We start from the raw sequence: 71,118 nt of genomic DNA on the forward strand, positions 1-71,118 counted from the left end.
CTTCTATCAGAGTGTAGCTAGTTTCTACCTCCCATGTACGAGTGGATAGCAGACATCTGCCTCCCAGGCGTACACACTTTTGAGTGTTGAGCTTATGGCCTGTACTTCCCACATCCTGCCTGCAGGTACACTTCGCTGCAAACAGGCCTAGGCTCGATGCGTGACTGAAGTGTTGTGAGAGGTAAGCGGAATGTCCCGGCACACAAGACAAGTGCCTCCAAGCTCAATCCAGCGATTTCCTAGTAATTTCTGTCTGAGACTGGTGCTACATACTGAGTTCCATAGGTGAGAAGCTAGCTGAACGCCCTGTCCAAAGGCAACTTACTTCTGAGAGTTGAGCTCACACTCAGTCCCTCACAGTTCCACACTGCCTGCAGAATGAGTTTCCAACATCTTCACCATAGACGTTTGTCAGAGGCTTCTGAGACACAAGTGGAACAATGCAGACCTGGGGGGTATGTCCAGGTGCAGGAGAGTGGTAATCGTGGAACCTCCTGACTCAGAATACTGCTGCGTTCTCACTGCCATAAGAAGGCAGCTGGTTGAAAGCTGGCTTCTAGGCATGCTTCCTTGTGAGAGCTGAGGTCAGGGCAGAACCCTCCCGCATCCTGACTGCCTGTAGACGTAGGTCGTAGCATAATTACGTTGGGTGCCGGAAGGGGTTTTGTGAAAATCTTGTGGAAGTGACAGGCCTGCACTCTCGTGTATCTGAGTTCAGTACAGCGATTGCCAACGTCCTGGTTCAGTTTGAGAGTAGCTCGGGTCTAGCTCCCCTGAATAAGTGCCTAGCAGACATCGGCCTGCAAAGCATACACAGTTTGAGAGCTGAGCTCATGGCCTTTACCTCGGCCATCCTGACTGCCTGTACGGTCTGCTGCCACAGCATTTCGTTGTATGCGGGACAGTAGCGAAGTGAGAACCAAGTGTCTGCCTTGTCAGTTTCGCGCCTAGCAGACGGCTGCCTCCAAGGCATGCACGCTCCTTTGGATTGAGCTTATGGTTTGTACCTCCCCCACGTTGACCGCCTGTACGCTTCGCTTCCAAAGGATTTCGTTCGATACGGGACGCGAGCTTTGTGAGCGGCAAGTGAACTCTTAGCTCAATCCAGCGACTTCTGAGCAATTCCTCCCTCGGAAGGGAGCTGCATACTAACTTCCAAACCCGGGTACCTTGTTGAAAGCTGTCTCTCTGGGGAACTTCCTCCTGCGAGGTGAGCTGACACGCGGTGCTTCCCAGTTCCACACTGCCTGCACATGGAGTTACGAATATCCTCACTAGACTTGTTTGTCGGAAGCTCGTGGGACGCAAGGGCCAAGGTGCAGTCTTCAGTGTTTGTGTCACCAGGGGTGGTAGAGCGGTATTGACGGAACGTCCTGACTTAACAATGCTGCTTCTTTCTCACGGCCATAACAACTCAGCTAGTGGAAAGCTAGCTTGCAGGCATGCTTCCTTTGGGGAGCAGAGCTCAGGGCAGGACCCTCCCGCATCCTGCCAGACTGTAGACGTAGAGGCTAACATCCTTATGGTAGGTGCTGGGAGACGTGGTGAGGAAAGCATGTGGAAGCGTTGGGCCTGAACTCACGCGTACCTGAGTTGAATACAGCGATTTCCAACGGCCTTCTTCTATCAGAGTGTAGCTAGTTTCTACCTCCCATGTACGAGTGGATAGCAGACATCTGCCTCCCAGGCGTACACACTTTTGAGTGTTGAGCTTATGGCCTGTACTTCCCACATCCTGCCTGCAGGTACACTTCGCTGCAAACAGGCCTAGGCTCGATGCGTGACTGAAGTGTTGTGAGAGGTAAGCGGAATGTCCCGGCACACAAGACAAGTGCCTCCAAGCTCAATCCAGCGATTTCCTAGTAATTTCTGTCTGAGACTGGTGCTACATACTGAGTTCCATAGGTGAGAAGCTAGCTGAACGCCCTGTCCAAAGGCAACTTACTTCTGAGAGTTGAGCTCACACTCAGTCCCTCACAGTTCCACACTGCCTGCAGAATGAGTTTCCAACATCTTCACCATAGACGTTTGTCAGAGGCTTCTGAGACACAAGTGGAACAATGCAGACCTGGGGGGCATGTCCAGGTGCAGGAGAGTGGTAATCGTGGAACCTCCTGACTCAGAATACTGCTGCGTTCTCACTGCCATAAGAAGGCAGCTGGTTGAAAGCTGGCTTCTAGGCATGCTTCCTTGTGAGAGCTGAGGTCAGGGCAGAACCCTCCCGCATCCTGACTGCCTGTAGACGTAGGTCGTAGCATAATTACGTTGGGTGCCGGAAGGGGTTTTGTGAAAATCTTGTGGAAGTGACAGGCCTGCACTCTCGTGTATCTGAGTTCAGTACAGCGATTGCCAACGTCCTGGTTCAGTTTGAGAGTAGCTCGGGTCTAGCTCCCCTGAATAAGTGCCTAGCAGACATCGGCCTGCAAAGCATACACAGTTTGAGAGCTGAGCTCATGGCCTTTACCTCGGCCATCCTGACTGCCTGTACGGTCTGCTGCCACAGCATTTCGTTGTATGCGGGACAGTAGCGAAGTGAGAACCAAGTGTCTGCCTTGTCAGTTTCGCGCCTAGCAGACGGCTGCCTCCAAGGCATGCACGCTCCTTTGGATTGAGCTTATGGTTTGTACCTCCCCCACGTTGACCGCCTGTACGCTTCGCTTCCAAAGGATTTCGTTCGATACGGGACGCGAGCTTTGTGAGCGGCAAGTGAACTCTTAGCTCAATCCAGCGACTTCTGAGCAATTCCTCCCTCGGAAGGGAGCTGCATACTAACTTCCAAACCCGGGTACCTTGTTGAAAGCTGTCTCTCTGGGGAACTTCCTCCTGCGAGGTGAGCTGACACGCGGTGCTTCCCAGTTCCACACTGCCTGCACATGGAGTTACGAATATCCTCACTAGACTTGTTTGTCGGAAGCTCGTGGGACGCAAGGGCCAAGGTGCAGTCTTCAGAGTTTGTGTCTCCAGGGGTGGTAGGGCGGTATTGACGGAACGTCCTGACTTAACAATGCTGCTTCTTTCTCACGGCCATAACAACTCAGCTAGTGGAAAGCTAGCTTGCAGGCATGCTTCCTTTGGGGAGCAGAGCTCAGGGCAGGACCCTCCCGCATCCTGCCAGACTGTAGACGTAGAGGCTAACATACTTATGGTAGGTGCTGGGAGACGTGGTGAGGAAAGCATGTGGAAGCGTTGGGCCTGAACTCACGCGTACCTGAGTTGAATACAGCGATTTCCAACGGCCTTCTTCTATCAGAGTGTAGCTAGTTTCTACCTCCCATGTACGAGTGGATAGCAGACATCTGCCTCCCAGGCGTACACACTTTTGAGTGTTGAGCTTATGGCCTGTACTTCCCACATCCTGCCTGCAGGTACACTTCGCTGCAAACAGGCCTAGGCTCGATGCGTGACTGAAGTGTTGTGAGAGGTAAGCGGAATGTCCCGGCACACAAGACAAGTGCCTCCAAGCTCAATCCAGCGATTTCCTAGTAATTTCTGTCTGAGACTGGTGCTACATACTGAGTTCCATAGGTGAGAAGCTAGCTGAACGCCCTGTCCAAAGGCAACTTACTTCTGAGAGTTGAGCTCACACTCAGTCCCTCACAGTTCCACACTGCCTGCAGAATGAGTTTCCAACATCTTCACCATAGACGTTTGTCAGAGGCTTCTGAGACACAAGTGGAACAATGCAGACCTGGGGGGCATGTCCAGGTGCAGGAGAGTGGTAATCGTGGAACCTCCTGACTCAGAATACTGCTGCGTTCTCACTGCCATAAGAAGGCAGCTGGTTGAAAGCTGGCTTCTAGGCATGCTTCCTTGTGAGAGCTGAGGTCAGGGCAGAACCCTCCCGCATCCTGACTGCCTGTAGACGTAGGTCGTAGCATAATTACGTTGGGTGCCGGAAGGGGTTTTGTGAAAATCTTGTGGAAGTGACAGGCCTGCACTCTCGTGTATCTGAGTTCAGTACAGCGATTGCCAACGTCCTGGTTCAGTTTGAGAGTAGCTCGGGTCTAGCTCCCCTGAATAAGTGCCTAGCAGACATCGGCCTGCAAAGCATACACAGTTTGAGAGCTGAGCTCATGGCCATTACCTCGGCCATCCTGACTGCCTGTACGGTCTGCTGCCACAGCATTTCGTTGTATGCGGGACAGTAGCGAAGTGAGAACCAAGTGTCTGCCTTGTCAGTTTCGCGCCTAGCAGACGGCTGCCTCCAAGGCATGCACGCTCCTTTGGATTGAGCTTATGGTTTGTACCTCCCCCACGTTGACCGCCTGTACGCTTCGCTTCCAAAGGATTTCGTTCGATACGGGACGCGAGCTTTGTGAGCGGCAAGTGAACTCTTAGCTCAATCCAGCGACTTCTGAGCAATTCCTCCCTCGGAAGGGAGCTGCATACTAACTTCCAAACCCGGGTACCTTGTTGAAAGCTGTCTCTCTGGGGAACTTCCTCCTGCGAGGTGAGCTGACACGCGGTGCCTCCCAGTTCCACACTGCCTGCACATGGAGTTACGAATATCCTCACTAGACTTGTTTGTCGGAAGCTCGTGGGACGCAAGGGCCAAGGTGCAGTCTTCAGTGTTTGTGTCTCCAGGGGTGGTAGGGCGGTATTGACGGAACGTCCTGACTTAACAATGCTGCTTCTTTCTCACGGCCATAACAACTCAGCTAGTGGAAAGCTAGCTTGCAGGCATGCTTCCTTTGGGGAGCAGAGCTCAGGGCAGGACCCTCCCGCATCCTGCCAGACTGTAGACGTAGAGGCTAACATCCTTATGGTAGGTGCTGGGAGACGTGGTGAGGAAAGCATGTGGAAGCGTTGGGCCTGAACTCACGCGTACCTGAGTTGAATACAGCGATTTCCAACGGCCTTCTTCTATCAGAGTGTAGCTAGTTTCTACCTCCCATGTACGAGTGGATAGCAGACATCTGCCTCCCAGGCGTACACACTTTTGAGTGTTGAGCTTATGGCCTGTACTTCCCACATCCTGCCTGCAGGTACACTTCGCTGCAAACAGGCCTAGGCTCGATGCGTGACTGAAGTGTTGTGAGAGGTAAGCGGAATGTCCCGGCACACAAGACAAGTGCCTCCAAGCTCAATCCAGCGATTTCCTAGTAATTTCTGTCTGAGACTGGTGCTACATACTGAGTTCCATAGGTGAGAAGCTAGCTGAACGCCCTGTCCAAAGGCAACTTACTTCTGAGAGTTGAGCTCACACTCAGTCCCTCACAGTTCCACACTGCCTGCAGAATGAGTTTCCAACATCTTCACCATAGACGTTTGTCAGAGGCTTCTGAGACACAAGTGGAACAATGAAGACCTGGGGGGCATGTCCAGGTGCAGGAGAGTGGTAATCGTGGAACCTCCTGACTCAGAATACTGCTGCGTTCTCACTGCCATAAGAAGGCAGCTGGTTGAAAGCTGGCTTCTAGGCATGCTTCCTTGTGAGAGCTGAGGTCAGGGCAGAACCCTCCCGCATCCTGACTGCCTGTAGACGTAGGTCGTAGCATAATTACGTTGGGTGCCGGAAGGGGTTTTGTGAAAATCTTGTGGAAGTGACAGGCCTGCACTCTCGTGTATCTGAGTTCAGTACAGCGATTGCCAACGTCCTGGTTCAGTTTGAGAGTAGCTCGGGTCTAGCTCCCCTGAATAAGTGCCTAGCAGACATCGGCCTGCAAAGCATACACAGTTTGAGAGCTGAGCTCATGGCCATTACCTCGGCCATCCTGACTGCCTGTACGGTCTGCTGCCACAGCATTTCGTTGTATGCGGGACAGTAGCGAAGTGAGAACCAAGTGTCTGCCTTGTCAGTTTCGCGCCTAGCAGACGGCTGCCTCCAAGGCATGCACGCTCCTTTGGATTGAGCTTATGGTTTGTACCTCCCCCACGTTGACCGCCTGTACGCTTCGCTTCCAAAGGATTTCGTTCGATACGGGACGCGAGCTTTGTGAGCGGCAAGTGAACTCTTAGCTCAATCCAGCGACTTCTGAGCAATTCCTCCCTCGGAAGGGAGCTGCATACTAACTTCCAAACCCGGGTACCTTGTTGAAAGCTGTCTCTCTGGGGAACTTCCTCCTGCGAGGTGAGCTGACACGCGGTGCTTCCCAGTTCCACACTGCCTGCACATGGAGTTACGAATATCCTCACTAGACTTGTTTGTCGGAAGCTCGTGGGACGCAAGGGCCAAGGTGCAGTCTTCAGAGTTTGTGTCTCCAGGGGTGGTAGGGCGGTATTGACGGAACGTCCTGACTTAACAATGCTGCTTCTTTCTCACGGCCATAACAACTCAGCTAGTGGAAAGCTAGCTTGCAGGCATGCTTCCTTTGGGGAGCAGAGCTCAGGGCAGGACCCTCCCGCATCCTGCCAGACTGTAGACGTAGAGGCTAACATCCTTATGGTAGGTGCTGGGAGACGTGGTGAGGAAAGCATGTGGAAGCGTTGGGCCTGAACTCACGCGTACCTGAGTTGAATACAGCGATTTCCAACGGCCTTCTTCTATCAGAGTGTAGCTAGTTTCTACCTCCCATGTACGAGTGGATAGCAGACATCTGCCTCCCAGGCGTACACACTTTTGAGTGTTGAGCTTATGGCCTGTACTTCCCACATCCTGCCTTCAGGTACACTTTGCTGCAAACAGGCCTAGGCTCGATGCGTGACTGAAGTGTTGTGAGAGGTAAGCGGAATGTCCCGGCACACAAGACAAGTGCCTCCAAGCTCAATCCAGCGATTTCCTAGTAATTTCTGTCTGAGACTGGTGCTACATACTGAGTTCCATAGGTGAGAAGCTAGCTGAACGCCCTGTCCAAAGGCAACTTACTTCTGAGAGTTGAGCTCACACTCAGTCCCTCACAGTTCCACACTGCCTGCAGAATGAGTTTCCAACATCTTCACCATAGACGTTTGTCAGAGGCTTCTGAGACACAAGTGGAACAATGCAGACCTGGGGGGTATGTCCAGGTGCAGGAGAGTGGTAATCGTGGAACCTCCTGACTCAGAATACTGCTGCGTTCTCACTGCCATAAGAAGGCAGCTGGTTGAAAGCTGGCTTCTAGGCATGCTTCCTTGTGAGAGCTGAGGTCAGGGCAGAACCCTCCCGCATCCTGACTGCCTGTAGACGTAGGTCGTAGCATAATTACGTTGGGTGCCGGAAGGGGTTTTGTGAAAATCTTGTGGAAGTGACAGGCCTGCACTCTCGTGTATCTGAGTTCAGTACAGCGATTGCCAACGTCCTGGTTCAGTTTGAGAGTAGCTTGCGTCTAGCTCCCCTGAATAAGTGCCTAGCAGACATCGGCCTGCAAAGCATACACAGTTTGAGAGCTGAGCTCATGGCCTTTACCTCGGCCATCCTGACTGCCTGTACGTTCTGCTGCCACAGCATTTCGTTGTATGCGGGACAGTAGCGAAGTGAGAACCAAGTGTCTGCCTTGTCAGTTTCGCGCCTAGCAGACGGCTGCCTCCAAGGCATGCACGCTCCTTTGGATTGAGCTTATGGTTTGTACCTCCCCCACGTTGACCGCCTGTACGCTTCGCTTCCAAAGGATTTCGTTCGATACGGGACGCGAGCTTTGTGAGCGGCAAGTGAACTCTTAGCTCAATCCAGCGACTTCTGAGCAATTCCTCCCTCGGAAGGGAGCTGCATACTAACTTCCAAACCCGGGTACCTTGTTGAAAGCTGTCTCTCTGGGGAACTTCCTCCTGCCAGGTGAGCTGACACGCGGTGCTTCCCAGTTCCACACTGCCTGCACATGGATTTACGAATATCCTCACTAGACTTGTTTGTCGGAAGCTCGTGGGACGCAAGGGCCAAGGTGCAGTCTTCAGTGTTTGTGTCTCCAGGGGTGGTAGAGCGGTATTGACGGAACGTCCTGACTTAACAATGCTGCTTCTTTCTCACGGCCATAACAACTCAGCTAGTGGAAAGCTAGCTTGCAGGCATGCTTCCTTTGGGGAGCAGAGCTCAGGGCAGGACCCTCCCGCATCCTGCCAGACTGTAGACGTAGAGGCTAACATCCTTATGGTAGGTGCTGGGAGACGTGGTGAGGAAAGCATGTGGAAGCGTTGGGCCTGAACTCACGCGTACCTGAGTTGAATACAGCGATTTCCAACGGCCTTCTTCTATCAGAGTGTAGCTAGTTTCTACCTCCCATGTACGAGTGGATAGCAGACATCTGCCTCCCAGGCGTACACACTTTTGAGTGTTGAGCTTATGGCCTGTACTTCCCACATCCTGCCTGCAGGTACACTTCGCTGCAAACAGGCCTAGGCTCGATGCGTGACTGAAGTGTTGTGAGAGGTAAGCGGAATGTCCCGGCACACAAGACAAGTGCCTCCAAGCTCAATCCAGCGATTTCCTAGTAATTTCTGTCTGAGACTGGTGCTACATACTGAGTTCCATAGGTGAGAAGCTAGCTGAACGCCCTGTCCAAAGGCAACTTACTTCTGAGAGTTGAGCTCACACTCAGTCCCTCACAGTTCCACACTGCCTGCAGAATGAGTTTCCAACATCTTCACCATAGACGTTTGTCAGAGGCTTCTGAGACACAAGTGGAACAATGCAGACCTGGGGGGTATGTCCAGGTGCAGGAGAGTGGTAATCGTGGAACCTCCTGACTCAGAATACTGCTGCGTTCTCACTGCCATAAGAAGGCAGCTGGTTGAAAGCTGGCTTCTAGGCATGCTTCCTTGTGAGAGCTGAGGTCAGGGCAGAACCCTCCCGCATCCTGACTGCCTGTAGACGTAGGTCGTAGCATAATTACGTTGGGTGCCGGAAGGGGTTTTGTGAAAATCTTGTGGAAGTGACAGGCCTGCACTCTCGTGTATCTGAGTTCAGTACAGCGATTGCCAATGTCCTGGTTCAGTTTGAGAGTAGCTCGGGTCTAGCTCCCCTGAATAAGTGCCTAGCAGACATCGGCCTGCAAAGCATACACAGTTTGAGAGCTGAGCTCATGGCCTTTACCTCGGCCATCCTGACTGCCTGTACGTTCTGCTGCCACAGCATTTCGTTGTATGCGGGACAGTAGCGAAGTGAGAACCAAGTGTCTGCCTTGTCAGTTTCGCGCCTAGCAGACGGCTGCCTCCAAGGCATGCACGCTCCTTTGGATTGAGCTTATGGTTTGTACCTCCCCCACGTTGACCGCCTGTACGCTTCGCTTCCAAAGGATTTCGTTCGATACGGGACGCGAGCTTTGTGAGCGGCAAGTGAACTCTTAGCTCAATCCAGCGACTTCTGAGCAATTCCTCCCTCGGAAGGGAGCTGCATACTAACTTCCAAACCCGGGTACCTTGTTGAAAGCTGTCTCTCTGGGGAACTTCCTCCTGCGAGGTGAGCTGACACGCGGTGCTTCCCAGTTCCACACTGCCTGCACATGGAGTTACGAATATCCTCACTAGACTTGTTTGTCGGAAGCTCGTGGGACGCAAGGGCCAAGGTGCAGTCTTCAGAGTTTGTGTCTCCAGGGTTGGTAGGGCGGTATTGACGGAACGTCCTGACTTAACAATGCTGCTTCTTTCTCACGGCCATAACAACTCAGCTAGTGGAAAGCTAGCTTGCAGGCATGCTTCCTTTGGGGAGCAGAGCTCAGGGCAGGACCCTCCCGCATCCTGCCAGACTGTAGACGTAGAGGCTAACATCCTTATGGTAGGTGCTGGGAGACGTGGTGAGGAAAGCATGTGGAAGCGTTGGGCCTGAACTCACGCGTACCTTAGTTGAATACAGCGATGTCCAACGGCCTTCTTCTATCAGAGTGTAGCTAGTTTCTACCTCCCATGTACGAGTGGATAGCAGACATCTGCCTCCCAGGCGTACACACTTTTGAGTGTTGAGCTTATGGCCTGTACTTCCCACATCCTGCCTGCAGGTACACTTCGCTGCAAACAGGCCTAGGCTCAATGCGTGACTGAAGTGTTGTGAGAGGTAAGCGGAATGTCCCGGCACACAAGACAAGTGCCTCCAAGCTCAATCCAGCGATTTCCTAGTAATTTCTGTCTGAGACTGGTGCTACATACTGAGTTCCATAGGTGAGAAGCTAGCTGAACGCCCTGTCCAAAGGCAACTTACTTCTGAGAGTTGAGCTCACACTCAGTCCCTCACAGTTCCACACTGCCTGCAGAGCGAGTTTCCAACATCTTCACCATAGACGTTTGTCAGAGGCTTCTGAGACACAAGTGGAACAATGCAGACCTGGGGGGTATGTCCAGGTGCAGGAGAGTGGTAATCGTGGAACCTCCTGACTCAGAATACTGCTGCGTTCTCACTGCCATAAGAAGGCAGCTGGTTGAAAGCTGGCTTCTAGGCATGCTTCCTTGTGAGAGCTGAGGTCAGGGCAGAACCCTCCCGCATCCTGACTGCCTGTAGACGTAGGTCGTAGCATAATTACGTTGGGTGCCGGAAGGGGTTTTGTGAAAATCTTGTGGAAGTGACAGGCCTGCACTCTCGTGTATCTGAGTTCAGTACAGCGATTGCCAACGTCCTGGTTCAGTTTGAGAGTAGCTCGGGTCTAGCTCCCCTGAATAAGTGCCTAGCAGACATCGGCCTGCAAAGCATACACAGTTTGAGAGCTGAGCTCATGGCCTTTACCTCGGCCATCCTGACTGCCTGTACGGTCTGCTGCCACAGCATTTCGTTGTATGCGGGACAGTAGCGAAGTGAGAACCAAGTGTCTGCCTTGTCAGTTTCGCGCCTAGCAGACGGCTGCCTCCAAGGCATGCACGCTCCTTTGGATTGAGCTTATGGTTTGTACCTCCCCCACGTTGACCGCCTGTACGCTTCGCTTCCAAAGGATTTCGTTCGATACGGGACGCGAGCTTTGTGAGCGGCAAGTGAACTCTTAGCTCAATCCAGCGACTTCTGAGCAATTCCTCCCTCGGAAGGGAGCTGCATACTAACTTCCAAACCCGGGTACCTTGTTGAAAGCTGTCTCTCTGGGGAACTTCCTCCTGCGAGGTGAGCTGACACGCGGTGCTTCCCAGTTCCACACTGCCTGCACATGGAGTTACGAATATCCTCACTAGACTTGTTTGTCGGAAGCTCGTGGGACGCAAGGGCCAAGGTGCAGTCTTCAGTGTTTGTGTCTCCAGGGGTGGTAGGGGGGTATTGACGGAACGTCCTGACTTAACAATGCTGCTTCTTTCTCACGGCCATAACAACTCAGCTAGTGGAAAGCTAGCTTGCAGGCATGCTTCCTTTGGGGAGCAGAGCTCAGGGCAGGACCCTCCCGCATCCTGCCAGACTGTAGACGTAGAGGCTAACATCCTTATGGTAGGTGCTGGGAGACGTGGTGAGGAAAGCATGTGGAAGCGTTGGGCCTGAACTCACGCGTACCTGAGTTGAATACAGCGATTTCCAACGGCCTTCTTCTATCAGAGTGTAGCTAGTTTCTACCTCCCATGTACGAGTGGATAGCAGACATCTGCCTCCCAGGCGTACACACTTTTGAGTGTTGAGCTTATGGCCTGTACTTCCCACATCCTGCCTGCAGGTACACTTCGCTGCAAACAGGCCTAGGCTCGATGCGTGACTGAAGTGTTGTGAGAGGTAAGCGGAATGTCCCGGCACACAAGACAAGTGCCTCCAAGCTCAATCCAGCGATTTCCTAGTAATTTCTGTCTGAGACTGGTGCTACATACTGAGTTCCATAGGTGAGAAGCTAGCTGAACGCCCTGTCCAAAGGCAACTTACTTCTGAGAGTTGAGCTCACACTCAGTCCCTCACAGTTCCACACTGCCTGCAGAGTGAGTTTCCAACATCTTCACCATAGACGTTTGTCAGAGGCTTCTGAGACACAAGTGGAACAATGCAGACCTGGGGGGTATGTCCAGGTGCAGGAGAGTGGTAATCGTGGAACCTCCTGACTCAGAATACTGCTGCGTTCTCACTGCCATAAGAAGGCAGCTGGTTGAAAGCTGGCTTCTAGGCATGCTTCCTTGTGAGAGCTGAGGTCAGGGCAGAACCCTCCCGCATCCTGACTGCCTGTAGACGTAGGTCGTAGCATAATTACGTTGGGTGCCGGAAGGGGTTTTGTGAAAATCTTGTGGAAGTGACAGGCCTGCACTCTCGTGTATCTGAGTTCAGTACAGCGATTGCCAACGTCCTGGTTCAGTTTGAGAGTAGCTCGGGTCTAGCTCCCCTGAATAAGTGCCTAGCAGACATCGGCCTGCAAAGCATACACAGTTTGAGAGCTGAGCTCATGGCCTTTACCTCGGCCATCCTGACTGCCTGTACGGTCTGCTGCCACAGCATTTCGTTGTATGCGGGACAGTAGCGAAGTGAGAACCAAGTGTCTGCCTTGTCAGTTTCGCGCCTAGCAGACGGCTGCCTCCAAGGCATGCACGCTCCTTTGGATTGAGCTTATGGTTTGTACCTCCCCCACGTTGACCGCCTGTACGCTTCCTTCCAAAGGATTTCGTTCGATACGGGACGCGAGCTTTGTGAGCGGCAAGTGAACTCTTAGCTCAATCCAGCGACTTCTGAGCAATTCCTCCCTCGGAAGGGAGCTGCATACTAACTTCCAAACCCGGGTACCTTGTTGAAAGCTGTCTCTCTGGGGAACTTCCTCCTGCGAGGTGAGCTGACACGCGGTGCTTCCCAGTTCCACACTGCCTGCACATGGAGTTACGAATATCCTCACTAGACTTGTTTGTCGGAAGCTCGTGGGACGCAAGGGCCAAGGTGCAGTCTTCAGTGTTTGTGTCTCCAGGGGTGGTAGAGCGGTATTGACGGAACGTCCTGACTTAACAATGCTGCTTCTTTCTCACGGCCATAACAACTCAGCTAGTGGAAAGCTAGCTTGCAGGCATGCTTCCTTTGGGGAGCAGAGCTCAGGGCAGGACCCTCCCGCATCCTGCCAGACTGTAGACGTAGAGGCTAACATCCTTATGGTAGGTGCTGGGAGACGTGGTGAGGAAAGCATGTGGAAGCGTTGGGCCTGAACTCACGCGTACCTGAGTTGAATACAGCGATGTCCAACGGCCTTCTTCTATCAGAGTGTAGCTAGTTTCTACCTCCCATGTACGAGTGGATAGCAGACATCTGCCTCCCAGGCGTACACACTTTTGAGTGTTGAGCTTATGGCCTGTACTTCCCACATCCTGCCTGCAGGTACACTTCGCTGCAAACAGGCCTAGGCTCGATGCGTGACTGAAGTGTTGTGAGAGGTAAGCGGAATGTCCCGGCACACAAGACAAGTGCCTCCAAGCTCAATCCAGCGATTTCCTAGTAATTTCTGTCTGAGACTGGTGCTACATACTGAGTTCCATAGGTGAGAAGCTAGCTGAACGCCCTGTCCAAAGGCAACTTACTTCTGAGAGTTGAGCTCACACTCAGTCCCTCACAGTTCCACACTGCCTGCAGAATGAGTTTCCAACATCTTCACCATAGACGTTTGTCAGAGGCTTCTGAGACACAAGTGGAACAATGCAGACCTGGGGGGTATGTCCAGGTGCAGGAGAGTGGTAATCGTGGAACCTCCTGACTCAGAATACTGCTGCGTTCTCACTGCCATAAGAAGGCAGCTGGTTGAAAGCTGGCTTCTAGGCATGCTTCCTTGTGAGAGCTGAGGTCAGGGCAGAACCCTCCCGCATCCTGACTGCCTGTAGACGTAGGTCGTAGCATAATTACGTTGGGTGCCGGAAGGGGTTTTGTGAAAATCTTGTGGAAGTGACAGGCCTGCACTCTCGTGTATCTGAGTTCAGTACAGCGATTGCCAACGTCCTGGTTCAGTTTGAGAGTAGCTCGGGTCTAGCTCCCCTGAATAAGTGCCTAGCAGACATCGGCCTGCAAAGCATACACAGTTTGAGAGCTGAGCTCATGGCCTTTACCTCGGCCATCCTGACTGCCTGTACGGTCTGCTGCCACAGCATTTCGTTGTATGCGGGACAGTAGCGAAGTGAGAACCAAGTGTCTGCCTTGTCAGTTTCGCGCCTAGCAGACGGCTGCCTCCAAGGCATGCACGCTCCTTTGGATTGAGCTTATGGTTTGTACCTCCCCCACGTTGACCGCCTGTACGCTTCGCTTCCAAAGGATTTCGTTCGATACGGGACGCGAGCTTTGTGAGCGGCAAGTGAACTCTTAGCTCAATCCAGCGACTTCTGAGCAATTCCTCCCTCGGAAGGGAGCTGCATACTAACTTCCAAACCCGGGTACCTTGTTGAAAGCTGTCTCTCTGGGGAACTTCCTCCTGCGAGGTGAGCTGACACGCGGTGCTTCCCAGTTCCACACTGCCTGCACATGGAGTTACGAATATCCTCACTAGACTTGTTTGTCGGAAGCTCGTGGGACGCAAGGGCCAAGGTGCAGTCTTCCGTGTTTGTGTCTCCAGGGGTGGTAGAGCGGTATTGACGGAACGTCCTGACTTAACAATGCTGCTTCTTTCTCACGGCCATAACAACTCAGCTAGTGGAAAGCTAGCTTGCAGGCATGCTTCCTTTGGGGAGCAGAGCTCAGGGCAGGACCCTCCCGCATCCTGCCAGACTGTAGACGTAGAGGCTAACATCCTTATGGTAGGTGCTGGGAGACGTGGTGAGGAAAGCATGTGGAAGCGTTGGGCCTGAACTCACGCGTACCTGAGTTGAATACAGCGATGTCCAACGGCCTTCTTCTATCAGAGTGTAGCTAGTTTCTACCTCCCATGTACGAGTGGATAGCAGACATCTGCCTCCCAGGCGTACACACTTTTGAGTGTTGAGCTTATGGCCTGTACTTCCCACATCCTGCCTGCAGGTACACTTCGCTGCAAACAGGCCTAGGCTCGATGCGTGACTGAAGTGTTGTGAGAGGTAAGCGGAATGTCCCGGCACACAAGACAAGTGCCTCCAAGCTCAATCCAGCGATTTCCTAGTAATTTCTGTCTGAGACTGGTGCTACATACTGAGTTCCATAGGTGAGAAGCTAGCTGAACGCCCTGTCCAAAGGCAACTTACTTCTGAGAGTTGAGCTCACACTCAGTCCCTCACAGTTCCACACTGCCTGCAGAGTGAGTTTCCAACATCTTCACCATAGACGTTTGTCAGAGGCTTCTGAGACACAAGTGGAACAATGCAGACCTGGGGGGTATGTCCAGGTGCAGGAGAGTGGTAATCGTGGAACCTCCTGACTCAGAATACTGCTGCGTTCTCACTGCCATAAGAAGGCAGCTGGTTGAAAGCTGGCTTCTAGGCATGCTTCCTTGTGAGAGCTGAGGTCAGGGCAGAACCCTCCCGCATCCTGACTGCCTGTAGACGTAGGTCGTAGCATAATTACGTTGGGTGCCGGAAGGGGTTTTGTGAAAATCTTGTGGAAGTGACAGGCCTGCACTCTCGTGTATCTGAGTTCAGTACAGCGATTGCCAACGTCCTGGTTCAGTTTGAGAGTAGCTCGGGTCTAGCTCCCCTGAATAAGTGCCTAGCAGACATCGGCCTGCAAAGCATACACAGTTTGAGAGCTGAGCTCATGGCCTTTACCTCGGCCATCCTGACTGCCTGTACGGTCTGCTGCCACAGCATTTCGTTGTATGCGGGACAGTAGCGAAGTGAGAACCAAGTGTCTGCCTTGTCAGTTTCGCGCCTAGCAGACGGCTGCCTCCAAGGCATGCACGCTCCTTTGGATTGAGCTTATGGTTTGTACCTCCCCCACGTTGACCGCCTGTACGCTTCGCTTCCAAAGGATTTCGTTCGATACGGGACGCGAGCTTTGTGAGCGGCAAGTGAACTCTTAGCTCAATCCAGCGACTTCTGAGCAATTCCTCCCTCGGAAGGGAGCTGCATACTAACTTCCAAACCCGGGTACCTTGTTGAAAGCTGTCTCTCTGGGGAACTTCCTCCTGCGAGGTGAGCTGACACGCGGTGCTTCCCAGTTCCACACTGCCTGCACATGGAGTTACGAATATCCTCACTAGACTTGTTTGTCGGAAGCTCGTGGGACGCAAGGGCCAAGGTGCAGTCTTCCGTGTTTGTGTCTCCAGGGGTGGTAGAGCGGTAGTGACGGAACGTCCTGACTTAACAATGCTGCTTCTTTCTCACGGCCATAACAACTCAGCTAGTGGAAAGCTAGCTTGCAGGCATGCTTCCTTTGGGGAGCAGAGCTCAGGGCAGGACCCTCCCGCATCCTGCCAGACTGTAGACGTAGAGGCTAACATCCTTATGGTAGGTGCTGGGAGACGTGGTGAGGAAAGCATGTGGAAGCGTTGGGCCTGAACTCACGCGTACCTGAGTTGAATACAGCGATTTCCAACGGCCTTCTTCTATCAGAGTGTAGCTAGTTTCTACCTCCCATGTACGAGTGGATAGCAGACATCTGCCTCCCAGGCGTACACACTTTTGAGTGTTGAGCTTATGGCCTGTACTTCCCACATCCTGCCTGCAGGTACACTTCGCTGCAAACAGGCCTAGGCTCGATGCGTGACTGAAGTGTTGTGAGAGGTAAGCGGAATGTCCCGGCACACAAGACAAGTGCCTCCAAGCTCAATCCAGCGATTTCCTAGTAATTTCTGTCTGAGACTGGTGCTACATACTGAGTTCCATAGGTGAGAAGCTAGCTGAACGCCCTGTCCAAAGGCAACTTACTTCTGAGAGTTGAGCTCACACTCAGTCCCTCACAGTTCCACACTGCCTGCAGAGTGAGTTTCCAACATCTTCACCATAGACGTTTGTCAGAGGCTTCTGAGACACAAGTGGAACAATGCAGACCTGGGGGGTATGTCCAGGTGCAGGAGAGTGGTAATCGTGGAACCTCCTGACTCAGAATACTGCTGCGTTCTCACTGCCATAAGAAGGCAGCTGGTTGAAAGCTGGCTTCTAGGCATGCTTCCTTGTGAGAGCTGAGGTCAGGGCAGAACCCTCCCGCATCCTGACTGCCTGTAGACGTAGGTCGTAGCATAATTACGTTGGGTGCCGGAAGGGGTTTTGTGAAAATCTTGTGGAAGTGACAGGCCTGCACTCTCGTGTATCTGAGTTCAGTACAGCGATTGCCAACGTCCTGGTTCAGTTTGAGAGTAGCTCGGGTCTAGCTCCCCTGAATAAGTGCCTAGCAGACATCGGCCTGCAAAGCATACACAGTTTGAGAGCTGAGCTCATGGCCTTTACCTCGGCCATCCTGACTGCCTGTACGGTCTGCTGCCACAGCATTTCGTTGTATGCGGGACAGTAGCGAAGTGAGAACCAAGTGTCTGCCTTGTCAGTTTCGCGCCTAGCAGACGGCTGCCTCCAAGGCATGCACGCTCCTTTGGATTGAGCTTATGGTTTGTACCTCCCCCACGTTGACCGCCTGTACGCTTCGCTTCCAAAGGATTTCGTTCGATACGGGACGCGAGCTTTGTGAGCGGCAAGTGAACTCTTAGCTCAATCCAGCGACTTCTGAGCAATTCCTCCCTCGGAAGGGAGCTGCATACTAACTTCCAAACCCGGGTACCTTGTTGAAAGCTGTCTCTCTGGGGAACTTCCTCCTGCGAGGTGAGCTGACACGCGGTGCTTCCCAGTTCCACACTGCCTGCACATGGAGTTACGAATATCCTCACTAGACTTGTTTGTCGGAAGCTCGTGGGACGCAAGGGCCAAGGTGCAGTCTTCAGTGTTTGTGTCTCCAGGGGTGGTAGAGCGGTATTGACGGAACGTCCTGACTTAACAATGCTGCTTCTTTCTCACGGCCATAACAACTCAGCTAGTGGAAAGCTAGCTTGCAGGCATGCTTCCTTTGGGGAGCAGAGCTCAGGGCAGGACCCTCCCGCATCCTGCCAGACTGTAGACGTAGAGGCTAACATCCTTATGGTAGGTGCTGGGAGACGTGGTGAGGAAAGCATGTGGAAGCGTTGGGCCTGAACTCACGCGTACCTGAGTTGAATACAGCGATTTCCAACGGCCTTCTTCTATCAGAGTGTAGCTAGTTTCTACCTCCCATGTACGAGTGGATAGCAGACATCTGCCTCCCAGGCGTACACACTTTTGAGTGTTGAGCTTATGGCCTGTACTTCCCACATCCTGCCTGCAGGTACACTTCGCTGCAAACAGGCCTAGGCTCGATGCGTGACTGAAGTGTTGTGAGAGGTAAGCGGAATGTCCCGGCACACAAGACAAGTGCCTCCAAGCTCAATCCAGCGATTTCCTAGTAATTTCTGTCTGAGACTGGTGCTACATACTGAGTTCCATAGGTGAGAAGCTAGCTGAACGCCCTGTCCAAAGGCAACTTACTTCTGAGAGTTGAGCTCACACTCAGTCCCTCACAGTTCCACACTGCCTGCAGAGTGAGTTTCCAACATCTTCACCATAGACGTTTGTCAGAGGCTTCTGAGACACAAGTGGAACAATGCAGACCTGGGGGGTATGTCCAGGTGCAGGAGAGTGGTAATCGTGGAACCTCCTGACTCAGAATACTGCTGCGTTCTCACTGCCATAAGAAGGCAGCTGGTTGAAAGCTGGCTTCTAGGCATGCTTCCTTGTGAGAGCTGAGGTCAGGGCAGAACCCTCCCGCATCCTGACTGCCTGTAGACGTAGGTCGTAGCATAATTACGTTGGGTGCCGGAAGGGGTTTTGTGAAAATCTTGTGGAAGTGACAGGCCTGCACTCTCGTGTATCTGAGTTCAGTACAGCGATTGCCAATGTCCTGGTTCAGTTTGAGAGTAGCTCGGGTCTAGCTCCCCTGAATAAGTGCCTAGCAGACATCGGCCTGCAAAGCATACACAGTTTGAGAGCTGAGCTCATGGCCTTTACCTCGGCCATCCTGACTGCCTGTACGGTCTGCTGCCACAGCATTTCGTTGTATGCGGGACAGTAGCGAAGTGAGAACCAAGTGTCTGCCTTGTCAGTTTCGCGCCTAGCAGACGGCTGCCTCCAAGGCATGCACGCTCCTTTGGATTGAGCTTATGGTTTGTACCTCCCCCACGTTGACCGCCTGTACGCTTCGCTTCCAAAGGATTTCGTTCGATACGGGACGCGAGCTTTGTGAGCGGCAAGTGAACTCTTAGCTCAATCCAGCGACTTCTGAGCAATTCCTCCCTCGGAAGGGAGCTGCATACTAACTTCCAAACCCGGGTACCTTGTTGAAAGCTGTCTCTCTGGGGAACTTCCTCCTGCGAGGTGAGCTGACACGCGGTGCTTCCCAGTTCCACACTGCCTGCACATGGAGTTACGAATATCCTCACTAGACTTGTTTGTCGGAAGCTCGTGGGACGCAAGGGCCAAGGTGCAGTCTTCAGAGTTTGTGTCTCCAGGGTTGGTAGGGCGGTATTGACGGAACGTCCTGACTTAACAATGCTGCTTCTTTCTCACGGCCATAACAACTCAGCTAGTGGAAAGCTAGCTTGCAGGCATGCTTCCTTTGGGGAGCAGAGCTCAGGGCAGGACCCTCCCGCATCCTGCCAGACTGTAGACGTAGAGGCTAACATCCTTATGGTAGGTGCTGGGAGACGTGGTGAGGAAAGCATGTGGAAGCGTTGGGCCTGAACTCACGCGTACCTGAGTTGAATACAGCGATTTCCAACGGCCTTCTTCTATCAGAGTGTAGCTAGTTTCTACCTCCCATGTACGAGTGGATAGCAGACATCTGCCTCCCAGGCGTACACACTTTTGAGTGTTGAGCTTATGGCCTGTACTTCCCACATCCTGCCTGCAGGTACACTTCGCTGCAAACAGGCCTAGGCTCGATGCGTGACTGAAGTGTTGTGAGAGGTAAGCGGAATGTCCCGGCACACAAGACAAGTGCCTCCAAGCTCAATCCAGCGATTTCCTAGTAATTTCTGTCTGAGACTGGTGCTACATACTGAGTTCCATAGGTGAGAAGCTAGCTGAACGCCCTGTCCAAAGGCAACTTACTTCTGAGAGTTGAGCTCACACTCAGTCCCTCACAGTTCCACACTGCCTGCAGAGTGAGTTTCCAACATCTTCACCATAGACGTTTGTCAGAGGCTTCTGAGACACAAGTGGAACAATGCAGACCTGGGGGGTATGTCCAGGTGCAGGAGAGTGGTAATCGTGGAACCTCCTGACTCAGAATACTGCTGCGTTCTCACTGCCATAAGAAGGCAGCTGGTTGAAAGCTGGCTTCTAGGCATGCTTCCTTGTGAGAGCTGAGGTCAGGGCAGAACCCTCCCGCATCCTGACTGCCTGTAGACGTAGGTCGTAGCATAATTACGTTGGGTGCCGGAAGGGGTTTTGTGAAAATCTTGTGGAAGTGACAGGCCTGCACTCTCGTGTATCTGAGTTCAGTACAGCGATTGCCAACGTCCTGGTTCAGTTTGAGAGTAGCTCGGGTCTAGCTCCCCTGAATAAGTGCCTAGCAGACATCGGCCTGCAAAGCATACACAGTTTGAGAGCTGAACTCATGGCCTTTACCTCGGCCATCCTGACTGCATGTACGGTCTGCTGCCACAGCATTTCGTTGTATGCGGGACAGTAGCGAAGTGAGAACCAAGTGTCTGCCTTGTCAGTTTCGCGCCTAGCAGACGGCTGCCTCCAAGGCATGCACGCTCCTTTGGATTGAGCTTATGGTTTGTACCTCCCCCACGTTGACCGCCTGTACGCTTCGCTTCCAAAGGATTTCTTTCGATACGGGACGCGAGCTTTGTGAGCGGCAAGTGAACTCTTAGCTCAATCCAGCGACTTCTGAGCAATTCCTCCCTCGGAAGGGAGCTGCATACTAACTTCCAAACCCGGGTACCTTGTTGAAAGCTGTCTCTCTGGGGAACTTCCTCCTGCCAGGTGAGCTGACACGCGGTGCTTCCCAGTTCCACACTGCCTGCACATGGAGTTACGAATATCCTCACTAGACTTGTTTGTCGGAAGCTCGTGGGACGCAAGGGCCAAGGTGCAGTCTTCAGAGTTTGTGTCTCCAGGGGTGGTAGGGCGGTATTGACGGAACGTCCTGACTTAACAATGCTGCTTCTTTCTCACGGCCATAACAATTCAGCTAGTGGAAAGCTAGCTTGCAGGCATGCTTCCTTTGGGGAGCAGAGCTCAGGGCAGGACCCTCCCGCATCCTGCCAGATTGTAGACGTAGAGGCTAACATCCTTATGGTAGGTGCTGGGAGACGTGGTGAGGAAAGCATGTGGAAGCGTTGGGCCTGAACTCACGCGTACCTGAGTTGAATACAGCGATTTCCAACGGCCTTCTTCTATCAGAGTGTAGCTAGTTTCTACCTCCCATGTACGAGTGGATAGCAGACATCTGCCTCCCAGGCGTACACACTTTTGAGTGTTGAGCTTATGGCCTGTACTTCCCACATCCTGCCTGCAGGTACACTTCGCTGCAAACAGGCCTAGGCTCGATGCGTGACTGAAGTGTTGTGAGAGGTAAGCGGAATGTCCCGGCACACAAGACAAGTGCCTCCAAGCTCAATCCAGCGATTTCCTAGTAATTTCTGTCTGAGACTGGTGCTACATACTGAGTTCCTTAGGTGAGAAGCTAGCTGAACGCCCTGTCCAAAGGCAACTTACTTCTGAGAGTTGAGCTCACACTCAGTCCCTCACAGTTCCACACTGCCTGCAGAATGAGTTTCCAACATCTTCACCATAGGCGTTTGTCAGAGGCTTCTGAGACACAAGTGGAACAATGCAGACCTGGGGGGCATGTCCAGGTGCAGGAGAGTGGTAATCGTGGAACCTCCTGACTCAGAATACTGCTGCGTTCTCACTGCCATAAGAAGGCAGCTGGTTGAAAGCTGGCTTCTAGGCATGCTTCCTTGTGAGAGCTGAGGTCAGGGCAGAACCCTCCCGCATCCTGACTGCCTGTAGACGTAGGTCGTAGCATAATTACGTTGGGTGCCGGAAGGGGTTTTGTGAAAATCTTGTGGAAGTGACAGGCCTGCACTCTCGTGTATCTGAGTTCAGTACAGCGATTGCCAACGTCCTGGTTCAGTTTGAGAGTAGCTCGGGTCTAGCTCCCCTGAATAAGTGCCTAGCAGACATCGGCCTGCAAAGCATACACAGTTTGAGAGCTGAGCTCATGGCCTTTACCTCGGCCATCCTGACTGCCTGTACGGTCTGCTGCCACAGCATTTCGTTGTATGCGGGACAGTAGCGAAGTGAGAACCAAGTGTCTGCCTTGTCAGTTTCGCGCCTAGCAGACGGCTGCCTCCAAGGCATGCACGCTCCTTTGGATTGAGCTTATGGTTTGTACCTCCCCCACGTTGACCGCCTGTACGCTTCGCTTCCAAAGGATTTCGTTCGATACGGGACGCGAGCTTTGTGAGCGGCAAGTGAACTCTTAGCTCAATCCAGCGACTTCTGAGCAATTCCTCCCTCGGAAGGGAGCTGCATACTAACTTCCAAACCCGGGTACCTTGTTGAAAGCTGTCTCTCTGGGGAACTTCCTCCTGCGAGGTGAGCTGACACGCGGTGCTTCCCAGTTCCACACTGCCTGCACATGGAGTTACGAATATCCTCACTAGACTTGTTTGTCGGAAGCTCGTGGGACGCAAGGGCCAAGGTGCAGTCTTCAGTGTTTGTGTCTCCAGGGGTGGTAGAGCGGTATTGACGGAACGTCCTGACTTAACAATGCTGCTTCTTTCTCACGGCCATAACAACTCAGCTAGTGGAAAGCTAGCTTGCAGGCATGCTTCCTTTGGGGAGCAGAGCTCAGGGCAGGACCCTCCCGCATCCTGCCAGACTGTAGACGTAGAGGCTAACATCCTTATGGTAGGTGCTGGGAGACGTGGTGAGGAAAGCATGTGGAAGCGTTGGGCCTGAACTCACGCGTACCTGAGTTGAATACAGCGATTTCCAACGGCCTTCTTCTATCAGAGTGTAGCTAGTTTCTACCTCCCATGTACGAGTGGATAGCAGACATCTGCCTCCCAGGCGTACACACTTTTGAGTGTTGAGCTTATGGCCTGTACTTCCCACATCCTGCCTGCAGGTACACTTCGCTGCAAACAGGCCTAGGCTCGATGCGTGACTGAAGTGTTGTGAGAGGTAAGCGGAATGTCCCGGCACACAAGACAAGTGCCTCCAAGCTCAATCCAGCGATTTCCTAGTAATTTCTGTCTGAGACTGGTGCTACATACTGAGTTCCATAGGTGAGAAGCTAGCTGAACGCCCTGTCCAAAGGCAACTTACTTCTGAGAGTTGAGCTCACACTCAGTCCCTCACAGTTCCACACTGCCTGCAGAATGAGTTTCCAACATCTTCACCATAGACGTTTGTCAGAGGCTTCTGAGACACAAGTGGAACAATGCAGACCTGGGGGGCATGTCCAGGTGCAGGAGAGTGGTAATCGTGGAACCTCCTGACTCAGAATACTGCTGCGTTCTCACTGCCATAAGAAGGCAGCTGGTTGAAAGCTGGCTTCTAGGCATGCTTCCTTGTGAGAGCTGAGGTCAGGGCAGAACCCTCCCGCATCCTGACTGCCTGTAGACGTAGGTCGTAGCATAATTACGTTGGGTGCCGGAAGGGGTTTTGTGAAAATCTTGTGGAAGTGACAGGCCTGCACTCTCGTGTATCTGAGTTCAGTACAGCGATTGCCAACGTCCTGGTTCAGTTTGAGAGTAGCTCGGGTCTAGCTCCCCTGAATAAGTGCCTAGCAGACATCGGCCTGCAAAGCATACACAGTTTGAGAGCTGAGCTCATGGCCTTTACCTCGGCCATCCTGACTGCCTGTACGGTCTGCTGCCACAGCATTTCGTTGTATGCGGGACAGTAGCGAAGTGAGAACCAAGTGTCTGCCTTGTCAGTTTCGCGCCTAGCAGACGGCTGCCTCCAAGGCATGCACGCTCCTTTGGATTGAGCTTATGGTTTGTACCTCCCCCACGTTGACCGCCTGTACGCTTCGCTTCCAAAGGATTTCGTTCGATACGGGACGCGAGCTTTGTGAGCGGCAAGTGAACTCTTAGCTCAATCCAGCGACTTCTGAGCAATTCCTCCCTCGGAAGGGAGCTGCATACTAACTTCCAAACCCGGGTACCTTGTTGAAAGCTGTCTCTCTGGGGAACTTCCTCCTGCGAGGTGAGCTGACACGCGGTGCTTCCCAGTTCCACACTGCCTGCACATGGAGTTACGAATATCCTCACTAGACTTGTTTGTCGGAAGCTCGTGGGACGCAAGGGCCAAGGTGCAGTCTTCAGAGTTTGTGTCTCCAGGGTTGGTAGGGCGGTATTGACGGAACGTCCTGACTTAACAATGCTGCTTCTTTCTCACGGCCATAACAACTCAGCTAGTGGAAAGCTAGCTTGCAGGCATGCTTCCTTTGGGGAGCAGAGCTCAGGGCAGGACCCTCCCGCATCCTGCCAGACTGTAGACGTAGAGGCTAACATCCTTATGGTAGGTGCTGGGAGACGTGGTGAGGAAAGCATGTGGAAGCGTTGGGCCTGAACTCACGCGTACCTGAGTTGAATACAGCGATTTCCAACGGCCTTCTTCTATCAGAGTGTAGCTAGTTTCTACCTCCCATGTACGAGTGGATAGCAGACATCTGCCTCCCAGGCGTACACACTTTTGAGTGTTGAGCTTATGGCCTGTACTTCCCACATCCTGCCTGCAGGTACACTTCGCTGCAAACAGGCCTAGGCTCGATGCGTGACTGAAGTGTTGTGAGAGGTAAGCGGAATGTCCCGGCACACAAGACAAGTGCCTCCAAGCTCAATCCAGCGATTTCCTAGTAATTTCTGTCTGAGACTGGTGCTACATACTGAGTTCCATAGGTGAGAAGCTAGCTGAACGCCCTGTCCAAAGGCAACTTACTTCTGAGAGTTGAGCTCACACTCAGTCCCTCACAGTTCCACACTGCCTGCAGAGTGAGTTTCCAACATCTTCACCATAGACGTTTGTCAGAGGCTTCTGAGACACAAGTGGAACAATGCAGACCTGGGGGGTATGTCCAGGTGCAGGAGAGTGGTAATCGTGGAACCTCCTGACTCAGAATACTGCTGCGTTCTCACTGCCATAAGAAGGCAGCTGGTTGAAAGCTGGCTTCTAGGCATGCTTCCTTGTGAGAGCTGAGGTCAGGGCAGAACCCTCCCGCATCCTGACTGCCTGTAGACGTAGGTCGTAGCATAATTACGTTGGGTGCCGGAAGGGGTTTTGTGAAAATCTTGTGGAAGTGACAGGCCTGCACTCTCGTGTATCTGAGTTCAGTACAGCGATTGCCAACGTCCTGGTTCAGTTTGAGAGTAGCTCGGGTCTAGCTCCCCTGAATAAGTGCCTAGCAGACATCGGCCTGCAAAGCATACACAGTTTGAGAGCTGAACTCATGGCCTTTACCTCGGCCATCCTGACTGCATGTACGGTCTGCTGCCACAGCATTTCGTTGTATGCGGGACAGTAGCGAAGTGAGAACCAAGTGTCTGCCTTGTCAGTTTCGCGCCTAGCAGACGGCTGCCTCCAAGGCATGCACGCTCCTTTGGATTGAGCTTATGGTTTGTACCTCCCCCACGTTGACCGCCTGTACGCTTCGCTTCCAAAGGATTTCTTTCGATACGGGACGCGAGCTTTGTGAGCGGCAAGTGAACTCTTAGCTCAATCCAGCGACTTCTGAGCAATTCCTCCCTCGGAAGGGAGCTGCATACTAACTTCCAAACCCGGGTACCTTGTTGAAAGGTGTCTCTCTGGGGAACTTCCTCCTGTCAGGTGAGCTGACACGCGGTGCTTCCCAGTTCCACACTGCCTGCACATGGAGTTACGAATATCCTCACTAGACTTGTTTGTCGGAAGCTCGTGGGACGCAAGGGCCAAGGTGCAGTCTTCAGAGTTTGTGTCTCCAGGGGTGGTAGGGCGGTATTGACGGAACGTCCTGACTTAACAATGCTGCTTCTTTCTCACGGCCATAACAATTCAGCTAGTGGAAAGCTAGCTTGCAGGCATGCTTCCTTTGGGGAGCAGAGCTCAGGGCAGGACCCTCCCGCATCCTGCCAGATTGTAGACGTAGAGGCTAACATCCTTATGGTAGGTGCTGGGAGACGTGGTGAGGAAAGCATGTGGAAGCGTTGGGCCTGAACTCACGCGTACCTGAGTTGAATACAGCGATTTCCAACGGCCTTCTTCTATCAGAGTGTAGCTAGTTTCTACCTCCCATGTACGAGTGGATAGCAGACATCTGCCTCCCAGGCGTACACACTTTTGAGTGTTGAGCTTATGGCCTGTACTTCCCACATCCTGCCTGCAGGTACACTTCGCTGCAAACAGGCCTAGGCTCGATGCGTGACTGAAGTGTTGTGAGAGGTAAGCGGAATGTCCCGGCACACAAGACAAGTGCCTCCAAGCTCAATCCAGCGATTTCCTAGTAATTTCTGTCTGAGACTGGTGCTACATACTGAGTTCCTTAGGTGAGAAGCTAGCTGAACGCCCTGTCCAAAGGCAACTTACTTCTGAGAGTTGAGCTCACACTCAGTCCCTCACAGTTCCACACTGCCTGCAGAATGAGTTTCCAACATCTTCACCATAGGCGTTTGTCAGAGGCTTCTGAGACACAAGTGGAACAATGCAGACCTGGGGGGCATGTCCAGGTGCAGGAGAGTGGTAATCGTGGAACCTCCTGACTCAGAATACTGCTGCGTTCTCACTGCCATAAGAAGGCAGCTGGTTGAAAGCTGGCTTCTAGGCATGCTTCCTTGTGAGAGCTGAGGTCAGGGCAGAACCCTCCCGCATCCTGACTGCCTGTAGACGTAGGTCGTAGCATAATTACGTTGGGTGCCGGAAGGGGTTTTGTGAAAATCTTGTGGAAGTGACAGGCCTGCACTCTCGTGTATCTGAGTTCAGTACAGCGATTGCCAACGTCCTGGTTCAGTTTGAGAGTAGCTCGGGTCTAGCTCCCCTGAATAAGTGCCTAGCAGACATCGGCCTGCAAAGCATACACAGTTTGAGAGCTGAGCTCATGGCCTTTACCTCGGCCATCCTGACTGCCTGTACGGTCTGCTGCCACAGCATTTCGTTGTATGCGGGACAGTAGCGAAGTGAGAACCAAGTGTCTGCCTTGTCAGTTTCGCGCCTAGCAGACGGCTGCCTCCAAGGCATGCACGCTCCTTTGGATTGAGCTTATGGTTTGTACCTCCCCCACGTTGACCGCCTGTACGCTTCGCTTCCAAAGGATTTCGTTCGATACGGGACGCGAGCTTTGTGAGCGGCAAGTGAACTCTTAGCTCAATCCAGCGACTTCTGAGCAATTCCTCCCTCGGAAGGGAGCTGCATACTAACTTCCAAACCCGGGTACCTTGTTGAAAGCTGTCTCTCTGGGGAACTTCCTCCTGCGAGGTGAGCTGACACGCGGTGCTTCCCAGTTCCACACTGCCTGCACATGGAGTTACGAATATCCTCACTAGACTTGTTTGTCGGAAGCTCGTGGGACGCAAGGGCCAAGGTGCAGTCTTCAGTGTTTGTGTCTCCAGGGGTGGTAGAGCGGTATTGACGGAACGTCCTGACTTAACAATGCTGCTTCTTTCTCACGGCCATAACAACTCAGCTAGTGGAAAGCTAGCTTGCAGGCATGCTTCCTTTGGGGAGCAGAGCTCAGGGCAGGACCCTCCCGCATCCTGCCAGACTGTAGACGTAGAGGCTAACATCCTTATGGTAGGTGCTGGGAGACGTGGTGAGGAAAGCATGTGGAAGCGTTGGGCCTGAACTCACGCGTACCTGAGTTGAATACAGCGATTTCCAACGGCCTTCTTCTATCAGAGTGTAGCTAGTTTCTACCTCCCATGTACGAGTGGATAGCAGACATCTGCCTCCCAGGCGTACACACTTTTGAGTGTTGAGCTTATGGCCTGTACTTCCCACATCCTGCCTGCAGGTACACTTCGCTGCAAACAGGCCTAGGCTCGATGCGTGACTGAAGTGTTGTGAGAGGTAAGCGGAATGTCCCGGCACACAAGACAAGTGCCTCCAAGCTCAATCCAGCGATTTCCTAGTAATTTCTGTCTGAGACTGGTGCTACATACTGAGTTCCATAGGTGAGAAGCTAGCTGAACGCCCTGTCCAAAGGCAACTTACTTCTGAGAGTTGAGCTCACACTCAGTCCCTCACAGTTCCACACTGCCTGCAGAATGAGTTTCCAACATCTTCACCATAGACGTTTGTCAGAGGCTTCTGAGACACAAGTGGAACAATGCAGACCTGGGGGGCATGTCCAGGTGCAGGAGAGTGGTAATCGTGGAACCTCCTGACTCAGAATACTGCTGCGTTCTCACTGCCATAAGAAGGCAGCTGGTTGAAAGCTGGCTTCTAGGCATGCTTCCTTGTGAGAGCTGAGGTCAGGGCAGAACCCTCCCGCATCCTGACTGCCTGTAGACGTAGGTCGTAGCATAATTACGTTGGGTGCCGGAAGGGGTTTTGTGAAAATCTTGTGGAAGTGACAGGCCTGCACTCTCGTGTATCTGAGTTCAGTACAGCGATTGCCAACGTCCTGGTTCAGTTTGAGAGTAGCTCGGGTCTAGCTCCCCTGAATAAGTGCCTAGCAGACATCGGCCTGCAAAGCATACACAGTTTGAGAGCTGAGCTCATGGCCTTTACCTCGGCCATCCTGACTGCCTGTACGGTCTGCTGCCACAGCATTTCGTTGTATGCGGGACAGTAGCGAAGTGAGAACCAAGTGTCTGCCTTGTCAGTTTCGCGCCTAGCAGACGGCTGCCTCCAAGGCATGCACGCTCCTTTGGATTGAGCTTATGGTTTGTACCTCCCCCACGTTGACCGCCTGTACGCTTCGCTTCCAAAGGATTTCGTTCGATACGGGACGCGAGCTTTGTGAGCGGCAAGTGAACTCTTAGCTCAATCCAGCGACTTCTGAGCAATTCCTCCCTCGGAAGGGAGCTGCATACTAACTTCCAAACCCGGGTACCTTGTTGAAAGCTGTCTCTCTGGGGAACTTCCTCCTGCGAGGTGAGCTGACACGCGGTGCCTCCCAGTTCCACACTGCCTGCACATGGAGTTACGAATATCCTCACTAGACTTGTTTGTCGGAAGCTCGTGGGACGCAAGGGCCAAGGTGCAGTCTTCAGAGTTTGTGTCTCCAGGGGTGGTAGGGCGGTATTGACGGAACGTCCTGACTTAACAATGCTGCTTCTTTCTCACGGCCATAACAACTCAGCTAGTGGAAAGCTAGCTTGCAGGCATGCTTCCTTTGGGGAGCAGAGCTCAGGGCAGGACCCTCCCGCATCCTGCCAGACTGTAGACGTAGAGGCTAACATCCTTATGGTAGGTGCTGGGAGACGTGGTGAGGAAAGCATGTGGAAGCGTTGGGCCTGAACTCACGCGTACCTGAGTTGAATACAGCGATTTCCAACGGCCTTCTTCTATCAGAGTGTAGCTAGTTTCTACCTCCCATGTACGAGTGGATAGCAGACATCTGCCTCCCAGGCGTACACACTTTTGAGTGTTGAGCTTATGGCCTGTACTTCCCACATCCTGCCTGCAGGTACACTTCGCTGCAAACAGGCCTAGGCTCGATGCGTGACTGAAGTGTTGTGAGAGGTAAGCGGAATGTCCCGGCACACAAGACAAGTGCCTCCAAGCTCAATCCAGCGATTTCCTAGTAATTTCTGTCTGAGACTGGTGCTACATACTGAGTTCCATAGGTGAGAAGCTAGCTGAACGCCCTGTCCAAAGGCAACTTACTTCTGAGAGTTGAGCTCACACTCAGTCCCTCACAGTTCCACACTGCCTGCAGAATGAGTTTCCAACATCTTCACCATAGGCGTTTGTCAGAGGCTTCTGAGACACAAGTGGAACAATGCAGACCTGGGGGTATGTCCAGGTGCAGGAGAGTGGTAATCGTGGAACCTCCTGACTCAGAATACTGCTGCGTTCTCACTGCCATAAGAAGGCAGCTGGTTGAAAGCTGGCTTCTAGGCATGCTTCCTTGTGAGAGCTGAGGTCAGGGCAGAACCCTCCCGCATCCTGACTGCCTGTAGACGTAGGTCGTAGCATAATTACGTTGGGTGCCGGAAGGGGTTTTGTGAAAATCTTGTGGAAGTGACAAGCCTGCACTCTCGTGTATCTGAGTTCAGTACAGCGATTGCCAACGTCCTGGTTCAGTTTGAGAGTAGCTCGGGTCTAGCTCCCCTGAATAAGTGCCTAGCAGACATCGGCCTGCAAAGCATACACAGTTTGAGAGCTGAGCTCATGGCCTTTACCTCGGCCATCCTGACTGCCTGTACGTTCTGCTGCCACAGCATTTCGTTGTATGCGGGACAGTAGCGAAGTGAGAACCAAGTGTCTGCCTTGTCAGTTTCGCGCCTAGCAGACGGCTGCCTCCAAGGCATGCACGCTCCTTTGGATTGAGCTTATGGTTTGTACCTCCCCCACGTTGACCGCCTGTACGCTTCGCTTCCAAAGGATTTCGTTCGATACGGGACGCGAGCTTTGTGAGCGGCAAGTGAACTCTTAGCTCAATCCAGCGACTTCTGAGCAATTCCTCCCTCGGAAGGGAGCTGCATACTAACTTCCAAACCCGGGTACCTTGTTGAAAGCTGTCTCTCTGGGGAACTTCCTCCTGCCAGGTGAGCTGACACGCGGTGCTTCCCAGTTCCACACTGCCTGCACATGGATTTACGAATATCCTCACTAGACTTGTTTGTCGGAAGCTCGTGGGACGCAAGGGCCAAGGTGCAGTCTTCAGTGTTTGTGTCTCCAGGGGTGGTAGAGCGGTATTGACGGAACGTCCTGACTTAACAATGCTGCTTCTTTCTCACGGCCATAACAACTCAGCTAGTGGAAAGCTAGCTTGCAGGCATGCTTCCTTTGGGGAGCAGAGCTCAGGGCAGGACCCTCCCGCATCCTGCCAGACTGTAGACGTAGAGGCTAACATCCTTATGGTAGGTGCTGGGAGACGTGGTGAGGAAAGCATGTGGAAGCGTTGGGCCTGAACTCACGCGTACCTGAGTTGAATACAGCGATTTCCAACGGCCTTCTTCTATCAGAGTGTAGCTAGTTTCTACCTCCCATGTACGAGTGGATAGCAGACATCTGCCTCCCAGGCGTACACACTTTTGAGTGTTGAGCTTATGGCCTGTACTTCCCACATCCTGCCTGCAGGTACACTTCGCTGCAAACAGGCCTAGGCTCGATGCGTGACTGAAGTGTTGTGAGAGGTAAGCGGAATGTCCCGGCACACAAGACAAGTGCCTCCAAGCTCAATCCAGCGATTTCCTAGTAATTTCTGTCTGAGACTGGTGCTACATACTGAGTTCCATAGGTGAGAAGCTAGCTGAACGCCCTGTCCAAAGGCAACTTACTTCTGAGAGTTGAGCTCACACTCAGTCCCTCACAGTTCCACACTGCCTGCAGAATGAGTTTCCAACATCTTCACCATAGACGTTTGTCAGAGGCTTCTGAGACACAAGTGGAACAATGAAGACCTGGGGGGCATGTCCAGGTGCAGGAGAGTGGTAATCGTGGAACCTCCTGACTCAGAATACTGCTGCGTTCTCACTGCCATAAGAAGGCAGCTGGTTGAAAGCTGGCTTCTAGGCATGCTTCCTTGTGAGAGCTGAGGTCAGGGCAGAACCCTCCCGCATCCTGACTGCCTGTAGACGTAGGTCGTAGCATAATTACGTTGGGTGCCGGAAGGGGTTTTGTGAAAATCTTGTGGAAGTGACAGGCCTGCACTCTCGTGTATCTGAGTTCAGTACAGCGATTGCCAACGTCCTGGTTCAGTTTGAGAGTAGCTCGGGTCTAGCTCCCCTGAATAAGTGCCTAGCAGACATCGGCCTGCAAAGCATACACAGTTTGAGAGCTGAGCTCATGGCCATTACCTCGGCCATCCTGACTGCCTGTACGGTCTGCTGCCACAGCATTTCGTTGTATGCGGGACAGTAGCGAAGTGAGAACCAAGTGTCTGCCTTGTCAGTTTCGCGCCTAGCAGACGGCTGCCTCCAAGGCATGCACGCTCCTTTGGATTGAGCTTATGGTTTGTACCTCCCCCACGTTGACCGCCTGTACGCTTCGCTTCCAAAGGATTTCGTTCGATACGGGACGCGAGCTTTGTGAGCGGCAAGTGAACTCTTAGCTCAATCCAGCGACTTCTGAGCAATTCCTCCCTCGGAAGGGAGCTGCATACTAACTTCCAAACCCGGGTACCTTGTTGAAAGCTGTCTCTCTGGGGAACTTCCTCCTGCGAGGTGAGCTGACACGCGGTGCTTCCCAGTTCCACACTGCCTGCACATGGAGTTACGAATATCCTCACTAGACTTGTTTGTCGGAAGCTCGTGGGACGCAAGGGCCAAGGTGCAGTCTTCAGAGTTTGTGTCTCCAGGGGTGGTAGGGCGGTATTGACGGAACGTCCTGACTTAACAATGCTGCTTCTTTCTCACGGCCATAACAACTCAGCTAGTGGAAAGCTAGCTTGCAGGCATGCTTCCTTTGGGGAGCAGAGCTCAGGGCAGGACCCTCCCGCATCCTGCCAGACTGTAGACGTAGAGGCTAACATCCTTATGGTAGGTGCTGGGAGACGTGGTGAGGAAAGCATGTGGAAGCGTTGGGCCTGAACTCACGCGTACCTGAGTTGAATACAGCGATTTCCAACGGCCTTCTTCTATCAGAGTGTAGCTAGTTTCTACCTCCCATGTACGAGTGGATAGCAGACATCTGCCTCCCAGGCGTACACACTTTTGAGTGTTGAGCTTATGGCCTGTACTTCCCACATCCTGCCTGCAGGTACACTTTGCTGCAAACAGGCCTAGGCTCGATGCGTGACTGAAGTGTTGTGAGAGGTAAGCGGAATGTCCCGGCACACAAGACAAGTGCCTCCAAGCTCAATCCAGCGATTTCCTAGTAATTTCTGTCTGAGACTGGTGCTACATACTGAGTTCCATAGGTGAGAAGCTAGCTGAACGCCCTGTCCAAAGGCAACTTACTTCTGAGAGTTGAGCTCACACTCAGTCCCTCACAGTTCCACACTGCCTGCAGAATGAGTTTCCAACATCTTCACCATAGACGTTTGTCAGAGGCTTCTGAGACACAAGTGGAACAATGCAGACCTGGGGGGTATGTCCAGGTGCAGGAGAGTGGTAATCGTGGAACCTCCTGACTCAGAATACTGCTGCGTTCTCACTGCCATAAGAAGGCAGCTGGTTGAAAGCTGGCTTCTAGGCATGCTTCCTTGTGAGAGCTGAGGTCAGGGCAGAACCCTCCCGCATCCTGACTGCCTGTAGACGTAGGTCGTAGCATAATTACGTTGGGTGCCGGAAGGGGTTTTGTGAAAATCTTGTGGAAGTGACAGGCCTGCACTCTCGTGTATCTGAGTTCAGTACAGCGATTGCCAACGTCCTGGTTCAGTTTGAGAGTAGCTTGCGTCTAGCTCCCCTGAATAAGTGCCTAGCAGACATCGGCCTGCAAAGCATACACAGTTTGAGAGCTGAGCTCATGGCCTTTACCTCGGCCATCCTGACTGCCTGTACGTTCTGCTGCCACAGCATTTCGTTGTATGCGGGACAGTAGCGAAGTGAGAACCAAGTGTCTGCCTTGTCAGTTTCGCGCCTAGCAGACGGCTGCCTCCAAGGCATGCACGCTCCTTTGGATTGAGCTTATGGTTTGTACCTCCCCCACGTTGACCGCCTGTACGCTTCGCTTCCAAAGGATTTCGTTCGATACGGGACGCGAGCTTTGTGAGCGGCAAGTGAACTCTTAGCTCAATCCAGCGACTTCTGAGCAATTCCTCCCTCGGAAGGGAGCTGCATACTAACTTCCAAACCCGGGTACCTTGTTGAAAGCTGTCTCTCTGGGGAACTTCCTCCTGCCAGGTGAGCTGACACGCGGTGCTTCCCAGTTCCACACTGCCTGCACATGGATTTACGAATATCCTCACTAGACTTGTTTGTCGGAAGCTCGTGGGACGCAAGGGCCAAGGTGCAGTCTTCAGTGTTTGTGTCTCCAGGGGTGGTAGAGCGGTATTGACGGAACGTCCTGACTTAACAATGCTGCTTCTTTCTCACGGCCATAACAACTCAGCTAGTGGAAAGCTAGCTTGCAGGCATGCTTCCTTTGGGGAGCAGAGCTCAGGGCAGGACCCTCCCGCATCCTGCCAGACTGTAGACGTAGAGGCTAACATCCTTATGGTAGGTGCTGGGAGACGTGGTGAGGAAAGCATGTGGAAGCGTTGGGCCTGAACTCACGCGTACCTGAGTTGAATACAGCGATTTCCAACGGCCTTCTTCTATCAGAGTGTAGCTAGTTTCTACCTCCCATGTACGAGTGGATAGCAGACATCTGCCTCCCAGGCGTACACACTTTTGAGTGTTGAGCTTATGGCCTGTACTTCCCACATCCTGCCTGCAGGTACACTTCGCTGCAAACAGGCCTAGGCTCGATGCGTGACTGAAGTGTTGTGAGAGGTAAGCGGAATGTCCCGGCACACAAGACAAGTGCCTCCAAGCTCAATCCAGCGATTTCCTAGTAATTTCTGTCTGAGACTGGTGCTACATACTGAGTTCCATAGGTGAGAAGCTAGCTGAACGCCCTGTCCAAAGGCAACTTACTTCTGAGAGTTGAGCTCACACTCAGTCCCTCACAGTTCCACACTGCCTGCAGAATGAGTTTCCAACATCTTCACCATAGACGTTTGTCAGAGGCTTCTGAGACACAAGTGGAACAATGAAGACCTGGGGGGCATGTCCAGGTGCAGGAGAGTGGTAATCGTGGAACCTCCTGACTCAGAATACTGCTGCGTTCTCACTGCCATAAGAAGGCAGCTGGTTGAAAGCTGGCTTCTAGGCATGCTTCCTTGTGAGAGCTGAGGTCAGGGCAGAACCCTCCCGCATCCTGACTGCCTGTAGACGTAGGTCGTAGCATAATTACGTTGGGTGCCGGAAGGGGTTTTGTGAAAATCTTGTGGAAGTGACAGGCCTGCACTCTCGTGTATCTGAGTTCAGTACAGCGATTGCCAACGTCCTGGTTCAGTTTGAGAGTAGCTCGGGTCTAGCTCCCCTGAATAAGTGCCTAGCAGACATCGGCCTGCAAAGCATACACAGTTTGAGAGCTGAGCTCATGGCCATTACCTCGGCCATCCTGACTGCCTGTACGGTCTGCTGCCACAGCATTTCGTTGTATGCGGGACAGTAGCGAAGTGAGAACCAAGTGTCTGCCTTGTCAGTTTCGCGCCTAGCAGACGGCTGCCTCCAAGGCATGCACGCTCCTTTGGATTGAGCTTATGGTTTGTACCTCCCCCACGTTGACCGCCTGTACGCTTCGCTTCCAAAGGATTTCGTTCGATACGGGACGCGAGCTTTGTGAGCGGCAAGTGAACTCTTAGCTCAATCCAGCGACTTCTGAGCAATTCCTCCCTCGGAAGGGAGCTGCATACTAACTTCCAAACCCGGGTACCTTGTTGAAAGCTGTCTCTCTGGGGAACTTCCTCCTGCGAGGTGAGCTGACACGCGGTGCTTCCCAGTTCCACACTGCCTGCACATGGAGTTACGAATATCCTCACTAGACTTGTTTGTCGGAAGCTCGTGGGACGCAAGGGCCAAGGTGCAGTCTTCAGAGTTTGTGTCTCCAGGGGTGGTAGGGCGGTATTGACGGAACGTCCTGACTTAACAATGCTGCTTCTTTCTCACGGCCATAACAACTCAGCTAGTGGAAAGCTAGCTTGCAGGCATGCTTCCTTTGGGGAGCAGAGCTCAGGGCAGGACCCTCCCGCATCCTGCCAGACTGTAGACGTAGAGGCTAACATCCTTATGGTAGGTGCTGGGAGACGTGGTGAGGAAAGCATGTGGAAGCGTTGGGCCTGAACTCACGCGTACCTGAGTTGAATACAGCGATTTCCAACGGCCTTCTTCTATCAGAGTGTAGCTAGTTTCTACCTCCCATGTACGAGTGGATAGCAGACATCTGCCTCCCAGGCGTACACACTTTTGAGTGTTGAGCTTATGGCCTGTACTTCCCACATCCTGCCTGCAGGTACACTTCGCTGCAAACAGGCCTAGGCTCGATGCGTGACTGAAGTGTTGTGAGAGGTAAGCGGAATGTCCCGGCACACAAGACAAGTGCCTCCAAGCTCAATCCAGCGATTTCCTAGTAATTTCTGTCTGAGACTGGTGCTACATACTGAGTTCCATAGGTGAGAAGCTAGCTGAACGCCCTGTCCAAAGGCAACTTACTTCTGAGAGTTGAGCTCACACTCAGTCCCTCACAGTTCCACACTGCCTGCAGAATGAGTTTCCAACATCTTCACCATAGACGTTTGTCAGAGGCTTCTGAGACACAAGTGGAACAATGCAGACCTGGGGGGTATGTCCAGGTGCAGGAGAGTGGTAATCGTGGAACCTCCTGACTCAGAATACTGCTGCGTTCTCACTGCCATAAGAAGGCAGCTGGTTGAAAGCTGGCTTCTAGGCATGCTTCCTTGTGAGAGCTGAGGTCAGGGCAGAACCCTCCCGCATCCTGACTGCCTGTAGACGTAGGTCGTAGCATAATTACGTTGGGTGCCGGAAGGGGTTTTGTGAAAATCTTGTGGAAGTGACAGGCCTGCACTCTCGTGTATCTGAGTTCAGTACAGCGATTGCCAATGTCCTGGTTCAGTTTGAGAGTAGCTCGGGTCTAGCTCCCCTGAATAAGTGCCTAGCAGACATCGGCCTGCAAAGCATACACAGTTTGAGAGCTGAGCTCATGGCCTTTACCTCGGCCATCCTGACTGCCTGTACGTTCTGCTGCCACAGCATTTCGTTGTATGCGGGACAGTAGCGAAGTGAGAACCAAGTGTCTGCCTTGTCAGTTTCGCGCCTAGCAGACGGCTGCCTCCAAGGCATGCACGCTCCTTTGGATTGAGCTTATGGTTTGTACCTCCCCCACGTTGACCGCCTGTACGCTTCGCTTCCAAAGGATTTCGTTCGATACGGGACGCGAGCTTTGTGAGCGGCAAGTGAACTCTTAGCTCAATCCAGCGACTTCTGAGCAATTCCTCCCTCGGAAGGGAGCTGCATACTAACTTCCAAACCCGGGTACCTTGTTGAAAGCTGTCTCTCTGGGGAACTTCCTCCTGCGAGGTGAGCTGACACGCGGTGCTTCCCAGTTCCACACTGCCTGCACATGGAGTTACGAATATCCTCACTAGACTTGTTTGTCGGAAGCTCGTGGGACGCAAGGGCCAAGGTGCAGTCTTCAGAGTTTGTGTCTCCAGGGTTGGTAGGGCGGTATTGACGGAACGTCCTGACTTAACAATGCTGCTTCTTTCTCACGGCCATAACAACTCAGCTAGTGGAAAGCTAGCTTGCAGGCATGCTTCCTTTGGGGAGCAGAGCTCAGGGCAGGACCCTCCCGCATCCTGCCAGACTGTAGACGTAGAGGCTAACATCCTTATGGTAGGTGCTGGGAGACGTGGTGAGGAAAGCATGTGGAAGCGTTGGGCCTGAACTCACGCGTACCTTAGTTGAATACAGCGATGTCCAACGGCCTTCTTCTATCAGAGTGTAGCTAGTTTCTACCTCCCATGTACGAGTGGATAGCAGACATCTGCCTCCCAGGCGTACACACTTTTGAGTGTTGAGCTTATGGCCTGTACTTCCCACATCCTGCCTGCAGGTACACTTCGCTGCAAACAGGCCTAGGCTCAATGCGTGACTGAAGTGTTGTGAGAGGTAAGCGGAATGTCCCGGCACACAAGACAAGTGCCTCCAAGCTCAATCCAGCGATTTCCTAGTAATTTCTGTCTGAGACTGGTGCTACATACTGAGTTCCATAGGTGAGAAGCTAGCTGAACGCCCTGTCCAAAGGCAACTTACTTCTGAGAGTTGAGCTCACACTCAGTCCCTCACAGTTCCACACTGCCTGCAGAGCGAGTTTCCAACATCTTCACCATAGACGTTTGTCAGAGGCTTCTGAGACACAAGTGGAACAATGCAGACCTGGGGGGCATGTCCAGGTGCAGGAGAGTGGTAATCGTGGAACCTCCTGACTCAGAATACTGCTGCGTTCTCACTGCCATAAGAAGGCAGCTGGTTGAAAGCTGGCTTCTAGGCATGCTTCCTTGTGAGAGCTGAGGTCAGGGCAGAACCCTCCCGCATCCTGACTGCCTGTAGACGTAGGTCGTAGCATAATTACGTTGGGTGCCGGAAGGGGTTTTGTGAAAATCTTGTGGAAGTGACAGGCCTGCACTCTCGTGTATCTGAGTTCAGTACAGCGATTGCCAACGTCCTGGTTCAGTTTGAGAGTAGCTCGGGTCTAGCTCCCCTGAATAAGTGCCTAGCAGACATCGGCCTGCAAAGCATACACAGTTTGAGAGCTGAGCTCATGGCCTTTACCTCGGCCATCCTGACTGCCTGTACGGTCTGCTGCCACAGCATTTCGTTGTATGCGGGACAGTAGCGAAGTGAGAACCAAGTGTCTGCCTTGTCAGTTTCGCGCCTAGCAGACGGCTGCCTCCAAGGCATGCACGCTCCTTTGGATTGAGCTTATGGTTTGTACCTCCCCCACGTTGACCGCCTGTACGCTTCCTTCCAAAGGATTTCGTTCGATACGGGACGCGAGCTTTGTGAGCGGCAAGTGAACTCTTAGCTCAATCCAGCGACTTCTGAGCAATTCCTCCCTCGGAAGGGAGCTGCATACTAACTTCCAAACCCGGGTACCTTGTTGAAAGCTGTCTCTCTGGGGAACTTCCTCCTGCGAGGTGAGCTGACACGCGGTGCTTCCCAGTTCCACACTGCCTGCACATGGAGTTACGAATATCCTCACTAGACTTGTTTGTCGGAAGCTCGTGGGACGCAAGGGCCAAGGTGCAGTCTTCAGTGTTTGTGTCTCCAGGGGTGGTAGAGCGGTATTGACGGAACGTCCTGACTTAACAATGCTGCTTCTTTCTCACGGCCATAACAACTCAGCTAGTGGAAAGCTAGCTTGCAGGCATGCTTCCTTTGGGGAGCAGAGCTCAGGGCAGGACCCTCCCGCATCCTGCCAGACTGTAGACGTAGAGGCTAACATCCTTATGGTAGGTGCTGGGAGACGTGGTGAGGAAAGCATGTGGAAGCGTTGGGCCTGAACTCACGCGTACCTGAGTTGAATACAGCGATGTCCAACGGCCTTCTTCTATCAGAGTGTAGCTAGTTTCTACCTCCCATGTACGAGTGGATAGCAGACATCTGCCTCCCAGGCGTACACACTTTTGAGTGTTGAGCTTATGGCCTGTACTTCCCACATCCTGCCTGCAGGTACACTTCGCTGCAAACAGGCCTAGGCTCGATGCGTGACTGAAGTGTTGTGAGAGGTAAGCGGAATGTCCCGGCACACAAGACAAGTGCCTCCAAGCTCAATCCAGCGATTTCCTAGTAATTTCTGTCTGAGACTGGTGCTACATACTGAGTTCCATAGGTGAGAAGCTAGCTGAACGCCCTGTCCAAAGGCAACTTACTTCTGAGAGTTGAGCTCACACTCAGTCCCTCACAGTTCCACACTGCCTGCAGAATGAGTTTCCAACATCTTCACCATAGACGTTTGTCAGAGGCTTCTGAGACACAAGTGGAACAATGCAGACCTGGGGGGTATGTCCAGGTGCAGGAGAGTGGTAATCGTGGAACATCCTGACTCAGAATACTGCTGCGTTCTCACTGCCATAAGAAGGCAGCTGGTTGAAAGCTGGCTTCTAGGCATGCTTCCTTGTGAGAGCTGAGGTCAGGGCAGAACCCTCCCGCATCCTGACTGCCTGTAGACGTAGGTCGTAGCATAATTACGTTGGGTGCCGGAAGGGGTTTTGTGAAAATCTTGTGGAAGTGACAGGCCTGCACTCTCGTGTATCTGAGTTCAGTACAGCGATTGCCAACGTCCTGGTTCAGTTTGAGAGTAGCTCGGGTCTAGCTCCCCTGAATAAGTGCCTAGCAGACATCGGCCTGCAAAGCATACACAGTTTGAGAGCTGAGCTCATGGCCTTTACCTCGGCCATCCTGACTGCCTGTACGGTCTGCTGCCACAGCATTTCGTTGTATGCGGGACAGTAGCGAAGTGAGAACCAAGTGTCTGCCTTGTCAGTTTCGCGCCTAGCAGACGGCTGCCTCCAAGGCATGCACGCTCCTTTGGATTGAGCTTATGGTTTGTACCTCCCCCACGTTGACCGCCTGTACGCTTCGCTTCCAAAGGATTTCGTTCGATACGGGACGCGAGCTTTGTGAGCGGTAAGTGAACTCTTAGCTCAATCCAGCGACTTCTGAGCAATTCCTCCCTCGGAAGGGAGCTGCATACTAACTTCCAAACCCGGGTACCTTGTTGAAAGCTGTCTCTCTGGGGAACTTCCTCCTGCGAGGTGAGCTGACACGCGGTGCTTCCCAGTTCCACACTGCCTGCACATGGAGTTACGAATATCCTCACTAGACTTGTTTGTCGGAAGCTCGTGGGACGCAAGGGCCAAGGTGCAGTCTTCCGTGTTTGTGTCTCCAGGGGTGGTAGAGCGGTATTGACGGAACGTCCTGACTTAACAATGCTGCTTCTTTCTCACGGCCATAACAACTCAGCTAGTGGAAAGCTAGCTTGCAGGCATGCTTCCTTTGGGGAGCAGAGCTCAGGGCAGGACCCTCCCGCATCCTGCCAGACTGTAGACGTAGAGGCTAACATCCTTATGGTAGGTGCTGGGAGACGTGGTGAGGAAAGCATGTGGAAGCGTTGGGCCTGAACTCACGCGTACCTGAGTTGAATACAGCGATGTCCAACGGCCTTCTTCTATCAGAGTGTAGCTAGTTTCTACCTCCCATGTACGAGTGGATAGCAGACATCTGCCTCCCAGGCGTACACACTTTTGAGTGTTGAGCTTATGGCCTGTACTTCCCACATCCTGCCTGCAGGTACACTTCGCTGCAAACAGGCCTAGGCTCGATGCGTGACTGAAGTGTTGTGAGAGGTAAGCGGAATGTCCCGGCACACAAGACAAGTGCCTCCAAGCTCAATCCAGCGATTTCCTAGTAATTTCTGTCTGAGACTGGTGCTACATACTGAGTTCCATAGGTGAGAAGCTAGCTGAACGCCCTGTCCAAAGGCAACTTACTTCTGAGAGTTGAGCTCACACTCAGTCCCTCACAGTTCCACACTGCCTGCAGAGTGAGTTTCCAACATCTTCACCATAGACGTTTGTCAGAGGCTTCTGAGACACAAGTGGAACAATGCAGACCTGGGGGGTATGTCCAGGTGCAGGAGAGTGGTAATCGTGGAACCTCCTGACTCAGAATACTGCTGCGTTCTCACTGCCATAAGAAGGCAGCTGGTTGAAAGCTGGCTTCTAGGCATGCTTCCTTGTGAGAGCTGAGGTCAGGGCAGAACCCTCCCGCATCCTGACTGCCTGTAGACGTAGGTCGTAGCATAATTACGTTGGGTGCCGGAAGGGGTTTTGTGAAAATCTTGTGGAAGTGACAGGCCTGCACTCTCGTGTATCTGAGTTCAGTACAGCGATTGCCAACGTCCTGGTTCAGTTTGAGAGTAGCTCGGGTCTAGCTCCCCTGAATAAGTGCCTAGCAGACATCGGCCTGCAAAGCATACACAGTTTGAGAGCTGAGCTCATGGCCTTTACCTCGGCCATCCTGACTGCCTGTACGGTCTGCTGCCACAGCATTTCGTTGTATGCGGGACAGTAGCGAAGTGAGAACCAAGTGTCTGCCTTGTCAGTTTCGCGCCTAGCAGACGGCTGCCTCCAAGGCATGCACGCTCCTTTGGATTGAGCTTATGGTTTGTACCTCCCCCACGTTGACCGCCTGTACGCTTCGCTTCCAAAGGATTTCGTTCGATACGGGACGCGAGCTTTGTGAGCGGCAAGTGAACTCTTAGCTCAATCCAGCGACTTCTGAGCAATTCCTCCCTCGGAAGGGAGCTGCATACTAACTTCCAAACCCGGGTACCTTGTTGAAAGCTGTCTCTCTGGGGAACTTCCTCCTGCGAGGTGAGCTGACACGCGGTGCTTCCCAGTTCCACACTGCCTGCACATGGAGTTACGAATATCCTCACTAGACTTGTTTGTCGGAAGCTCGTGGGACGCAAGGGCCAAGGTGCAGTCTTCCGTGTTTGTGTCTCCAGGGGTGGTAGAGCGGTATTGACGGAACGTCCTGACTTAACAATGCTGCTTCTTTCTCACGGCCATAACAACTCAGCTAGTGGAAAGCTAGCTTGCAGGCATGCTTCCTTTGGGGAGCAGAGCTCAGGGCAGGACCCTCCCGCATCCTGCCAGACTGTAGACGTAGAGGCTAACATCCTTATGGTAGGTGCTGGGAGACGTGGTGAGGAAAGCATGTGGAAGCGTTGGGCCTGAACTCACGCGTACCTGAGTTGAATACAGCGATTTCCAACGGCCTTCTTCTATCAGAGTGTAGCTAGTTTCTACCTCCCATGTACGAGTGGATAGCAGACATCTGCCTCCCAGGCGTACACACTTTTGAGTGTTGAGCTTATGGCCTGTACTTCCCACATCCTGCCTGCAGGTACACTTCGCTGCAAACAGGCCTAGGCTCGATGCGTGACTGAAGTGTTGTGAGAGGTAAGCGGAATGTCCCGGCACACAAGACAAGTGCCTCCAAGCTCAATCCAGCGATTTCCTAGTAATTTCTGTCTGAGACTGGTGCTACATACTGAGTTCCATAGGTGAGAAGCTAGCTGAACGCCCTGTCCAAAGGCAACTTACTTCTGAGAGTTGAGCTCACACTCAGTCCCTCACAGTTCCACACTGCCTGCAGAGTGAGTTTCCAACATCTTCACCATAGACGTTTGTCAGAGGCTTCTGAGACACAAGTGGAACAATGCAGACCTGGGGGGTATGTCCAGGTGCAGGAGAGTGGTAATCGTGGAACCTCCTGACTCAGAATACTGCTGCGTTCTCACTGCCATAAGAAGGCAGCTGGTTGAAAGCTGGCTTCTAGGCATGCTTCCTTGTGAGAGCTGAGGTCAGGGCAGAACCCTCCCGCATCCTGACTGCCTGTAGACGTAGGTCGTAGCATAATTACGTTGGGTGCCGGAAGGGGTTTTGTGAAAATCTTGTGGAAGTGACAGGCCTGCACTCTCGTGTATCTGAGTTCAGTACAGCGATTGCCAATGTCCTGGTTCAGTTTGAGAGTAGCTCGGGTCTAGCTCCCCTGAATAAGTGCCTAGCAGACATCGGCCTGCAAAGCATACACAGTTTGAGAGCTGAGCTCATGGCCTTTACCTCGGCCATCCTGACTGCCTGTACGGTCTGCTGCCACAGCATTTCGTTGTATGCGGGACAGTAGCGAAGTGAGAACCAAGTGTCTGCCTTGTCAGTTTCGCGCCTAGCAGACGGCTGCCTCCAAGGCATGCACGCTCCTTTGGATTGAGCTTATGGTTTGTACCTCCCCCACGTTGACCGCCTGTACGCTTCGCTTCCAAAGGATTTCGTTCGATACGGGACGCGAGCTTTGTGAGCGGCAAGTGAACTCTTAGCTCAATCCAGCGACTTCTGAGCAATTCCTCCCTCGGAAGGGAGCTGCATACTAACTTCCAAACCCGGGTACCTTGTTGAAAGCTGTCTCTCTGGGGAACTTCCTCCTGCGAGGTGAGCTGACACGCGGTGCTTCCCAGTTCCACACTGCCTGCACATGGAGTTACGAATATCCTCACTAGACTTGTTTGTCGGAAGCTCGTGGGACGCAAGGGCCAAGGTGCAGTCTTCAGTGTTTGTGTCTCCAGGGGTGGTAGAGCGGTATTGACGGAACGTCCTGACTTAACAATGCTGCTTCTTTCTCACGGCCATAACAACTCAGCTAGTGGAAAGCTAGCTTGCAGGCATGCTTCCTTTGGGGAGCAGAGCTCAGGGCAGGACCCTCCCGCATCCTGCCAGACTGTAGACGTAGAGGCTAACATCCTTATGGTAGGTGCTGGGAGACGTGGTGAGGAAAGCATGTGGAAGCGTTGGGCCTGAACTCACGCGTACCTGAGTTGAATACAGCGATTTCCAACGGCCTTCTTCTATCAGAGTGTAGCTAGTTTCTACCTCCCATGTACGAGTGGATAGCAGACATCTGCCTCCCAGGCGTACACACTTTTGAGTGTTGAGCTTATGGCCTGTACTTCCCACATCCTGCCTGCAGGTACACTTCGCTGCAAACAGGCCTAGGCTCGATGCGTGACTGAAGTGTTGTGAGAGGTAAGCGGAATGTCCCGGCACACAAGACAAGTGCCTCCAAGCTCAATCCAGCGATTTCCTAGTAATTTCTGTCTGAGACTGGTGCTACATACTGAGTTCCATAGGTGAGAAGCTAGCTGAACGCCCTGTCCAAAGGCAACTTACTTCTGAGAGTTGAGCTCACACTCAGTCCCTCACAGTTCCACACTGCCTGCAGAGTGAGTTTCCAACATCTTCACCATAGACGTTTGTCAGAGGCTTCTGAGACACAAGTGGAACAATGCAGACCTGGGGGGTATGTCCAGGTGCAGGAGAGTGGTAATCGTGGAACCTCCTGACTCAGAATACTGCTGCGTTCTCACTGCCATAAGAAGGCAGCTGGTTGAAAGCTGGCTTCTAGGCATGCTTCCTTGTGAGAGCTGAGGTCAGGGCAGAACCCTCCCGCATCCTGACTGCCTGTAGACGTAGGTCGTAGCATAATTACGTTGGGTGCCGGAAGGGGTTTTGTGAAAATCTTGTGGAAGTGACAGGCCTGCACTCTCGTGTATCTGAGTTCAGTACAGCGATTGCCAATGTCCTGGTTCAGTTTGAGAGTAGCTCGGGTCTAGCTCCCCTGAATAAGTGCCTAGCAGACATCGGCCTGCAAAGCATACACAGTTTGAGAGCTGAGCTCATGGCCTTTACCTCGGCCATCCTGACTGCCTGTACGGTCTGCTGCCACAGCATTTCGTTGTATGCGGGACAGTAGCGAAGTGAGAACCAAGTGTCTGCCTTGTCAGTTTCGCGCCTAGCAGACGGCTGCCTCCAAGGCATGCACGCTCCTTTGGATTGAGCTTATGGTTTGTACCTCCCCCACGTTGACCGCCTGTACGCTTCGCTTCCAAAGGATTTCGTTCGATACGGGACGCGAGCTTTGTGAGCGGCAAGTGAACTCTTAGCTCAATCCAGCGACTTCTGAGCAATTCCTCCCTCGGAAGGGAGCTGCATACTAACTTCCAAACCCGGGTACCTTGTTGAAAGCTGTCTCTCTGGGGAACTTCCTCCTGCCAGGTGAGCTGACACGCGGTGCTTCCCAGTTCCACACTGCCTGCACATGGAGTTACGAATATCCTCACTAGACTTGTTTGTCGGAAGCTCGTGGGACGCAAGGGCCAAGGTGCAGTCTTCAGAGTTTGTGTCTCCAGGGTTGGTAGGGCGGTATTGACGGAACGTCCTGACTTAACAATGCTGCTTCTTTCTCACGGCCATAACAACTCAGCTAGTGGAAAGCTAGCTTGCAGGCATGCTTCCTTTGGGGAGCAGAGCTCAGGGCAGGACCCTCCCGCATCCTGCCAGACTGTAGACGTAGAGGCTAACATCCTTATGGTAGGTGCTGGGAGACGTGGTGAGGAAAGCATGTGGAAGCGTTGGGCCTGAACTCACGCGTACCTGAGTTGAATACAGCGATTTCCAACGGCCTTCTTCTATCAGAGTGTAGCTAGTTTCTACCTCCCATGTACGAGTGGATAGCAGACATCTGCCTCCCAGGCGTACACACTTTTGAGTGTTGAGCTTATGGCCTGTACTTCCCACATCCTGCCTGCAGGTACACTTCGCTGCAAACAGGCCTAGGCTCGATGCGTGACTGAAGTGTTGTGAGAGGTAAGCGGAATGTCCCGGCACACAAGACAAGTGCCTCCAAGCTCAATCCAGCGATTTCCTAGTAATTTCTGTCTGAGACTGGTGCTACATACTGAGTTCCATAGGTGAGAAGCTAGCTGAACGCCCTGTCCAAAGGCAACTTACTTCTGAGAGTTGAGCTCACACTCAGTCCCTCACAGTTCCACACTGCCTGCAGAGTGAGTTTCCAACATCTTCACCATAGACGTTTGTCAGAGGCTTCTGAGACACAAGTGGAACAATGCAGACCTGGGGGGTATGTCCAGGTGCAGGAGAGTGGTAATCGTGGAACCTCCTGACTCAGAATACTGCTGCGTTCTCACTGCCATAAGAAGGCAGCTGGTTGAAAGCTGGCTTCTAGGCATGCTTCCTTGTGAGAGCTGAGGTCAGGGCAGAACCCTCCCGCATCCTGACTGCCTGTAGACGTAGGTCGTAGCATAATTACGTTGGGTGCCGGAAGGGGTTTTGTGAAAATCTTGTGGAAGTGACAGGCCTGCACTCTCGTGTATCTGAGTTCAGTACAGCGATTGCCAACGTCCTGGTTCAGTTTGAGAGTAGCTCGGGTCTAGCTCCCCTGAATAAGTGCCTAGCAGACATCGGCCTGCAAAGCATACACAGTTTGAGAGCTGAGCTCATGGCCTTTACCTCGGCCATCCTGACTGCCTGTACGGTCTGCTGCCACAGCATTTCGTTGTATGCGGGACAGTAGCGAAGTGAGAACCAAGTGTCTGCCTTGTCAGTTTCGCGCCTAGCAGACGGCTGCCTCCAAGGCATGCACGCTCCTTTGGATTGAGCTTATGGTTTGTACCTCCCCCACGTTGACCGCCTGTACGCTTCGCTTCCAAAGGATTTCGTTCGATACGGGACGCGAGCTTTGTGAGCGGCAAGTGAACTCTTAGCTCAATCCAGCGACTTCTGAGCAATTCCTCCCTCGGAAGGGAGCTGCATACTAACTTCCAAACCCGGGTACCTTGTTGAAAGCTGTCTCTCTGGGGAACTTCCTCCTGCCAGGTGAGCTGACACGCGGTGCTTCCCAGTTCCACACTGCCTGCACATGGAGTTACGAATATCCTCACTAGACTTGTTTGTCGGAAGCTCGTGGGACGCAAGGGCCAAGGTGCAGTCTTCAGAGTTTGTGTCTCCAGGGGTGGTAGGGCGGTATTGACGGAACGTCCTGACTTAACAATGCTGCTTCTTTCTCACGGCCATAACAACTCAGCTAGTGGAAAGCTAGCTTGCAGGCATGCTTCCTTTGGGGAGCAGAGCTCAGGGCAGGACCCTCCCGCATCCTGCCAGACTGTAGACGTAGAGGCTAACATCCTTATGGTAGGTGCTGGGAGACGTGGTGAGGAAAGCATGTGGAAGCGTTGGGCCTGAACTCACGCGTACCTGAGTTGAATACAGCGATTTCCAACGGCCTTCTTCTATCAGAGTGTAGCTAGTTTCTACCTCCCATGTACGAGTGGATAGCAGACATCTGCCTCCCAGGCGTACACACTTTTGAGTGTTGAGCTTATGGCCTGTACTTCCCACATCCTGCCTGCAGGTACACTTCGCTGCAAACAGGCCTAGGCTCGATGCGTGACTGAAGTGTTGTGAGAGGTAAGCGGAATGTCCCGGCACACAAGACAAGTGCCTCCAAGCTCAATCCAGCGATTTCCTAGTAATTTCTGTCTGAGACTGGTGCTACATACTGAGTTCCATAGGTGAGAAGCTAGCTGAACGCCCTGTCCAAAGGCAACTTACTTCTGAGAGTTGAGCTCACACTCAGTCCCTCACAGTTCCACACTGCCTGCAGAATGAGTTTCCAACATCTTCACCATAGACGTTTGTCAGAGGCTTCTGAGACACAAGTGGAACAATGCAGACCTGGGGGGTATGTCCAGGTGCAGGAGAGTGGTAATCGTGGAACCTCCTGACTCAGAATACTGCTGCGTTCTCACTGCCATAAGAAGGCAGCTGGTTGAAAGCTGGCTTCTAGGCATGCTTCCTTGTGAGAGCTGAGGTCAGGGCAGAACCCTCCCGCATCCTGACTGCCTGTAGACGTAGGTCGTAGCATAATTACGTTGGGTGCCGGAAGGGGTTTTGTGAAAATCTTGTGGAAGTGACAGGCCTGCACTCTCGTGTATCTGAGTTCAGTACAGCGATTGCCAACGTCCTGGTTCAGTTTGAGAGTAGCTCGGGTCTAGCTCCCCTGAATAGCAGACATCGGCCTGCAAAGCATACACAGTTTGAGAGCTGAGCTCATGGCCTTTACCTCGGCCATCCTGACTGCCTGTACGGTCTGCTGCCACAGCATTTCGTTGTATGCGGGACAGTAGCGAAGTGAGAACCAAGTGTCTGCCTTGTCAGTTTCGCGCCTAGCAGACGGCTGCCTCCAAGGCATGCACGCTCCTTTGGATTGAGCTTATGGTTTGTACCTCCCCCACGTTGACCGCCTGTACGCTTCGCTTCCAAAGGATTTCGTTCGATACGGGACGCGAGCTTTGTGAGCGGCAAGTGAACTCTTAGCTCAATCCAGCGACTTCTGAGCAATTCCTCCCTCGGAAGGGAGCTGCATACTAACTTCCAAACCCGGGTACCTTGTTGAAAGCTGTCTCTCTGGGGAACTTCCTCCTGCGAGGTGAGCTGACACGCGGTGCTTCCCAGTTCCACACTGCCTGCACATGGAGTTACGAATATCCTCACTAGACTTGTTTGTCGGAAGCTCGTGGGACGCAAGGGCCAAGGTGCAGTCTTCAGAGTTTGTGTCTCCAGGGTTGGTAGGGCGGTATTGACGGAACGTCCTGACTTAACAATGCTGCTTCTTTCTCACGGCCATAACAACTCAGCTAGTGGAAAGCTAGCTTGCAGGCATGCTTCCTTTGGGGAGCAGAGCTCAGGGCAGGACCCTCCCGCATCCTGCCAGACTGTAGACGTAGAGGCTAACATCCTTATGGTAGGTGCTGGGAGACGTGGTGAGGAAAGCATGTGGAAGCGTTGGGCCTGAACTCACGCGTACCTGAGTTGAATACAGCGATTTCCAACGGCCTTCTTCTATCAGAGTGTAGCTAGTTTCTACCTCCCATGTACGAGTGGATAGCAGACATCTGCCTCCCAGGCGTACACACTTTTGAGTGTTGAGCTTATGGCCTGTACTTCCCACATCCTGCCTGCAGGTACACTTCGCTGCAAACAGGCCTAGGCTCGATGCGTGACTGAAGTGTTGTGAGAGGTAAGCGGAATGTCCCGGCACACAAGACAAGTGCCTCCAAGCTCAATCCAGCGATTTCCTAGTAATTTCTGTCTGAGACTGGTGCTACATACTGAGTTCCATAGGTGAGAAGCTAGCTGAACGCCCTGTCCAAAGGCAACTTACTTCTGAGAGTTGAGCTCACACTCAGTCCCTCACAGTTCCACACTGCCTGCAGAGTGAGTTTCCAACATCTTCACCATAGACGTTTGTCAGAGGCTTCTGAGACACAAGTGGAACAATGCAGACCTGGGGGGTATGTCCAGGTGCAGGAGAGTGGTAATCGTGGAACCTCCTGACTCAGAATACTGCTGCGTTCTCACTGCCATAAGAAGGCAGCTGGTTGAAAGCTGGCTTCTAGGCATGCTTCCTTGTGAGAGCTGAGGTCAGGGCAGAACCCTCCCGCATCCTGACTGCCTGTAGACGTAGGTCGTAGCATAATTACGTTGGGTGCCGGAAGGGGTTTTGTGAAAATCTTGTGGAAGTGACAGGCCTGCACTCTCGTGTATCTGAGTTCAGTACAGCGATTGCCAACGTCCTGGTTCAGTTTGAGAGTAGCTCGGGTCTAGCTCCCCTGAATAAGTGCCTAGCAGACATCGGCCTGCAAAGCATACACAGTTTGAGAGCTGAACTCATGGCCTTTACCTCGGCCATCCTGACTGCATGTACGGTCTGCTGCCACAGCATTTCGTTGTATGCGGGACAGTAGCGAAGTGAGAACCAAGTGTCTGCCTTGTCAGTTTCGCGCCTAGCAGACGGCTGCCTCCAAGGCATGCACGCTCCTTTGGATTGAGCTTATGGTTTGTACCTCCCCCACGTTGACCGCCTGTACGCTTCGCTTCCAAAGGATTTCGTTCGATACGGGACGCGAGCTTTGTGAGCGGCAAGTGAACTCTTAGCTCAATCCAGCGACTTCTGAGCAATTCCTCCCTCGGAAGGGAGCTGCATACTAACTTCCAAACCCGGGTACCTTGTTGAAAGCTGTCTCTCTGGGGAACTTCCTCCTGCCAGGTGAGCTGACACGCGGTGCTTCCCAGTTCCACACTGCCTGCACATGGAGTTACGAATATCCTCACTAGACTTGTTTGTCGGAAGCTCGTGGGACGCAAGGGCCAAGGTGCAGTCTTCAGAGTTTGTGTCTCCAGGGGTGGTAGGGCGGTATTGACGGAACGTCCTGACTTAACAATGCTGCTTCTTTCTCACGGCCATAACAACTCAGCTAGTGGAAAGCTAGCTTGCAGGCATGCTTCCTTTGGGGAGCAGAGCTCAGGGCAGGACCCTCCCGCATCCTGCCAGACTGTAGACGTAGAGGCTAACATCCTTATGGTAGGTGCTGGGAGACGTGGTGAGGAAAGCATGTGGAAGCGTTGGGCCTGAACTCACGCGTACCTGAGTTGAATACAGCGATTTCCAACGGCCTTCTTCTATCAGAGTGTAGCTAGTTTCTACCTCCCATGTACGAGTGGATAGCAGACATCTGCCTCCCAGGCGTACACACTTTTGAGTGTTGAGCTTATGGCCTGTACTTCCCACATCCTGCCTGCAGGTACACTTCGCTGCAAACAGGCCTAGGCTCGATGCGTGACTGAAGTGTTGTGAGAGGTAAGCGGAATGTCCCGGCACACAAGACAAGTGCCTCCAAGCTCAATCCAGCGATTTCCTAGTAATTTCTGTCTGAGACTGGTGCTACATACTGAGTTCCATAGGTGAGAAGCTAGCTGAACGCCCTGTCCAAAGGCAACTTACTTCTGAGAGTTGAGCTCACACTCAGTCCCTCACAGTTCCACACTGCCTGCAGAGTGAGTTTCCAACATCTTCACCATAGACGTTTGTCAGAGGCTTCTGAGACACAAGTGGAACAATGCAGACCTGGGGGGTATGTCCAGGTGCAGGAGAGTGGTAATCGTGGAACCTCCTGACTCAGAATACTGCTGCGTTCTCACTGCCATAAGAAGGCAGCTGGTTGAAAGCTGGCTTCTAGGCATGCTTCCTTGTGAGAGCTGAGGTCAGGGCAGAACCCTCCCGCATCCTGACTGCCTGTAGACGTAGGTCGTAGCATAATTACGTTGGGTGCCGGAAGGGGTTTTGTGAAAATCTTGTGGAAGTGACAGGCCTGCACTCTCGTGTATCTGAGTTCAGTACAGCGATTGCCAATGTCCTGGTTCAGTTTGAGAGTAGCTCGGGTCTAGCTCCCCTGAATAAGTGCCTAGCAGACATCGGCCTGCAAAGCATACACAGTTTGAGAGCTGAGCTCATGGCCTTTACCTCGGCCATCCTGACTGCCTGTACGGTCTGCTGCCACAGCATTTCGTTGTATGCGGGACAGTAGCGAAGTGAGAACCAAGTGTCTGCCTTGTCAGTTTCGCGCCTAGCAGACGGCTGCCTCCAAGGCATGCACGCTCCTTTGGATTGAGCTTATGGTTTGTACCTCCCCCACGTTGACCGCCTGTACGCTTCGCTTCCAAAGGATTTCGTTCGATACGGGACGCGAGCTTTGTGAGCGGCAAGTGAACTCTTAGCTCAATCCAGCGACTTCTGAGCAATTCCTCCCTCGGAAGGGAGCTGCATACTAACTTCCAAACCCGGGTACCTTGTTGAAAGCTGTCTCTCTGGGGAACTTCCTCCTGCGAGGTGAGCTGACACGCGGTGCTTCCCAGTTCCACACTGCCTGCACATGGAGTTACGAATATCCTCACTAGACTTGTTTGTCGGAAGCTCGTGGGACGCAAGGGCCAAGGTGCAGTCTTCAGTGTTTGTGTCTCCAGGGGTGGTAGAGCGGTATTGACGGAACGTCCTGACTTAACAATGCTGCTTCTTTCTCACGGCCATAACAACTCAGCTAGTGGAAAGCTAGCTTGCAGGCATGCTTCCTTTGGGGAGCAGAGCTCAGGGCAGGACCCTCCCGCATCCTGCCAGACTGTAGACGTAGAGGCTAACATCCTTATGGTAGGTGCTGGGAGACGTGGTGAGGAAAGCATGTGGAAGCGTTGGGCCTGAACTCACGCGTACCTGAGTTGAATACAGCGATTTCCAACGGCCTTCTTCTATCAGAGTGTAGCTAGTTTCTACCTCCCATGTACGAGTGGATAGCAGACATCTGCCTCCCAGGCGTACACACTTTTGAGTGTTGAGCTTATGGCCTGTACTTCCCACATCCTGCCTGCAGGTACACTTCGCTGCAAACAGGCCTAGGCTCGATGCGTGACTGAAGTGTTGTGAGAGGTAAGCGGAATGTCCCGGCACACAAGACAAGTGCCTCCAAGCTCAATCCAGCGATTTCCTAGTAATTTCTGTCTGAGACTGGTGCTACATACTGAGTTCCATAGGTGAGAAGCTAGCTGAACGCCCTGTCCAAAGGCAACTTACTTCTGAGAGTTGAGCTCACACTCAGTCCCTCACAGTTCCACACTGCCTGCAGAGTGAGTTTCCAACATCTTCACCATAGACGTTTGTCAGAGGCTTCTGAGACACAAGTGGAACAATGCAGACCTGGGGGGTATGTCCAGGTGCAGGAGAGTGGTAATCGTGGAACCTCCTGACTCAGAATACTGCTGCGTTCTCACTGCCATAAGAAGGCAGCTGGTTGAAAGCTGGCTTCTAGGCATGCTTCCTTGTGAGAGCTGAGGTCAGGGCAGAACCCTCCCGCATCCTGACTGCCTGTAGACGTAGGTCGTAGCATAATTACGTTGGGTGCCGGAAGGGGTTTTGTGAAAATCTTGTGGAAGTGACAGGCCTGCACTCTCGTGTATCTGAGTTCAGTACAGCGATTGCCAATGTCCTGGTTCAGTTTGAGAGTAGCTCGGGTCTAGCTCCCCTGAATAAGTGCCTAGCAGACATCGGCCTGCAAAGCATACACAGTTTGAGAGCTGAGCTCATGGCCTTTACCTCGGCCATCCTGACTGCCTGTACGGTCTGCTGCCACAGCATTTCGTTGTATGCGGGACAGTAGCGAAGTGAGAACCAAGTGTCTGCCTTGTCAGTTTCGCGCCTAGCAGACGGCTGCCTCCAAGGCATGCACGCTCCTTTGGATTGAGCTTATGGTTTGTACCTCCCCCACGTTGACCGCCTGTACGCTTCGCTTCCAAAGGATTTCGTTCGATACGGGACGCGAGCTTTGTGAGCGGCAAGTGAACTCTTAGCTCAATCCAGCGACTTCTGAGCAATTCCTCCCTCGGAAGGGAGCTGCATACTAACTTCCAAACCCGGGTACCTTGTTGAAAGCTGTCTCTCTGGGGAACTTCCTCCTGCGAGGTGAGCTGACACGCGGTGCTTCCCAGTTCCACACTGCCTGCACATGGAGTTACGAATATCCTCACTAGACTTGTTTGTCGGAAGCTCGTGGGACGCAAGGGCCAAGGTGCAGTCTTCAGAGTTTGTGTCTCCAGGGTTGGTAGGGCGGTATTGACGGAACGTCCTGACTTAACAATGCTGCTTCTTTCTCACGGCCATAACAACTCAGCTAGTGGAAAGCTAGCTTGCAGGCATGCTTCCTTTGGGGAGCAGAGCTCAGGGCAGGACCCTCCCGCATCCTGCCAGACTGTAGACGTAGAGGCTAACATCCTTATGGTAGGTGCTGGGAGACGTGGTGAGGAAAGCATGTGGAAGCGTTGGGCCTGAACTCACGCGTACCTGAGTTGAATACAGCGATTTCCAACGGCCTTCTTCTATCAGAGTGTAGCTAGTTTCTACCTCCCATGTACGAGTGGATAGCAGACATCTGCCTCCCAGGCGTACACACTTTTGAGTGTTGAGCTTATGGCCTGTACTTCCCACATCCTGCCTGCAGGTACACTTCGCTGCAAACAGGCCTAGGCTCGATGCGTGACTGAAGTGTTGTGAGAGGTAAGCGGAATGTCCCGGCACACAAGACAAGTGCCTCCAAGCTCAATCCAGCGATTTCCTAGTAATTTCTGTCTGAGACTGGTGCTACATACTGAGTTCCATAGGTGAGAAGCTAGCTGAACGCCCTGTCCAAAGGCAACTTACTTCTGAGAGTTGAGCTCACACTCAGTCCCTCACAGTTCCACACTGCCTGCAGAGTGAGTTTCCAACATCTTCACCATAGACGTTTGTCAGAGGCTTCTGAGACACAAGTGGAACAATGCAGACCTGGGGGGTATGTCCAGGTGCAGGAGAGTGGTAATCGTGGAACCTCCTGACTCAGAATACTGCTGCGTTCTCACTGCCATAAGAAGGCAGCTGGTTGAAAGCTGGCTTCTAGGCATGCTTCCTTGTGAGAGCTGAGGTCAGGGCAGAACCCTCCCGCATCCTGACTGCCTGTAGACGTAGGTCGTAGCATAATTACGTTGGGTGCCGGAAGGGGTTTTGTGAAAATCTTGTGGAAGTGACAGGCCTGCACTCTCGTGTATCTGAGTTCAGTACAGCGATTGCCAACGTCCTGGTTCAGTTTGAGAGTAGCTCGGGTCTAGCTCCCCTGAATAAGTGCCTAGCAGACATCGGCCTGCAAAGGATACACAGTTTGAGAGCTGAACTCATGGCCTTTACCTCGGCCATCCTGACTGCATGTACGGTCTGCTGCCACAGCATTTCGTTGTATGCGGGACAGTAGCGAAGTGAGAACCAAGTGTCTGCCTTGTCAGTTTCGCGCCTAGCAGACGGCTGCCTCCAAGGCATGCACGCTCCTTTGGATTGAGCTTATGGTTTGTACCTCCCCCACGTTGACCGCCTGTACGCTTCGCTTCCAAAGGATTTCGTTCGATACGGGACGCGAGCTTTGTGAGCGGCAAGTGAACTCTTAGCTCAATCCAGCGACTTCTGAGCAATTCCTCCCTCGGAAGGGAGCTGCATACTAACTTCCAAACCCGGGTACCTTGTTGAAAGCTGTCTCTCTGGGGAACTTCCTCCTGCCAGGTGAGCTGACACGCGGTGCTTCCCAGTTCCACACTGCCTGCACATGGAGTTACGAATATCCTCACTAGACTTGTTTGTCGGAAGCTCGTGGGACGCAAGGGCCAAGGTGCAGTCTTCAGAGTTTGTGTCTCCAGGGGTGGTAGGGCGGTATTGACGGAACGTCCTGACTTAACAATGCTGCTTCTTTCTCACGGCCATAACAACTCAGCTAGTGGAAAGCTAGCTTGCAGGCATGCTTCCTTTGGGGAGCAGAGCTCAGGGCAGGACCCTCCCGCATCCTGCCAGACTGTAGACGTAGAGGCTAACATCCTTATGGTAGGTGCTGGGAGACGTGGTGAGGAAAGCATGTGGAAGCGTTGGGCCTGAACTCACGCGTACCTGAGTTGAATACAGCGATTTCCAACGGCCTTCTTCTATCAGAGTGTAGCTAGTTTCTACCTCCCATGTACGAGTGGATAGCAGACATCTGCCTCCCAGGCGTACACACTTTTGAGTGTTGAGCTTATGGCCTGTACTTCCCACATCCTGCCTGCAGGTACACTTCGCTGCAAACAGGCCTAGGCTCGATGCGTGACTGAAGTGTTGTGAGAGGTAAGCGGAATGTCCCGGCACACAAGACAAGTGCCTCCAAGCTCAATCCAGCGATTTCCTAGTAATTTCTGTCTGAGACTGGTGCTACATACTGAGTTCCATAGGTGAGAAGCTAGCTGAACGCCCTGTCCAAAGGCAACTTACTTCTGAGAGTTGAGCTCACACTCAGTCCCTCACAGTTCCACACTGCCTGCAGAGTGAGTTTCCAACATCTTCACCATAGACGTTTGTCAGAGGCTTCTGAGACACAAGTGGAACAATGCAGACCTGGGGGGTATGTCCAGGTGCAGGAGAGTGGTAATCGTGGAACCTCCTGACTCAGAATACTGCTGCGTTCTCACTGCCATAAGAAGGCAGCTGGTTGAAAGCTGGCTTCTAGGCATGCTTCCTTGTGAGAGCTGAGGTCAGGGCAGAACCCTCCCGCATCCTGACTGCCTGTAGACGTAGGTCGTAGCATAATTACGTTGGGTGCCGGAAGGGGTTTTGTGAAAATCTTGTGGAAGTGACAGGCCTGCACTCTCGTGTATCTGAGTTCAGTACAGCGATTGCCAACGTCCTGGTTCAGTTTGAGAGTAGCTCGGGTCTAGCTCCCCTGAATAAGTGCCTAGCAGACATCGGCCTGCAAAGCATACACAGTTTGAGAGCTGAGCTCATGGCCTTTACCTCGGCCATCCTGACTGCCTGTACGGTCTGCTGCCACAGCATTTCGTTGTATGCGGGACAGTAGCGAAGTGAGAACCAAGTGTCTGCCTTGTCAGTTTCGCGCCTAGCAGACGGCTGCCTCCAAGGCATGCACGCTCCTTTGGATTGAGCTTATGGTTTGTACCTCCCCCACGTTGACCGCCTGTACGCTTCGCTTCCAAAGGATTTCGTTCGATACGGGACGCGAGCTTTGTGAGCGGCAAGTGAACTCTTAGCTCAATCCAGCGACTTCTGAGCAATTCCTCCCTCGGAAGGGAGCTGCATACTAACTTCCAAACCCGGGTACCTTGTTGAAAGCTGTCTCTCTGGGGAACTTCCTCCTGCCAGGTGAGCTGACACGCGGTGCTTCCCAGTTCCACACTGCCTGCACATGGAGTTACGAATATCCTCACTAGACTTGTTTGTCGGAAGCTCGTGGGACGCAAGGGCCAAGGTGCAGTCTTCAGTGTTTGTGTCTCCAGGGGTGGTAGAGCGGTATTGACGGAACGTCCTGACTTAACAATGCTGCTTCTTTCTCACGGCCATAACAACTCAGCTAGTGGAAAGCTAGCTTGCAGGCATGCTTCCTTTGGGGAGCAGAGCTCAGGGCAGGACCCTCCCGCATCCTGCCAGACTGTAGACGTAGAGGCTAACATCCTTATGGTAGGTGCTGGGAGACGTGGTGAGGAAAGCATGTGGAAGCGTTGGGCCTGAACTCACGCGTACCTGAGTTGAATACAGCGATTTCCAACGGCCTTCTTCTATCAGAGTGTAGCTAGTTTCTACCTCCCATGTACGAGTGGATAGCAGACATCTGCCTCCCAGGCGTACACACTTTTGAGTGTTGAGCTTATGGCCTGTACTTCCCACATCCTGCCTGCAGGTACACTTCGCTGCAAACAGGCCTAGGCTCGATGCGTGACTGAAGTGTTGTGAGAGGTAAGCGGAATGTCCCGGCACACTAGACAAGTGCCTCCAAGCTCAATCCAGCGATTTCCTAGTAATTTCTGTCTGAGACTGGTGCTACATACTGAGTTCCATAGGTGAGAAGCTAGCTGAACGCCCTGTCCAAAGGCAACTTACTTCTGAGAGTTGAGCTCACACTCAGTCCCTCACAGTTCCACACTGCCTGCAGAGTGAGTTTCCAACATCTTCACCATAGACGTTTGTCAGAGGCTTCTGAGACACAAGTGGAACAATGCAGACCTGGGGGGTATGTCCAGGTGCAGGAGAGTGGTAATCGTGGAACCTCCTGACTCAGAATACTGCTGCGTTCTCACTGCCATAAGAAGGCAGCTGGTTGAAAGCTGGCTTCTAGGCATGCTTCCTTGTGAGAGCTGAGGTCAGGGCAGAACCCTCCCGCATCCTGACTGCCTGTAGACGTAGGTCGTAGCATAATTACGTTGGGTGCCGGAAGGGGTTTTGTGAAAATCTTGTGGAAGTGACAGGCCTGCACTCTCGTGTATCTGAGTTCAGTACAGCGATTGCCAACGTCCTGGTTCAGTTTGAGAGTAGCTCGGGTCTAGCTCCCCTGAATAAGTGCCTAGCAGACATCGGCCTGCAAAGCATACACAGTTTGAGAGCTGAGCTCATGGCCTTTACCTCGGCCATCCTGACTGCCTGTACGGTCTGCTGCCACAGCATTTCGTTGTATGCGGGACAGTAGCGAAGTGAGAACCAAGTGTCTGCCTTGTCAGTTTCGCGCCTAGCAGACGGCTGCCTCCAAGGCATGCACGCTCCTTTGGATTGAGCTTATGGTTTGTACCTCCCCCACGTTGACCGCCTGTACGCTTCGCTTCCAAAGGATTTCGTTCGATACGGGACGCGAGCTTTGTGAGCGGCAAGTGAACTCTTAGCTCAATCCAGCGACTTCTGAGCAATTCCTCCCTCGGAAGGGAGCTGCATACTAACTTCCAAACCCGGGTACCTTGTTGAAAGCTGTCTCTCTGGGGAACTTCCTCCTGCCAGGTGAGCTGACACGCGGTGCTTCCCAGTTCCACACTGCCTGCACATGGAGTTACGAATATCCTCACTAGACTTGTTTGTCGGAAGCTCGTGGGACGCAAGGGCCAAGGTGCAGTCTTCAGTGTTTGTGTCTCCAGGGGTGGTAGAGCGGTATTGACGGAACGTCCTGACTTAACAATGCTGCTTTTTTCTCACGGCCTTAACAACTCAGCTAGTGGAAAGCTAGCTTGCAGGCATGCTTCCTTTGGGGAGCAGAGCTCAGGGCAGGACCCTCCCGCATCCTGCCAGACTGTAGACGTAGAGGCTAACATCCTTATGGTAGGTGCTGGGAGACGTGGTGAGGAAAGCATGTGGAAGCGTTGGGCCTGAACTCACGCGTACCTGAGTTGAATACAGCGATTTCCAACGGCCTTCTTCTATCAGAGTGTAGCTAGTTTCTACCTCCCATGTACGAGTGGATAGCAGACATCTGCCTCCCAGGCGTACACACTTTTGAGTGTTGAGCTTATGGCCTGTACTTCCCACATCCTGCCTGCAGGTACACTTCGCTGCAAACAGGCCTAGGCTCGATGCGTGACTGAAGTGTTGTGAGAGGTAAGCGGAATGTCCCGGCACACAAGACAAGTGCCTCCAAGCTCAATCCAGCGATTTCCTAGTAATTTCTGTCTGAGACTGGTGCTACATACTGAGTTCCATAGGTGAGAAGCTAGCTGAACGCCCTGTCCAAAGGCAACTTACTTCTGAGAGTTGAGCTCACACTCAGTCCCTCACAGTTCCACACTGCCTGCAGAGTGAGTTTCCAACATCTTCACCATAGACGTTTGTCAGAGGCTTCTGAGACACAAGTGGAACAATGCAGACCTGGGGGGTATGTCCAGGTGCAGGGGAGTGGTAATCGTGGAACCTCCTGACTCAGAATACTGCTGCGTTCTCACTGCCATAAGAAGGCAGCTGGTTGAAAGCTGGCTTCTAGGCATGCTTCCTTGTGAGAGCTGAGGTCAGGGCAGAACCCTCCCGCATCCTGACTGCCTGTAGACGTAGGTCGTAGCATAATTACGTTGGGTGCCGGAAGGGGTTTTGTGAAAATCTTGTGGAAGTGACAGGCCTGCACTCTCGTGTATCTGAGTTCAGTACAGCGATTGCCAACGTCCTGGTTCAGTTTGAGAGTAGCTCGGGTCTAGCTCCCCTGAATAAGTGCCTAGCAGACATCGGCCTGCAAAGCATACACAGTTTGAGAGCTGAGCTCATGGCCTTTACCTCGGCCATCCTGACTGCCTGTACGGTCTGCTGCCACAGCATTTCTTTGTATGCGGGACAGTAGCGAAGTGAGAACCAAGTGTCTGCCTTGTCAGTTTCGCGCCTAGCAGACGGCTGCCTCCAAGGCATGCACGCTCCTTTGGATTGAGCTTATGGTTTGTACCTCCCCCACGTTGACCGCCTGTACGCTTCGCTTCCAAAGGATTTCGTTCGATACGGGACGCGAGCTTTGTGAGCGGCAAGTGAACTCTTAGCTCAATCCAGCGACTTCTGAGCAATTCCTCCCTCGGAAGGGAGCTGCATACTAACTTCCAAACCCGGGTACCTTGTTGAAAGCTGTCTCTCTGGGGAACTTCCTCCTGCCAGGTGAGCTGACACGCGGTGCTTCCCAGTTCCACACTGCCTGCACATGGAGTTACGAATATCCTCACTAGACTTGTTTGTCGGAAGCTCGTGGGACGCAAGGGCCAAGGTGCAGTCTTCAGTGTTTGTGTCTCCAGGGGTGGTAGAGCGGTATTGACGGAACGTCCTGACTTAACAATGCTGCTTTTTTCTCACGGCCTTAACAACTCAGCTAGTGGAAAGCTAGCTTGCAGGCATGCTTCCTTTGGGGAGCAGAGCTCAGGGCAGGACCCTCCCGCATCCTGCCAGACTGTAGACGTAGAGGCTAACATCCTTATGGTAGGTGCTGGGAGACGTGGTGAGGAAAGCATGTGGAAGCGTTGGGCCTGAACTCACGCGTACCTGAGTTGAATACAGCGATTTCCAACGGCCTTCTTCTATCAGAGTGTAGCTAGTTTCTACCTCCCATGTACGAGTGGATAGCAGACATCTGCCTCCCAGGCGTACACACTTTTGAGTGTTGAGCTTATGGCCTGTACTTCCCACATCCTGCCTGCAGGTACACTTCGCTGCAAACAGGCCTAGGCTCGATGCGTGACTGAAGTGTTGTGAGAGGTAAGCGGAATGTCCCGGCACACAAGACAAGTGCCTCCAAGCTCAATCCAGCGATTTCCTAGTAATTTCTGTCTGAGACTGGTGCTACATACTGAGTTCCATAGGTGAGAAGCTAGCTGAACGCCCTGTCCAAAGGCAACTTACTTCTGAGAGTTGAGCTCACACTCAGTCCCTCACAGTTCCACACTGCCTGCAGAATGAGTTTCCAACATCTTCACCATAGACGTTTGTCAGAGGCTTCTGAGACACAAGTGGAACAATGCAGACCTGGGGGGTATGTCCAGGTGCAGGAGAGTGGTAATCGTGGAACCGCCTGACTCAGAATACTGCTGCGTTCTCACTGCCATAAGAAGGCAGCTGGTTGAAAGCTGGCTTCTAGGCATGCTTCCTTGTGAGAGCTGAGGTCAGGGCAGAACCCTCCCGCATCCTGACTGCCTGTAGACGTAGGTCGTAGCATAATTACGTTGGGTGCCGGAAGGGGTTTTGTGAAAATCTTGTGGAAGTGACAGGCCTGCACTCTCGTGTATCTGAGTTCAGTACAGCGATTGCCAACGTCCTGGTTCAGTTTGTGAGTAGCTCGGGTCTAGCTCCCCTGAATAAGTGCCTAGCAGACATCGGCCTGCAAAGCATACACAGTTTGAGAGCTGAGCTCATGGCCATTACCTCGGCCATCCTGACTGCCTGTACGGTCTGCTGCCACAGCATTTCGTTGTATGCGGGACAGTAGCGAAGTGAGAACCAAGTGTCTGCCTTGTCAGTTTCGCGCCTAGCAGACGGCTGCCTCCAAGGCATGCACGCTCCTTTGGATTGAGCTTATGGTTTGTACCTCCCCCACGTTGACCGCCTGTACGCTTCGCTTCCAAAGGATTTCGTTCGATACGGGACGCGAGCTTTGTGAGCGGCAAGTGAACTCTTAGCTCAATCCAGCGACTTCTGAGCAATTCCTCCCTCGGAAGGGAGCTGCATACTAACTTCCAAACCCGGGTACCTTGTTGAAAGCTGTCTCTCTGGGGAACTTCCTCCTGCGAGGTGAGCTGACACGCGGTGCTTCCCAGTTCCACACTGCCTGCACATGGAGTTACGAATATCCTCACTAGACTTGTTTGTCGGAAGCTCGTGGGACGCAAGGGCCAAGGTGCAGTCTTCCGTGTTTGTGTCTCCAGGGGTGGTAGAGCGGTATTGACGGAACGTCCTGACTTAACAATGCTGCTTCTTTCTCACGGCCATAACAACTCAGCTAGTGGAAAGCTAGCTTGCAGGCATGCTTCCTTTGGGGAGCAGAGCTCAGGGCAGGACCCTCCCGCATCCTGCCAGACTGTAGACGTAGAGGCTAACATCCTTATGGTAGGTGCTGGGAGACGTGGTGAGGAAAGCATGTGGAAGCGTTGGGCCTGAACTCACGCGTACCTGAGTTGAATACAGCGATTTCCAACGGCCTTCTTCTATCAGAGTGTAGCTAGTTTCTACCTCCCATGTACGAGTGGATAGCAGACATCTGCCTCCCAGGCGTACACACTTTTGAGTGTTGAGCTTATGGCCTGTACTTCCCACATCCTGCCTGCAGGTACACTTCGCTGCAAACAGGCCTAGGCTCGATGCGTGACTGAAGTGTTGTGAGAGGTAAGCGGAATGTCCCGGCACACAAGACAAGTGCCTCCAAGCTCAATCCAGCGATTTCCTAGTAATTTCTGTCTGAGACTGGTGCTACATACTGAGTTCCATAGGTGAGAAGCTAGCTGAACGCCCTGTCCAAAGGCAACTTACTTCTGAGAGTTGAGCTCACACTCAGTCCCTCACAGTTCCACACTGCCTGCAGAATGAGTTTCCAACATCTTCACCATAGACGTTTGTCAGAGGCTTCTGAGACACAAGTGGAACAATGCAGACCTGGGGGGTATGTCCAGGTGCAGGAGAGTGGTAATCGTGGAACCTCCTGACTCAGAATACTGCTGCGTTCTCACTGCCATAAGAAGGCAGCTGGTTGAAAGCTGGCTTCTAGGCATGCTTCCTTGTGAGAGCTGAGGTCAGGGCAGAACCCTCCCGCATCCTGACTGCCTGTAGACGTAGGTCGTAGCATAATTACGTTGGGTGCCGGAAGGGGTTTTGTGAAAATCTTGTGGAAGTGACAGGCCTGCACTCTCGTGTATCTGAGTTCAGTACAGCGATTGCCAACGTCCTGGTTCAGTTTGAGAGTAGCTCGGGTCTAGCTCCCCTGAATAAGTGCCTAGCAGACATCGGCCTGCAAAGCATACACAGTTTGAGAGCTGAGCTCATGGCCTTTACCTCGGCCATCCTGACTGCCTGTACGGTCTGCTGCCACAGCATTTCGTTGTATGCGGGACAGTAGCGAAGTGAGAACCAAGTGTCTGCCTTGTCAGTTTCGCGCCTAGCAGACGGCTGCCTCCAAGGCATGCACGCTCCTTTGGATTGAGCTTATGGTTTGTACCTCCCCCACGTTGACCGCCTGTACGCTTCGCTTCCAAAGGATTTCGTTCGATACGGGACGCGAGCTTTGTGAGCGGCAAGTGAACTCTTAGCTCAATCCAGCGACTTCTGAGCAATTCCTCCCTCGGAAGGGAGCTGCATACTAACTTCCAAACCCGGGTACCTTGTTGAAAGCTGTCTCTCTGGGGAACTTCCTCCTGCCAGGTGAGCTGACACGCGGTGCTTCCCAGTTCCACACTGCCTGCACATGGAGTTACGAATATCCTCACTAGACTTGTTTGTCGGAAGCTCGTGGGACGCAAGGGCCAAGGTGCAGTCTTCCGTGTTTGTGTCTCCAGGGGTGGTAGAGCGGTATTGACGGAACGTCCTGACTTAACAATGCTGCTTCTTTCTCACGGCCATAACAACTCAGCTAGTGGAAAGCTAGCTTGCAGGCATGCTTCCTTTGGGGAGCAGAGCTCAGGGCAGGACCCTCCCGCATCCTGCCAGACTGTAGACGTAGAGGCTAACATCCTTATGGTAGGTGCTGGGAGACGTGGTGAGGAAAGCATGTGGAAGCGTTGGGCCTGAACTCACGCGTACCTGAGTTGAATACAGCGATTTCCAACGGCCTTCTTCTATCAGAGTGTAGCTAGTTTCTACCTCCCATGTACGAGTGGATAGCAGACATCTGCCTCCCAGGCGTACACACTTTTGAGTGTTGAGCTTATGGCCTGTACTTCCCACATCCTGCCTGCAGGTACACTTCGCTGCAAACAGGCCTAGGCTCGATGCGTGACTGAAGTGTTGTGAGAGGTAAGCGGAATGTCCCGGCACACAAGACAAGTGCCTCCAAGCTCAATCCAGCGATTTCCTAGTAATTTCTGTCTGAGACTGGTGCTACATACTGAGTTCCATAGGTGAGAAGCTAGCTGAACGCCCTGTCCAAAGGCAACTTACTTCTGAGAGTTGAGCTCACACTCAGTCCCTCACAGTTCCACACTGCCTGCAGAGTGAGTTTCCAACATCTTCACCATAGACGTTTGTCAGAGGCTTCTGAGACACAAGTGGAACAATGCAGACCTGGGGGGTATGTCCAGGTGCAGGAGAGTGGTAATCGTGGAACCTCCTGACTCAGAATACTGCTGCGTTCTCACTGCCATAAGAAGGCAGCTGGTTGAAAGCTGGCTTCTAGGCATGCTTCCTTGTGAGAGCTGAGGTCAGGGCAGAACCCTCCCGCATCCTGACTGCCTGTAGACGTAGGTCGTAGCATAATTACGTTGGGTGCCGGAAGGGGTTTTGTGAAAATCTTGTGGAAGTGACAGGCCTGCACTCTCGTGTATCTGAGTTCAGTACAGCGATTGCCAACGTCCTGGTTCAGTTTGAGAGTAGCTCGGGTCTAGCTCCCCTGAATAAGTGCCTAGCAGACATCGGCCTGCAAAGCATACACAGTTTGAGAGCTGAGCTCATGGCCTTTACCTCGGCCATCCTGACTGCCTGTACGGTCTGCTGCCACAGCATTTCGTTGTATGCGGGACAGTAGCGAAGTGAGAACCAAGTGTCTGCCTTGTCAGTTTCGCGCCTAGCAGACGGCTGCCTCCAAGGCATGCACGCTCCTTTGGATTGAGCTTATGGTTTGTACCTCCCCCACGTTGACCGCCTGTACGCTTCGCTTCCAAAGGATTTCGTTCGATACGGGACGCGAGCTTTGTGAGCGGCAAGTGAACTCTTAGCTCAATCCAGCGACTTCTGAGCAATTCCTCCCTCGGAAGGGAGCTGCATACTAACTTCCAAACCCGGGTACCTTGTTGAAAGCTGTCTCTCTGGGGAACTTCCTCCTGCCAGGTGAGCTGACACGCGGTGCTTCCCAGTTCCACACTGCCTGCACATGGAGTTACGAATATCCTCACTAGACTTGTTTGTCGGAAGCTCGTGGGACGCAAGGGCCAAGGTGCAGTCTTCAGTGTTTGTGTCTCCAGGGGTGGTAGAGCGGTATTGACGGAACGTCCTGACTTAACAATGCTGCTTCTTTCTCACGGCCATAACAACTCAGCTAGTGGAAAGCTAGCTTGCAGGCATGCTTCCTTTGGGGAGCAGAGCTCAGGGCAGGACCCTCCCGCATCCTGCCAGACTGTAGACGTAGAGGCTAACATCCTTATGGTAGGTGCTGGGAGACGTGGTGAGGAAAGCATGTGGAAGCGTTGGGCCTGAACTCACGCGTACCTGAGTTGAATACAGCGATTTCCAACGGCCTTCTTCTATCAGAGTGTAGCTAGTTTCTACCTCCCATGTACGAGTGGATAGCAGACATCTGCCTCCCAGGCGTACACACTTTTGAGTGTTGAGCTTATGGCCTGTACTTCCCACATCCTGCCTGCAGGTACACTTCGCTGCAAACAGGCCTAGGCTCGATGCGTGACTGAAGTGTTGTGAGAGGTAAGCGGAATGTCCCGGCACACAAGACAAGTGCCTCCAAGCTCAATCCAGCGATTTCCTAGTAATTTCTGTCTGAGACTGGTGCTACATACTGAGTTCCATAGGTGAGAAGCTAGCTGAACGCCCTGTCCAAAGGCAACTTACTTCTGAGAGTTGAGCTCACACTCAGTCCCTCACAGTTCCACACTGCCTGCAGAGTGAGTTTCCAACATCTTCACCATAGACGTTTGTCAGAGGCTTCTGAGACACAAGTGGAACAATGCAGACCTGGGGGGTATGTCCAGGTGCAGGAGAGTGGTAATCGTGGAACCTCCTGACTCAGAATACTGCTGCGTTCTCACTGCCATAAGAAGGCAGCTGGTTGAAAGCTGGCTTCTAGGCATGCTTCCTTGTGAGAGCTGAGGTCAGGGCAGAACCCTCCCGCATCCTGACTGCCTGTAGACGTAGGTCGTAGCATAATTACGTTGGGTGCCGGAAGGGGTTTTGTGAAAATCTTGTGGAAGTGACAGGCCTGCACTCTCGTGTATCTGAGTTCAGTACAGCGATTGCCAACGTCCTGGTTCAGTTTGAGAGTAGCTCGGGTCTAGCTCCCCTGAATAAGTGCCTAGCAGACATCGGCCTGCAAAGCATACACAGTTTGAGAGCTGAGCTCATGGCCTTTACCTCGGCCATCCTGACTGCCTGTACGGTCTGCTGCCACAGCATTTCGTTGTATGCGGGACAGTAGCGAAGTGAGAACCAAGTGTCTGCCTTGTCAGTTTCGCGCCTAGCAGACGGCTGCCTCCAAGGCATGCACGCTCCTTTGGATTGAGCTTATGGTTTGTACCTCCCCCACGTTGACCGCCTGTACGCTTCGCTTCCAAAGGATTTCGTTCGATACGGGACGCGAGCTTTGTGAGCGGCAAGTGAACTCTTAGCTCAATCCAGCGACTTCTGAGCAATTCCTCCCTCGGAAGGGAGCTGCATACTAACTTCCAAACCCGGGTACCTTGTTGAAAGCTGTCTCTCTGGGGAACTTCCTCCTGCGAGGTGAGCTGACACGCGGTGCCTCCCAGTTCCACACTGCCTGCACATGGAGTTACGAATATCCTCACTAGACTTGTTTGTCGGAAGCTCGTGGGACGCAAGGGCCAAGGTGCAGTCTTCAGAGTTTGTGTCTCCAGGGGTGGTAGGGCGGTATTGACGGAACGTCCTGACTTAACAATGCTGCTTCTTTCTCACGGCCATAACAACTCAGCTAGTGGAAAGCTAGCTTGCAGGCATGCTTCCTTTGGGGAGCAGAGCTCAGGGCAGGACCCTCCCGCATCCTGCCAGACTGTAGACGTAGAGGCTAACATCCTTATGGTAGGTGCTGGGAGACGTGGTGAGGAAAGCATGTGGAAGCGTTGGGCCTGAACTCACGCGTACCTGAGTTGAATACAGCGATTTCCAACGGCCTTCTTCTATCAGAGTGTAGCTAGTTTCTACCTCCCATGTACGAGTGGATAGCAGACATCTGCCTCCCAGGCGTACACACTTTTGAGTGTTGAGCTTATGGCCTGTACTTCCCACATCCTGCCTGCAGGTACACTTCGCTGCAAACAGGCCTAGGCTCGATGCGTGACTGAAGTGTTGTGAGAGGTAAGCGGAATGTCCCGGCACACAAGACAAGTGCCTCCAAGCTCAATCCAGCGATTTCCTAGTAATTTCTGTCTGAGACTGGTGCTACATACTGAGTTCCATAGGTGAGAAGCTAGCTGAACGCCCTGTCCAAAGGCAACTTACTTCTGAGAGTTGAGCTCACACTCAGTCCCTCACAGTTCCACACTGCCTGCAGAGTGAGTTTCCAACATCTTCACCATAGACGTTTGTCAGAGGCTTCTGAGACACAAGTGGAACAATGCAGACCTGGGGGGTATGTCCAGGTGCAGGAGAGTGGTAATCGTGGAACCTCCTGACTCAGAATACTGCTGCGTTCTCACTGCCATAAGAAGGCAGCTGGTTGAAAGCTGGCTTCTAGGCATGCTTCCTTGTGAGAGCTGAGGTCAGGGCAGAACCCTCCCGCATCCTGACTGCCTGTAGACGTAGGTCGTAGCATAATTACGTTGGGTGCCGGAAGGGGTTTTGTGAAAATCTTGTGGAAGTGACAGGCCTGCACTCTCGTGTATCTGAGTTCAGTACAGCGATTGCCAACGTCCTGGTTCAGTTTGAGAGTAGCTCGGGTCTAGCTCCCCTGAATAAGTGCCTAGCAGACATCGGCCTGCAAAGCATACACAGTTTGAGAGCTGAGCTCATGGCCTTTACCTCGGCCATCCTGACTGCCTGTACGGTCTGCTGCCACAGCATTTCGTTGTATGCGGGACAGTAGCGAAGTGAGAACCAAGTGTCTGCCTTGTCAGTTTCGCGCCTAGCAGACGGCTGCCTCCAAGGCATGCACGCTCCTTTGGATTGAGCTTATGGTTTGTACCTCCCCCACGTTGACCGCCTGTACGCTTCGCTTCCAAAGGATTTCGTTCGATACGGGACGCGAGCTTTGTGAGCGGCAAGTGAACTCTTAGCTCAATCCAGCGACTTCTGAGCAATTCCTCCCTCGGAAGGGAGCTGCATACTAACTTCCAAACCCGGGTACCTTGTTGAAAGCTGTCTCTCTGGGGAACTTCCTCCTGCGAGGTGAGCTGACACGCGGTGCCTCCCAGTTCCACACTGCCTGCACATGGAGTTACGAATATCCTCACTAGACTTGTTTGTCGGAAGCTCGTGGGACGCAAGGGCCAAGGTGCAGTCTTCAGAGTTTGTGTCTCCAGGGGTGGTAGGGCGGTATTGACGGAACGTCCTGACTTAACAATGCTGCTTCTTTCTCACGGCCATAACAACTCAGCTAGTGGAAAGCTAGCTTGCAGGCATGCTTCCTTTGGGGAGCAGAGCTCAGGGCAGGACCCTCCCGCATCCTGCCAGACTGTAGACGTAGAGGCTAACATCCTTATGGTAGGTGCTGGGAGACGTGGTGAGGAAAGCATGTGGAAGCGTTGGGCCTGAACTCACGCGTACCTGAGTTGAATACAGCGATTTCCAACGGCCTTCTTCTATCAGAGTGTAGCTAGTTTCTACCTCCCATGTACGAGTGGATAGCAGACATCTGCCTCCCAGGCGTACACACTTTTGAGTGTTGAGCTTATGGCCTGTACTTCCCACATCCTGCCTGCAGGTACACTTCGCTGCAAACAGGCCTAGGCTCGATGCGTGACTGAAGTGTTGTGAGAGGTAAGCGGAATGTCCCGGCACACAAGACAAGTGCCTCCAAGCTCAATCCAGCGATTTCCTAGTAATTTCTGTCTGAGACTGGTGCTACATACTGAGTTCCATAGGTGAGAAGCTAGCTGAACGCCCTGTCCAAAGGCAACTTACTTCTGAGAGTTGAGCTCACACTCAGTCCCTCACAGTTCCACACTGCCTGCAGAGTGAGTTTCCAACATCTTCACCATAGACGTTTGTCAGAGGCTTCTGAGACACAAGTGGAACAATGCAGACCTGGGGGGTATGTCCAGGTGCAGGAGAGTGGTAATCGTGGAACCTCCTGACTCAGAATACTGCTGCGTTCTCACTGCCATAAGAAGGCAGCTGGTTGAAAGCTGGCTTCTAGGCATGCTTCCTTGTGAGAGCTGAGGTCAGGGCAGAACCCTCCCGCATCCTGACTGCCTGTAGACGTAGGTCGTAGCATAATTACGTTGGGTGCCGGAAGGGGTTTTGTGAAAATCTTGTGGAAGTGACAGGCCTGCACTCTCGTGTATCTGAGTTCAGTACAGCGATTGCCAACGTCCTGGTTCAGTTTGAGAGTAGCTCGGGTCTAGCTCCCCTGAATAAGTGCCTAGCAGACATCGGCCTGCAAAGCATACACAGTTTGAGAGCTGAGCTCATGGCCTTTACCTCGGCCATCCTGACTGCCTGTACGGTCTGCTGCCACAGCATTTCGTTGTATGCGGGACAGTAGCGAAGTGAGAACCAAGTGTCTGCCTTGTCAGTTTCGCGCCTAGCAGACGGCTGCCTCCAAGGCATGCACGCTCCTTTGGATTGAGCTTATGGTTTGTACCTCCCCCACGTTGACCGCCTGTACGCTTCGCTTCCAAAGGATTTCGTTCGATACGGGACGCGAGCTTTGTGAGCGGCAAGTGAACTCTTAGCTCAATCCAGCGACTTCTGAGCAATTCCTCCCTCGGAAGGGAGCTGCATACTAACTTCCAAACCCGGGTACCTTGTTGAAAGCTGTCTCTCTGGGGAACTTCCTCCTGCCAGGTGAGCTGACACGCGGTGCTTCCCAGTTCCACACTGCCTGCACATGGAGTTACGAATATCCTCACTAGACTTGTTTGTCGGAAGCTCGTGGGACGCAAGGGCCAAGGTGCAGTCTTCAGTGTTTGTGTCTCCAGGGGTGGTAGAGCGGTATTGACGGAACGTCCTGACTTAACAATGCTGCTTCTTTCTCACGGCCATAACAACTCAGCTAGTGGAAAGCTAGCTTGCAGGCATGCTTCCTTTGGGGAGCAGAGCTCAGGGCAGGACCCTCCCGCATCCTGCCAGACTGTAGACGTAGAGGCTAACATCCTTATGGTAGGTGCTGGGAGACGTGGTGAGGAAAGCATGTGGAAGCGTTGGGCCTGAACTCACGCGTACCTGAGTTGAATACAGCGATGTCCAACGGCCTTCTTCTATCAGAGTGTAGCTAGTTTCTACCTCCCATGTACGAGTGGATAGCAGACATCTGCCTCCCAGGCGTACACACTTTTGAGTGTTGAGCTTATGGCCTGTACTTCCCACATCCTGCCTGCAGGTACACTTCGCTGCAAACAGGCCTAGGCTCGATGCGTGACTGAAGTGTTGTGAGAGGTAAGCGGAATGTCCCGGCACACAAGACAAGTGCCTCCAAGCTCAATCCAGCGATTTCCTAGTAATTTCTGTCTGAGACTGGTGCTACATACTGAGTTCCATAGGTGAGAAGCTAGCTGAACGCCCTGTCCAAAGGCAACTTACTTCTGAGAGTTGAGCTCACACTCAGTCCCTCACAGTTCCACACTGCCTGCAGAGTGAGTTTCCAACATCTTCACCATAGACGTTTGTCAGAGGCTTCTGAGACACAAGTGGAACAATGCAGACCTGGGGGGTATGTCCAGGTGCAGGAGAGTGGTAATCGTGGAACCTCCTGACTCAGAATACTGCTGCGTTCTCACTGCCATAAGAAGGCAGCTGGTTGAAAGCTGGCTTCTAGGCATGCTTCCTTGTGAGAGCTGAGGTCAGGGCAGAACCCTCCCGCATCCTGACTGCCTGTAGACGTAGGTCGTAGCATAATTACGTTGGGTGCCGGAAGGGGTTTTGTGAAAATCTTGTGGAAGTGACAGGCCTGCACTCTCGTGTATCTGAGTTCAGTACAGCGATTGCCAACGTCCTGGTTCAGTTTGAGAGTAGCTCGGGTCTAGCTCCCCTGAATAAGTGCCTAGCAGACATCGGCCTGCAAAGCATACACAGTTTGAGAGCTGAGCTCATGGCCTTTACCTCGGCCATCCTGACTGCCTGTACGGTCTGCTGCCACAGCATTTCGTTGTATGCGGGACAGTAGCGAAGTGAGAACCAAGTGTCTGCCTTGTCAGTTTCGCGCCTAGCAGACGGCTGCCTCCAAGGCATGCACGCTCCTTTGGATTGAGCTTATGGTTTGTACCTCCCCCACGTTGACCGCCTGTACGCTTCGCTTCCAAAGGATTTCGTTCGATACGGGACGCGAGCTTTGTGAGCGGCAAGTGAACTCTTAGCTCAATCCAGCGACTTCTGAGCAATTCCTCCCTCGGAAGGGAGCTGCATACTAACTTCCAAACCCGGGTACCTTGTTGAAAGCTGTCTCTCTGGGGAACTTCCTCCTGCCAGGTGAGCTGACACGCGGTGCTTCCCAGTTCCACACTGCCTGCACATGGAGTTACGAATATCCTCACTAGACTTGTTTGTCGGAAGCTCGTGGGACGCAAGGGCCAAGGTGCAGTCTTCAGTGTTTGTGTCTCCAGGGGTGGTAGAGCGGTAGTGACGGAACGTCCTGACTTAACAATGCTGCTTCTTTCTCACGGCCATAACAACTCAGCTAGTGGAAAGCTAGCTTGCAGGCATGCTTCCTTTGGGGAGCAGAGCTCAG

This window comes from Canis aureus, chromosome 4, assembly GCF_053574225.1.
Source record: "Canis aureus isolate CA01 chromosome 4, VMU_Caureus_v.1.0, whole genome shotgun sequence".
Classification (NCBI taxonomy): Eukaryota; Metazoa; Chordata; class Mammalia; order Carnivora; family Canidae; genus Canis; species Canis aureus.